Source organism: Dermacentor albipictus, chromosome 3, assembly GCF_038994185.2.
Source record: "Dermacentor albipictus isolate Rhodes 1998 colony chromosome 3, USDA_Dalb.pri_finalv2, whole genome shotgun sequence".
Classification (NCBI taxonomy): domain Eukaryota; kingdom Metazoa; phylum Arthropoda; class Arachnida; order Ixodida; family Ixodidae; genus Dermacentor; species Dermacentor albipictus.
In genome coordinates, this window is record NC_091823.1 from 123,641,993 (window position 1) to 123,714,081 (window position 72,089).

General features: G+C 48.0%; 1 protein-coding gene across 2 annotated transcripts; it reads right to left on the reverse strand.

Moving 5' to 3' along the window:
- Positions 1-22,752: 22,752 nt before the first annotated feature.
- Positions 22,753-43,452, reverse strand: LOC135909481 (BEN domain-containing protein 5-like). 2 transcript variants are annotated; one of them, XM_070536697.1, is made up of 8 exons: positions 43,352-43,452; positions 25,142-25,192; positions 24,873-24,958; positions 24,630-24,659; positions 24,468-24,527; positions 23,487-23,545; positions 23,099-23,318; positions 22,753-22,897 (listed from the first exon to the last, which is right to left on the reverse strand). In XM_070536697.1, the coding sequence occupies exons 5-8, from the start codon at positions 24,484-24,486 to the stop codon at positions 22,773-22,775; spliced, it is 423 nt and encodes a 140-aa protein (XP_070392798.1). In that variant the 5' UTR covers positions 24,487-24,527; positions 24,630-24,659; positions 24,873-24,958; positions 25,142-25,192; positions 43,352-43,452; the 3' UTR covers positions 22,753-22,772. The 2 variants fall into 2 exon arrangements, with proteins under 2 accessions (XP_070392798.1, XP_070392799.1); XM_070536698.1 differs by lacking the exon at positions 25,142-25,192 and having other exon boundaries at positions 43,352-43,405.
- Between the last annotated feature and the right edge of the window lie 28,637 nt (positions 43,453-72,089).

The following is a 72,089-nucleotide window of genomic DNA, read 5'->3' on the forward strand; positions in this document are numbered from 1 at the left end:
AACGCTCGGCAGTAGCACGGGGACTTAACTAATACTGGAGCTTAGATTCTACACGCCTCACTTGCTTCTTTAACTGCCTGTCAACATTAGGCGGTTCTTCACGTCTTTATTTTTTTTAAGCGGCGGAAATTTGAAGTAAAGTTAATGAAGGCTTACAGCTATTTACAGAGTACAAATAGGAATGTACCAATATATATTTCCTTTTCCGTGCTACACGTTCAACTCACCTCTTTAGGGCGCGTTTGTTAATGATTAATAATGTAAGTTATGTTCCTCTTTTTTTGTCTATATTACCAAGTGTATGTTATTTATTTATTTCAATGCCGCAGTGTGTTTTGCATTGTTATTGTGGAAATATTTCACTGTTCTTTCATATATTGTATAACTGCAATGTTTATGGCCACTATATAAATGTAATTTATATGGCGCTTGATGTGTTACCGCATGCAGCCATATTGTACCTAAGGGGGTGAGGTTACCTCAAGCCGCGTCGGTGCGACTTTTTCCCCTCATCAACCTCCACTTACCACTCCTCTGTACACGTGTGTGTGTAAATGGAAATTAATAAATCAAATCAAACTCACTTGAGAAATTTACAGGTGCTTGCTGCTTGAGGAATATACATGACGAATCTGTTTGGCGAACTGACACAGGCTGCTCGGCCCAATTTTTTTAGTGAAGTATGCCTGCTGGACCGCATCGCTGCAGCCAGAAAGAAGTCGAAGCGTCAATGATTAGTAGTATGGGACATATCGAAAATATCGAAATTCCCCCGGTGGAGGGTCAGAAATCAAGTGAAAGTATATGCAAGGCTTGTGGTGCTTTCTTTCTGAATGTTTGTGATTGGATTAGAGCAAACTTAATTTGCCTGCAAGGTTCTCTTTTATGTACCGACGAAGCGAATAGTTATCCGTTTGTATAATTGAATAACGATGGATCGAGACATGGTGAGACAGAAGGTGCTTGGATTTTCCTTTTGTATACGGGAAATCTAAGCTGCGGTGTAGTAGCTCGAGAATACTTTAGCCATTCCAGTTGGCGCTGTAAAAAACATGCTTTATGGTTTTAATTCGAAGTTGCAGTGAACTGATGGGTTTCGCGAACATAGCGTGCCTCGCCATACGGACAGTCGATTGCTACCGTTACGTGATCAGGGGTGTGCCATATTGTCGATAAAGGCTACTGAGGGCCACTATGAAACATTTCATAACTTTCAATTGAGTGGCTCTCGATCTTAACAGCGAAACTTTTCTCTCAGGTGATTGCTACTATGGTGTTTGTGAATTAACTATGTAAATACTCTACATGACACGCCGTCGTGTTAGCAGCCACGAGCAATTCGTTTTTTGGAGGCCTGTCTCAGAGGGGGATGAAAGTAGCAGCAAACATTTTCATAAGAAATGCGCGCCTAACTATTTTTTTACGCATTAATGAATGGCCATATTTGAATAGAACAACACACCAGAGTAATAGGAATCATGATGACAGCTTCGCTGGGCAGTGTCTTTCTAACATCGGATAACATGTTGACGCCAAGTACCAAATTTTTCTTCCACGTAAAATGCAATACCTCTCATAGCTAAATACTAAAGGAATGTTAAGTGTTTAGCGAAGCATCATACACAACTTCGTGCGTTGAATTTGCAGATATTCTTTTTTTAGTCAAAATTTACCGATAGACACGGCGCATATATGCATTGCATTAACTTGTAGACCCCTTTAACGCTACTTAGCTTGCGATATCCAAGTCGCAAAGTTTCTCGACTCACACGCTTTTGAAGAAGAAACTGTGGTTAAGGTATTACAGCTGAAAGAATCCGACTTATTCATCAATACGTACGGCTCGAGCCACCGATACCCCAAGCATACACGAAGGGAACGAGCGCGCGCGGCAGCCGAGCGAGCCGGAGCGAGCGGCGTCCTGGCCATGACGTCACTCGCTAGAGGGCGCCATTCCTCTTTCTCGGGGCTAATAGGGGTTGACAACGCGACTTGGACGAAGGGCAAAGCAAGAAGACGGGCTCCCGTATAGTTTACTGCCTTTGTTTTTCGTGCGGGTTGCGCTGCCCACACCTAGGAACAGCTTACAGTTACCAACTGGCACAGTTTGCTGCGTTAATTTAGCTAGTATTTGTTTGTACGAAACTTCGTGCCCATGGTGGCCTGACGAAGATAGGAGCATTCAACATGTAAGTTATGGCCGTTGACCAGCTCCCTGAACACTGCGGAACGCGAGGGCGCATTAAAGAGAAAATAATCGGAACTGCATTAGTCAATTAGCCTTTTAGAATAGGAAAAAAAGTCACTTTTGGCGGGAGAGGAGATTTCTAAGCCGGAATAGAATAGAACAAGAAATATTGGTGCCGACGCGGCCTTGAAGTTGCCGCGCTATGGATTGGGACTGCGGGTTTGCGCGGGCCTGGTAATTTTAACGCGATAGCGTTAAGGATCTCGTGTCGCAGAAAAGCCGGTGTCGTCGGCGTCGGGTGTCGTCGTCGGTGTCGGCGTCCGCGGCGTTGACCGTGAGCGATAAATCACGGCAGGCACTTTATAAATAAAAAGCAACTTCCAAGATGGGATGGGTGGGAATCGAACCGGGGTCTCCGGAGTGTGAGACGGAGACGCTACCACTCAGCCACGAGTTTGATGCTTCCAAGCCGTACAAACGCGCCTCTAGTGAATGCGGTGTTGCCTTCGAAACGAGCCGTGGAAAGTTATACTGCAGTGTATATCGGTAATTATGAACATGTAACTTACAGAAGTCGCAATTACACGAGTAGCGAAGTGCGTTTCCGCTGCATTTCTTCTGCGCTTTCCGCACACGCAGAGCCATCTTGTGGCAAACACAGAAGACCCCCTCCTCTCCATGTAGGGCGCTGCCTCGACAGATGGCGCGCCACGCGCGCATTGGAGCTGTGGAAGGACCGGTGCGATGGGGGTCGTTGCCCGGACTCTCTCTCCCCTGACAACGCTTCGCCTTGCTCCCTCAGCAGAATCAAGCGTCCTCCCTTTCTTTAGATCACTATCTGTTTATCTCTCTGCCCGTGCCGATCACGACGTTTGGCTGGCGTGCATCATTTCCCCCTCCGAGATACCGAGTTCTTTGGTTCGTTCCGCTTGCTCAGGCGCACGTTTCGTTGCTGCGCCGAACGCCGCGTTGCTCGACCATATGGCTCGACGCTCACCGCGTCCGATGCGGGGCGCCTCGTAAGTGATGGCTGCCCTGTAGCCCATTGTCTTACACCCCTTGGCGGGTCGACGGGAACGCTGTCGCGTTCCACTCTTGAAGGCGAAGCTTAAGCGTCCTCCAATTTTTTACTTAACGGTAAAGAGGGACACCCTTCTATTTTAAAATATTCCAAAGCTGAGAGCTTAGCAAGTTTTAAGAACATTTACTGAGCCACTACGGCCGAAATGGGAAACTATACTCTGAAAGCTGATACGCCATATTAGGGTAACCAGCGCTGCAATTTCGTGCGGGAAAAGATAAACATAAAGAAAAAGAAGGAATGAAACCTGCGACGCCATACTAGGGTAACCAGCGCTGTAATTTCGTGCGCGAAAAAACAAACATAAGGAAAGAAAAAAAAAACGGTTCACCCTTCTTTTCCGTTCTAACAATAAAGCTATGTTCGCGAAATTAACGAAAATAGTGTTTTGAGCGCATAAGTTACCAGTGTAAATTTATATTTATATGTTTAGTGGACTTCCATTGGACAGTATTTACGGAACAAATAATAAATTAGCTTAGGCTGGTTGTTTCAAAACTATATCATCATTGATTTGACAGATAATGGTTAACTAGTAGTAGAGAAGGCAGAAACCCACGTTATGCACGTTTGCTTTTTTCGATTTTACCTTTGCGCTAAAGCATCCGCGCCTTTACATCACTCCGACGTCACGTATTTGAATGTATTCACTGCTTCTAGGGTTGTTTCAGTACATGGAAAGTCTTTATTTCTGAATGACTGTTTCTCTTAAAGTGCAATGTGCCCCTTCGTGAATCATGATTTCGGATTAGGTGCTATCGCGACCGATGATGATATAGCAAGCTCGTCTTTCCTGGTCGACTACGCGTTGTTGATTTGTGCCTCAGTCTTGGTACCCAGCCTCTTGGCGACGGTTAAAATCGCCCGCTTTGCTATTGCAGCAGCGTAACTTAGTATAGGGCAGCTGAAATTTATGTTCCAATATATACCGTTCTTTTAAAGCACCAACCACAACAAAGCATACTCACCGCAATTACTGCATGGTCATCGCGCGTTGTGAGAATGACGCTATCGACGCCGAGTCGTAGATGTATACGAGTATAGCATATATGCGTTGGTGATAGAAACAATGTGGTCGACAGCTAACTGGTTTACTCAACCGGTTTTCATCCTAGTAGTCGCTGTTCATTGCGACCTAGGCCATTTCTCTTCTCCTCAAGGCACCGTTCGTATGATCCGAGTTCGCTGCGGGCATTTGCCGGAGGCAAATCAACCCATTACCGGTCATAAACTCGTTGTGTCCTGCTTGCCCTAATTAGCGGAGTGGACTAACTCAAATGTATTACACTCCAGGCTGCACGTAATTTGAACCATTCCCTGCAGCTACTGGTCAGATACGGACACTCGACTTAAGCAACCTCTTCGGCGTGAATGGCAGGCGGCAGTGGCGTAGCAACAGAGGGGGGCCGTGGGCCCCGGGTGCAAGGGGCCACTGAGGGGGGGGGGGGGTGTCATATACGCCTGAAGACACCCCTCTTTCCGCCGGCTACACCCGGGGAGGGGGGTGACAGAAGACCTATGGGCCCCGGGTGCCCGACGATCTTGCTACGCCACTGCAGGCGGCATTAGCTCTTGCGAAATCTTATTATAAGCCTTTTTTATCGGAGCGGCGTCTGATAAGGACGCGTACGCTGTGCCTGATTTCGACGAGCCGTTCGATCGTGCCTTGCGGCCACTGCCCTCTCGTTTCGATTCATGGAGGCGATCGCCTTCCGTTGCTCCAGAAAGATTATACAACTTGTGATTGTCTGTGCAGGAGATACCGTACCCCTGACTTTGCCCTTTGCCCCCGAACAAATCTGGTATGTTGCTTTTAGGTGAGCGTGTGGGACTGTGTGTGTGCGTCCGTCCTACGGGGTACAGTTACTGCGCACCCATGTGCTCACGAAACGTTCTTTTTCCTCCCTGTCTGAGCAATATTTCTGCCATCCCACTTTGGAGGCTAACTATAACCAGATCTTCGGACATACACACGCTTATTCCATTCTTCGATCTGCTCTTTTCTCTCGCTATCGACGGACGAATTTCAAGTTAGTTCTCCTTCCTATTGCAACCTTAAATTGACCTCGCCTTACGGTGTTTCATGCGCTGACCGATGTCCGATATACAAGGCAAAGCCCCATGATCATTGTCCTTCCAGAAATGGCATCCTTCCAGCAAATGGAAGGATTCAAATCACAATTGCGCAATGTTGCGATGTCGGTGTCCAAGCGGCCATTAAGTTTCCGTACCTCATTAAGATTTCCATGTGCCAGGTGCCGGGCGATCGTGAGGTCCTGGGCGACATCCAAGGGATAAGAAAAAGGGTTTATTTACAAATTTGCATGATGATGGTTTACATGCAAGAACACTCTTTTAAACACTCAAGCTCCGCTTTCTAAGCACTTCTATTTCCCCTTTCTCTCGTCGAGGGAATGCAATGTCCGCCTTCTCGGCCAATCGGAACGGTCTCACAGTCTGCAAAATCCCACCCATAGTGGATCTGGCTCCTCCTCTGGTGTCCAAGCTTCGACTGGTCATCGATGTAATTTCATGGGAAGCTTGGGCCGACGCCGTTACCATGAAGTCAGGAGAGAGAGAGAGATAAAGAGAGAGAGAGGGGAAAGGCAGGGAAGCTAACCAGAGGCGAGTTTCCGGTTAGCTACCCTGCAATGTGGCGGGGAACATAGGCAAAGTCGTCAGCGTAGCAGTTAGCATGCTGCGCAAGGTCGATGACTCCTTCACAGTTTGGGGTCTCATCTCGTTCGTGAACTCCAGGTCATTGATCTGACGAACACGGGACACATAATCGCTTGTCAATCATCTTGACGTGAAGCAGGTTTCGTCGCCAACTCTTTGGTGTTGAAAAGACGGTGCAGCGTGTGTGGCCTTTCATAGCTGCACGCTAGCAGGTGTGCATCCTTTGTCCAGATGCATCGACAGGTCCAACAGCATTCCATATCTGCAGGTTTGGCGGTAAAGCATTCTTTGCCAAAAAGGCCGCCGGACCTTTTCGACGGATCGTAACAGCAAGCAATGACATACAGGTAACCAGGCGTTAAAGTATCGATACCTGCGCAACGGAAGTATCCGAAGTATTTAAACATTTTCTTTTTTTCCGTAGAAGCCATCCGACTACCACTTTGGATACACTACTTAATCACGTTGAATATCTTTTACCGTTTTCGTCCAAAAAAGATAAGCCCCGAACGGGGATGGCAACCTCGAACAGCGATATTGGGGAGGGATGGTGCTATGCGTGCGAGGCGGGAAGGGAAGACAGCTCCAGATATGCATGCTCGCAGTATGCGCTTGTAGTCACAGTTGTTTCCGGGGATTTTCCCATTTCAGATTGGTGTAAATACCTAACCTTACCCATATCACGCCCCAGGACCTAAAAAAATATAAAAAATAAAAGAAGATTCAATTAGGGTTCAGTATTCCACCCTGTGTTTACTGCAGTGTCGGCGCCATCTACCTAGTAGACAACGTCGCGGTAAGTGACGCGGTATAATTCATGCCTGTGTATGCCAGATAACTAAACTGGCAGCAGCGCGATTGTGAAGTCTAATGATTGTTACAACCGCGCAAAGGGGGGCGGGCCTTTACGTTCCGGACACGACGAACATCATTATCAGACGGCAGCCGCTCCACGGAGGAAGCAGCCGCGCACCTCCTTGTTCGAACGCGAAGAGGGTGTTACCCAACTTCGGATAGCGGAGGAAGGGAGAAATAGAGAAAGAGAGAAAACGTTTAGTAGGGAAGGGCAAAACACGAACGAGAGGAGAGCAGCGCTGCGGCGAGTGTCGGGCACACCTCAGAATCTCTCTGTCTCTCTCTTCTCATTAAAACCTGCACTTTCTACTCGCTTCTTTTTTCCCCTGTCTTTTTCTTTCCGACTCTCGGTCATCCTTCACTTTTGCCCGAACTGCCGCCGACGCTGCCGCCGGCGGCCACTACCTCTACCCCTTGCTACTATTCGCGCGCGTGGGGGTAGAAAGCGCCCCTTTGTTTTTCAGCTCCGTGGCCCGGGGGCAAGAGAGGGTAAACGGAGGTGCGGAGAGAGAGGAGGGGGGAATCAGAGTGGAGAGAGAGATCGGCCGGGCGCTGCTGCGAATAACCTTGACACCGGACGGAGGCATCGTCCTCTTCCGAGGCTGCCGCCAGCAGGAGGAAATAGGCGGAGGAGGATAAGGACGCTCGCCCGAGCAGCAGCAGCTGACGTAAGCAGCGCAGCCAGCCAGCGCGGCCTGCGCGCCCAGGGCACTTTTTTTCAGCTGTCTCACCGCTGCGCTCAAGTAAAGTGAAAACTGCGACGCAATTTTACAGTGTCGCTAACTGCGTGACACAACGTCGCATGCAGTCAGCGTGCTTGCAAGGACGTGCACTGCACCTGCTTTCGGTAGACATCCATAACTGTTCTTGTTTTGAGTTTTAGCTCGTGAATGCCTGCTATACAGTGACAGAGGGTGCAGCATCTCCTCATAACTGTTGAGATCAGATTTTGGACACACCGTATGTACATGCTCTAGCAAGTATCGAGCAATGCCGAGTAGTTGGTGCGGGCAAGACTAAAGTACTCACGATTCCAAACCATAACTATGCGATAAGAATGCCAAGTTGAGATGCGCAGATATCTCCGTTATAATCGGTTCTTACACAAATTCGCAAGCGACCATTGTTTATGCCCACTTCGAAAATTAACCTGCTTACGAGAAACTTTGTTATCGAAACTACTTGCGACGAAGTTGACAGTGTTGCTACTATGCAACACTCAGTTGCATGAAGTTAACTTGCTTGTAAGGAGGACTAATATTGCACCTACTTACAAAAAAAGCTTCGAAAACTGCTCTTGCTGTTTTAGCTTTAACGTGAACACTTGCTACATACATGTACACTTGCTACATACATGTACAGCATGCAATGCACTCATAACGGTGAAATCTATATTATTGGACAGGTTATAGGTTCAAATGTGCTCTCGTCTTCGTTCTTATTCTTGTATGACAACCTTGAAGACGAGACGTTTCTTCCCAGAAACGAAGTTGCGAAAACTGGGTAGCTGCCTGTCTGATATTGATTTCGCGAAGAACGAAAAGCGAGTGACAAAAGTACATCACCGGCACCCAGTTTCTATAGGGGAAAAAAAAAGAAACAAGACGTGGAAACCACGCGAGAAACGGTCGATGATTTTCAATGCTTTATTTCTCTTTCTGGTAAAGAAAGGAGTAGTCACGAAAGTCTACTACAGCGAGTAGCTTGACGAGGCGGCTGCCCTCTCCAAATGACTGCAATGGGCAGTTCGCAGGATAAAACCGGATAGGGAACATATTACAAAGATGGCTGAAACATTTAAACCACGGAATTGAGAGGCAACCTTTATGTCTAATAAGCAACTTTAGGGGAATGAAAGAAATTATAAAGAAATAGATAACGCGACAATGTTCAACAGAGAAAAAGATGAAAGAAAAAATGTCAAAGTTCGGTAAAAACCAAGGAAAGATAAGAGATTTGTTACAAGAACATGTCACGAATTAATTGCAGTGATGTGCTTGCGAGGTCCACGCCGTTTTGCTGTTGCTAGTTATTTATCAGCGAAGGTAGCCGGTATCGAATCATTTGTTTTTCATAGCTTGTGCGACAGCGTGTTACATGCCATAGTTCCGGATTGCGAGTGCCATATGTGACTGTGTTTCTTTTAAAATTTGCAAGACTTTTCAAGCAGTGTCTTTCTTCTTTACACATGTCTTGTAGCAGCGAGAAAGCTTAAATTCATGATGTGAAGGTACTTTACCTATGCGCAATTTCGCAAATAATTCGGCTGTGTGAGACAAATAAGGCATTCTGTAAACTAATCTAATATTTTGCTTTTCTAATAACAATAGCTTCGTAATATTAGCATTTGTAGTTGTTACCCAAACGAGGGTACCATACTTAAGAATAGAACATAATAATGAGTTATATAGTAGTAGATGTAGCAGTATGTATAAGTGTTAGGTAGAGTAAAGGTGTAGTGATCAAAGTATAGTAAGGTTTAGCATTTCTCTCAATATGAAGAGAGAAAGAGTAAAATTAGTCAGGAAGAAACAGGCCAACCTAGACGCAGCAAGGGTAAAAGCAGGCCAATTAAGGCTGGTGCTTGCTGTTACGAACTTGTACCGCTGCACCACGATTACGGCTTTGTGGTCCCGTAGCGCTCGTCACCCGTTTCGTGACAGAGCGTTGGTAGCGATGACTCCGAGCCTGGCGTCGATGAGAATAACAAAAGGGACTTTATACATTATATACAGGTTATCATACAGGACATGAACGGGTCGGCACTGGGGCCGAGTGCTCACAACAAACGCGACTGTTCTCGCACGACGACGTCCGGCGAAAACGCGTTACACATCTCACCCCAGTCGGGACGACACTCTCTCCCGGTGGGGTCGGCAGATCCTGTTTTCGAGCGGCGTGTTGCTGCTTTTATAATCCCCGAGGCCCATTGTCACTCAAACGGCCCAATACAAAGTCAGCACACGACGGTCGTCCGAGGGGTCCAACCAGCGACCGCGCTGGCCACTCGGTTCAAAGTTCGCGCGCGCGGTGACCTCCAGGCAAGGGAGGTGCGGCGCCGGGCCGTCGGGCACACGCGGACACGTCAAAACACGCTGCTCCGCCGAGGCTTCTCCCGCACGAAGGCGCAGCATCTTGACTTGTGAAGGGAGAATTATGGCGCTCGCAGGATAGATTCCGCATCCTGCAGATTCGGAATCCGGGCTTGTGGTAATGGCACAACAGCATCCCCGCCCTCAGATAAGGCGCCGGGAAGACGAGCTGCCTCCACGTGGCTCGGATGCCAGGCGCGCACGTTCGTCAGGCTCGTCCAAGTTCACGTCCAGTGTCGGGACGCCAGGTAACATCACGTGCCCAGGTCCGACTCGCCAGGACAGGAGCTCTGCTCACCACGTCGTCGCCAAGGCACCTTGACCAGCTCCGCTCGGGTCGTTCCTAAGACCTTGCTTCTCGCCACTGGTCCCGCTTGGTCGTTCTGCAGCTTGCAAAACCGACCGGCAAAAGGCAACACCCAACACGAACAAGTGCCCTCTGTCTCCCGTCAAACACCAGACAAGGCCATAATTCAAATCAACCTAACTAAATTGTTTTCCCCCTTTTTTTTTTCTCCCGCTGCAACAAGAGGCAGGTGTACGATCTAGTACACAAGGCTCAAACAACCAGTTTTCAAATTAACAACACAACAAAATAGAAACAATTATTAATCAGCAATAATAATGACAACTAGAATGGTCCCCTTGAAATCGCTTTGGACCGAAAACATACTTCTGAGGAAGCAAATGAGGTCATTCATTTTTCCCGGCGATATTTTCGCGGAATCTGAAGCTGCTTATATTTGCGACCCTGCTTATCCGTGTAGCGGCGGTACAATAAGCCAGGTTCCTTGCCAAATGAAACCCCCTTTTTTTCCACTCCCCGTTTGACGCTCTTCCTCAGATCGGCTAATGAACAATCTTCCTGTTGCTCGCGAATCAGACTTTTTCTTTCAACTGCAGCCTGCTCCTGCCGGCTGGCGGAAACCGGAGCGAGTGCGGAGCCCGCGTCGCCTAATTGCGGCGTCGAGTCTATATCGCGGCTAGCACTGCACGCGTCACTCCCACTCACTTCCAGGACCCGCTCGTCTAGGCCAGCCTCCGAGCTCTGCCTCTCCCGTGACTGCTCGCCACTCAAGTTACCGTGATCGGTCCGTGTGCCGCACCGCCTTTCGCTTCCCGACGCTAAGTCAAGTTCCCTCGACAGCGGGCGCGCTTTGGATCGCGTGGGGGCCATGTACGCCACGTCGGCAAAGAATGATTTGCCCTGATCCCTCAGCAGCTGCTCCGAGCTATTTGAGAAAAGGTAGGAAGATTGCTCCGGGAGGGCGGCTGACACAGCGGCTTCGGTGTTAAGTTTCCCAAATTCTCCTTCAATGCTAACCGTTGCGATCGGTAAACAGACACTCTCCTTCTCGGCCACTTGCCGTATCCTAACGCACTCTCCCGTAAAATCACTCGAGGAGACGAAAGACGGGTGAACAACGTCCATAGTTGCTGCAGAGTCCCGCAGTGCTCGGCACTTCTTGCCGTTTACCTTAATTTCCTGCACATAGGGCTCCAATAGACGTATGTTCTTGTGAGTTTCCCGTATCGTTGCAAAAGCAATTCTCTCTGGGCAGCTTGCAGCGATGTGCCCTTGCTTTTTGCAATTGTAGCAGGTTAACGGTCTCCGTTTTTCAAAAGAACGCGTCATTTCGTTTCGCTGTTTCGGACCATCGTCATCATTCTGAGATGCATTCTGTCCATCCCTTACAGTTTCTTTGGGAAGGGACTCGTCGTCCTGAAACTCGCGACGCGTGATTTCCTTCCGTTCGTCGGGCTTCCCGTAAAACACATCTCTTCTATCTGCTTTTTCTACACGCACTGCCTTGCTGTGCAAGCTGCGGCGGGTGTAATACTCTTCCGCTAACTCTGCTGCCTTGTTTAGCTTAACCTCCTTTAGCCTATCTTGCAGCCAGAGCCGGACATCCTCATCAATGCAACGGTAGAACTGCTCCAACGCGATGCATTCGACAATTTTGTCGCGGTCGTCGTAAACCTCTTCGCCCTTCAGCCATTCCACCAGGTCGGCTTTTAGACGAAACGCGAAGTCAACATTCGACTCCTTACCCTTTTTTGCATACCGGAACCTCTGCCGGAAAGCTTCGGGCGACAATTTGTACTTCCGCAGTAGCGCTTCCTTCACATCACTGTAGCTCTCAAACGCCTCTTTCGATAAGCAAGTTATTACGTCTGATGCCTCCCCAGGAAGCAACGCTAACAGATTCTGTGCCCAAAGGGATCGCTCAATGCTATTCCGTTCACACACGTGCTCAAATTTCACGAGGTATTTGGCCATATCCTCTCCGACGACAAAGGGTGGAAGTTGATCGCGTATTCTTGGAACATTAGAAGTGAGACTAGGCGCCGGCGAGTTATTTCGGATCTCCAACTCTTTCATTTTAAGCTCGTGCTCACGTCGCTGCCTCTCTCTCCTTTCCTCCTTTTCCTCCTCGCGAAGTTCCTTTTCCTCCTCGCGACGTTGCTGTTCTCTCCTTTCCTCCTTTTCCTCCTCGCGACGTTGCTTTTCCTCCTCGCGACGTTGCTGTTCTCTCCTTTCCTCCTTTTCCTCCTCGCGACGTTGCTGTTCTCTCCTTTCCTGCTCGCAACGTTCCTTCTCCTCCCTTTCCCGACGTTCATTGATACCCGCCAAGGCCTCAGCGGCTTCCTCAGCCGTTACGTCCCCAGTCCTCATGACCTCAAGGATCGCATTCTTTCTTTTGGTTGAGCCCAACTCAATGCCCAACTCCTCACAAATTTCGAGAAGTTCCTTCACCTTGTACTTCTCCATCGTTCACACTGTCCTCCTGCTGTTTACCCTTTTTGAATATACCTGCCGTACGCTACTATAACACTACTAGTAAGACATATGCAAGTATTTCACACACTGCCCTGTTTACCCTCTCAGCATCCCCTGGTTTTCAAAACACTCTTACTAGGCTTGAAACACACAAGGTTAAACACAATGCAACACCAAGTCAATCCCTGAGCTACTATAACCTGTGTCAGAGAAAGTCTGGTGTTTGAGGTAAACTTCAGGCACTCACCGCGCCGAGGTAGCTGATGCCGGTCAATCCCACCGCTGCCACCAGTGTTACGAACTTCCAACCGGTGCCACCAGTATTACGGACATCCCACCGCTGCCACCAGTGTTACGAACTTGTACCGCTGCACCACGATTACGGCTTTGTGGTCCCGTAGCGCTCGTCACCCGTTTCGTGACAGAGCGTTGGTAGCGATGACTCCGAGCCTGGCGTCGATGAGAATAACAAAAGGGACTTTATACATTATATACAGGTTATCATACAGGACATGAACGGGTCGGCACTGGGGCCGAGTGCTCACAACAAACGCGACTGTTCTCGCACGACGACGTCCGGCGAAAACGCGTTACACATCTCATCCCAGTCGGGACGACACTCTCTCCCGGTGGGGTCGGCAGATCCTGTTTTCGAGCGGCGTGTTGCTGCTTTTATAATCCCCGAGGCCCATTGTCACTCAAACGGCCCAATACAAAGTCAGCACACGACGGTCGTCCGAGGGGTCCAACCAGCGACCGCGCTGGCCACTCGGTTCAAAGTTCGCGCGCGCGGTGACCTCCAGGCAAGGGAGGTGCGGCGCCGGGCCGTCGGGCACACGCGGACACGTCAAAACACGCTGCTCCGCCGAGGCTTCTCCCGCACGAAGGCGCAGCATCTTGACTTGTGAAGGGAGAATTATGGCGCTCGCAGGATAGATTCCGCATCCTGCAGATTCGGAATCCGGGCTTGTGGTAATGGCACAACATTGCGAACAAATATGCAGCTTTAGAACAGAGAGATGACGATGACGTAGATGTAATGAACGAAAGCCTAGCTAGGCTGGCTTCAGAAGCAGCAATTGAAGTGGGAGGTAAGGCACCAAGGCAACCAGTAGCCAAGCTCTCCTAAGCAATGGAACACCTTATAAAAAACGACTAAGAATGAAGGTGTCAAACTCAACAGATCAGATAGAATTCGCGGAACGGTCAAAACTGATCAACAAGCAGAAAATAAGAGATATTCGAAATTATAACGTAAGAAGGAGTGAGGAAGCAGTAAAACATGGACGCACCATGAAGTCAGTGAGAAGAAAACTTGGCATAGGACAAGCCAAGATGTTTCTATTAAAGAATAAGCAGGGTAATATCCTCAGCAATTTAGAAGATATATCAAAAGCAGCGGAAGAATTCTATACTGACCTGCACAGTACCCATAGCAGCCGCGCTACCTTCGATCAATGTATTAATGAACAGGATACAGAGGCTCCTTCTTTAACAAACGATTAAGTTATAATGGCCTTGCAAGCCATGACATGAGGTAAAGTGGCAGGAGAAGATGGTATAGCAATCGATTTAATCAAAAATGGAGGAGATATCATGCTTGAAAAGCTTGTGGCTCTCTATACGCAATGCCTCACGACTTCAAGTGTTCCAGAGAACTGGAAGAATGCCAACAATATAATAATCCACAAAAAGGGAGATGTTAAAGAATTGAAAAATTATAGGCCCGTTAGCTTACTTTCAGTATTGTGTAAAATATTCACCGAGATAATTTCCGATAGAGTAAAGGCCACAATTTACTTCAGTCAACAAAGAGAACAAGGTGGCTTCAGGAAGGGATACTCTACAATGAATCACATCTATTTCATCACTCAGGTAATCGAGAAATTTGCGGAGTACAATCAGCCTCTCTATATGCCCTTCATAGGTTATGAAAGGGCACTTGATTCAGTAGATATACTAGCAGTCATAGAGGCATTACGTAATCAAGGATTACAGGAGGCACACATGAATATCTTAGGAAATATCTACAAAGATTCAACAGCTACCTTGGTTCTCCACAAGAAAAGTAGAAATAACCCTATAAAGAAAGGGGTAAGGCAAGGAGACACAACCTCTCTAATGCTATTGACAGCATGCTTGGAAAAAGTATTAAAGCTATTACACTGCGAAGGCTTAGGAGTGAGGATCAACGGCAAATTTCTCAGTAACCTTCGGTTTGCAGAGGACATTGTCTTATTCAGCAACACTGGGCACGAATTACAACAAATGATGGAGGACCTTAACAGGGAGAGTGCGAGAGTGGGGTTGAATATCAGTATGCAGCAGACAAAGATAATAAGATAATGTTCAAAAGCCTGGCAAGGGAGCAAGAGTTTAGGATCACCAGTCAACCTCTAGAGTCGGTGAAGGAGTACTTTTATTGAGGTGAATTACTCACAAGGGACCCTGATCAAGAGAAGGAAATTTACAGCAGAATAAAAAAAGGGTTGGAGTACATACGGCAAGCGTTGCCAGATCCGGACTGGGAGCTTACCACTATCATTGAAAAGAAAGGTGTACAATCACTGTATTCCACCTGTGCTAACATATGCGGCAGAAACTTGGAGGTTGACAAAGAATCTTGAGAGCAAGTTAAGGAACGCGCAAAGTACGATGGACCGAAAAATGTTAGGCGTAACGTTAAGAGACAAGAAAAGAGTGGTATGGATCACAATGGAACAGAAAGGAAGCAGGGATAGCAGGACATTAAGAGAAAGGAATGGAGCTGGGCAGGCAATGTAATGCGTAGGATGGATAACTGGTGGACCATTAGAAATACAGAATGGGTGCCAAGAGAAGGGAAGCGCAGTCGAAGACGGCAGAAAACCAGGTGGGCTGATAAAATTAGGAAATTCGCAGGCGCAAGTTGGAATCAGTTGGCGCAGGACAGAGGTAATTCGAAAAGGCTGGAAGAGGCCTTCGTCCTGCAGTGTACATACGAATGGGCTGCTTCTGCTGCTGATGATGATAGTAGTAGCTTAACGGATACTGGGGAACGTTGCAGAATTCATTGCAAGAAATCAATAGAGCGTGAAAACTTGCCAACCAAGAAGTCAACGTGCATATCCAATGATATATATATATATATATATATATATATATATATATAGTCGCAGGAAAATAGATGCCAAGAGTTTTGAAGGACTTAACGTATTCAGCTGATCTGCCATTGATAAATAGAAGCTACAGGGGGAAGCTCTTTGTGACGCGGGTGAAACATTACCGCTTTAGTTAAATGTTAAAGCTAAATGCTAGCTTTGGGTGGTTTTGTGTGGACCATAGTTGAATTAAATCTAGGGTAATGTTGGCCGATTTACTAAATCAGCAGTGGAGCGACCAGAGAAGAAGCTTGTATCATCGGCGTAAATGGCGTACTTCACCGTCCCATCAATTAAAACGATATCGTTCATATGTAAAAGAAACAAAAACGGGCCTAAAATACTTACCTGAGGCACTCGTAAACGGACCTGTTTTATGGAAGATGCAAACCCGTAAATCTCTATGTACTGTGAACGGTGTCGTAAGTACGATTATATTAAAGAGCTACGGCATTACCTCTTATTATACCGTAGTTGCTGTCGCAACAACATATTGATTCAGACAGCACACGAATTACCGCTAAATAACTGCTTTTCTTTATTGCGTCGCACAATAAATAAGTTTCATGATAGCCCATTGTTTTGCCGCATGACGTCAAGTTTTCAAAAACACTATGGAACAAAGGGATAGGGAAGAGAAAAGAATATTAGAGAAGGTCAGCAAAACAGATTAATGCTCTTGTCAACGCGCCACGTACTGGCAAGGTCTAATACCTACAGGGAATTCTAAGCACAGCTAAAATACGCGATTTCTTTTCTGGTTAGGTTATTAGATGGCGTGGTGACACAAGAGTTGCGCTTTCAAAGGAACTTCGTATGCTTCGAACACCGAAAGCGCATGTGGGTCCTCTTTTAAGCGTCTCTATTTCTTCCTAAAGTAGGCTGCTACAAAGCGCAAGGCATCGGGATATGGGAGGTCGGGGAGCGGGGCCAGTGTCTTCATCGATATAGCACTGTCGGAGAAAAATAGGTCTCCGGTTTCTCTGGTTCCCCACAGTAGTGTAGAAAGGCATGACAAAATCACGGTGCGTCAGAACGTCCGAGGCGAATGGGAAGATCGGTCCGGAATCGCAGAGTGCGAGGCTGTTGCACACCGAGGGAACGAAGCTTCTCCCGGACGGCTCCGAATGCGGGGCACGACCATATATAGCGAACGTTCATCTGTACCCCAAGCCGGACATTGGGCACTAGAATAAGCTTCTAGATTCCCTAAGGTGAAGACTGGTTCGTACGATCAGCGTACCAGTTTGAGCGTGGCGGAGCCTCCGCTCTGCCGACTGTACTGGTTAGTATCCGGTAACGTACTTCGGGGTTTCATAAGATGCTTGAGAGTACATGTAAAGAGTTTTAACACTGCGAATTTTAAAAAATTTGATGCGTGCCGATGGTCCTACCGAGGATGGCAGCCGCGATTCCGCTCTTAATTCGTATGTTTTACGCATGCTCCCTCGAACTTGTGTCGAGCCATCTCCCGGTCTGGTAGGAAATGACTCTTTTTCACCTTCTCTTCGGCAAGTGCAGCTTTTAAACTAGTTTCCCCACGAAGCTTTGGCAGAAGCTTATCGGCGATTCGCCTCAGGACTGTGCTATAGAAAAGCCGGCGGCGATCAGTCTTTCAACTTGCTGCGAGAAGCTGAGCTCGCACTTGTGTTCGGAGGAACTGACTCGCGCATTTCTGAGAGCGGCCGTTGCAGTCGCGTGCTTTACAGCTTTTGAGTGCACCGATGTGGGAGGCAGCAGTCCAGTCCGTTTTCACAGTGCCGGGGACAGCACCAGCTGACGTGGTCTTTCAGGACAAAAGTTCTAAGTCGAGAAAGCGTAGTTGCTTTTCCTGGAACTGTCAGCACCATTCCGGACACAGCGCTAGAAACAATGCCTAAAATTCTTAGTATTAGGGTTGTTGCCTCCCCCTTGCTTGCACTTGAAGACACTACCAAGCATACTCGTCGACGTATCGAAATACCTTCACCGCTTGGGAGCCGCTAAGTTCATCGTGCAACCGCCTGTCGATGCTGCCCAACACCAAAGCAGTGAAGTAATTAGCCAAGCATAGGCCAATATGGACTCCATTCTTCTGAACTAACGGTTCGTCCCTAAAGTTAACTGTCGTGGAGCTTAGTTAGAAGTCTAGGAGTTCGAGAAAGGCTACCGTAGTTAGCCCATAGCTAGTTTTTTTTAAAGCCCATACTTTCGGATGTTTTGATGGCGTCGGTGACAGCTTCAAGCTTTCAGTCATGAATTAAGGAATAGAAGAAGTCCTTCAGATCGATGGCAAAGGCTGTGATATTAGCGCTGATTTGTCCCCCGAAAAAAAACTGGCATTTCCTGTGGCCTGCAATCCATCAGAAAACGCTTGCTCAAGAAAGCGTTGTCTACGCTTGCCGTCGATGATCCTTTTCTGGTACGTGAAAGATCGTGCACACCATGCATGATCTAGCAGATAAGTATTGAGATTTTGTAGCTGCTGTAAACCAAAATCATGGAGTTATTTTCTACAAAAGCGGACTGGGAAGAAAATGACAGAGCTCAACGACTTAAGCCGCGACTCCACATTAGCAATATCAAATTCTGCTGCATTACTAAATTACATTCGCCTAAAATATCGAAAAGATCACCCTTACTGTGAGCGCAGTTGGGGGCGCCGCTTTCAAGTTCTCGCACCAGCTTTTCTGTATAAATATTGTTTATTGACTAAGATGCACATTGCGTTCTAAGTGAGCCGAAGACTCAAAGGAAGCTTTTAGAACTGCGCTGAAACGGCCCAAGTATAAACGAGAAAGCAATTTGAAATCAATGACATCACACAGCGACGTACGAGCGTTTCATCAGCGTTTTGCTGCGACAGCTACTGAGTGCTCGAAATTGGATTTGCCTTGTCCATTCGTCCGTCCGTCCATTTCGTTACGTTGACGACACATAACGTCGGTTTGTGTCGTCATCAGGCAACTTCGGCAGCGCCAGCTGCGCCGTAATTGCCACAGAGTGAAGAAAAATCCTTCACACCCGCCTCCACTGGGATTCGAGTTCATGCCAGTGAAGCATTGTGCATTTCTCAGTTGGGCCCGCTAACCACTGAGCTATCCTCAACGACAGTACTGGTCAATAGTGCAAGGCTTTGAGCTTTGTACGTACTCTGAGGGCAGTGGCGTCTATGCATGCGTATACTGTTGTGGACGATAATAACATTTTACGCATCGCATAGAAATTCTTGGCAAGATGCTGGTGTGTTCGCATGTACTTTCTGGCTGACATGCTCGTGAAAGAAGCACAAATGCACAAATGAGGCGTACATGACAATTATGATGATGATGAGCCTTAAGTATGGCAATATGCGCATAATTTATTTTGGATGCCAAATCAGGCAATACTGTAGCGGATGATGATGACATTGTGTGCATCGCATAGCAGTTGTTCTTGACAAGATGGCTGTGCCTAAGCGCACAATTATTCGTCGGAATGCTCGCAAAGATACAGTCAATGGACCAAGGAAGTCGTATGTGAAGGAGACGATGACGAGCATCAAACACGGACGTACCCAGAACGGTGGATGAGACAATAATCACACGATTGGTGGAAAACGACTGAAGCACGCATGACCTTACTGCCAGCAGCAACGTGAAAAAGGACAATGCGACACAGCTAATTTGCATATATACTGTATATCGCAGACAATACAAAGTACGTCCACTGCACATGTAGAGATAAACGATTTTTTCTCTTTCAATTTACCGCCAAATTATTGGGTGATGCCCCGTATTGGGTACGTTCTATGTTTTAGGGAGCAAGCACGCAAGAAAGCAAATCTAGCAGATGACACTGCGTCATTTTCCTCGTGACATTCGAAGCCAAAAAGAGTATGGCCTCCGAGATGGATAATCCCAAACGAGTGCCTTCAGACCAACTCTAGGAGGCTGAAAGGTGAGCGGAAATCTTATTCGCCGAAGAAACGCAGCCACAGCAAAAGAAAAGGGTCTCGGACCGACCTCTGAGCCAAACTGAGTGCCAGCTCGTTAAAGGCACTGCATCAATTGAGCTGGATGAACCGTCGCGCAGACCTCGCTTCTCTCTGGTGCAGGCAAGTGCTATCATAGCATACATAAATACTAGGAGGAAACATACAAACAAGATGTCTATGGATACCAAACTGTCATAGAAGGTAAGGAATGTGAAGTTTCCCTCGTTTGCGACAACCAGCCCCGTGCGCTGGTCGATGAGTGCGAAAGCCTGCAACGCGACGGGGTACAGACAGCGCCCGCACGATGCAAGAATACGTTCGTCCAACTGCTGTATCTAAGCATGGCCTGACTGAACATACGATCACCAGCTGAAAATGGTGCGTACAAATCACGTGCTTAATTGGGCACACATTTTTTTGTCGTTGGCGTGGCAGGTCTAATAGCAGAGAGCTTCAGATTAGGGGGACGCCAGCGTTGGGGCACACTAGCTCTTGGGGCCGCGTTACTAATCTGAATCTAAATCTCTGTAATATACGAACTTGTAAACTAGCAGCAATATGCGCAACCTGTAAAGTTGAAAAGCACTGCGGCAAATTATAGCATACACGTACAGCTGGAGGATTTGTAGTCGAATGCGTATATGCGTCACCAAAAACATCCGTACAGCAGGTAAAACTATTCGTTCTCAACACATCCACACTTGAAGGCAACTGCATCATCACCGGCCACGTTAACATAAATGAAGACGGCACACTATTTTTTAAACATGGCGCGGGAACCGATCATATTTAAAGTTTATTTCAAGTACCACGCTGCCAAAACATCCTGTAGGTGCGTATCGGGATGTTTTCCTTCTAAACGATCGAATAACAGCATCTGAATGTTTCGCCGAACATAGAGCAACTTCTTACGCCAACCATTGAGCTCACTTCATGATGCTGAAACACCCAGAAAAGAAAAGATAAATATGTTTCTCCACCATTGCACAATTAATTATATTTATAATAATGAATTGGACTGCCTCTGTGCCTAAAACTATGACAAGGTACAAACCATAGGGCTCTTGCCATATTATTTTCACTGTTGGACAATGCTGATGTCACAGTAAATGAGTTCAGAGCCGAATCAATCGCTGTAGTCGGCTGTCCTTCTCTCTTTCTCTCTCTCTATTATTATTATTTTGTTTGTAGCCAGAAGAGCGAAAACAGATTTTCGAAGTCGTATTCTACCTGTTTAAGTCGAGCTATTGCCCTTCTTTGGGGCCTATTTAAAACAGCCAATGCCTATCACCTTTAATGCGTGAAGCAGCAGTAACACCAGGAAACAAGGTGTAACAACAACACTATTTTTTAAGGCAAAAGCCTTAGGTGTCTATGTTGGCGGTGTCCTTGACGAAGCTGCGCCTGGACACAAAATGGTCGACGCCGCAAAGACGGAAAACACGTCAAAAACTGCTAGGATTGATGAAACAATTCTCAGGGAGGTTCCTGTAGACAAAGTAAATTATTGGCTTTGAAAAAAAAAGTTTTGCACATATCGGTCTGGGTGGGAATCGAGCTCGGGCGTCGGGGGTGCGAGAAGTGCACGCTTCCCTGAGGTCACGGCTACTCTACGGTTCTGGCTGACTAAAGGTCTGCCTAGTGCGTGTCTGATTGCACATGTCACGTTGCAGCCACCTCGCCAACTAGTGCGTGCGTCATTGGACGGTGCACGTGATGGTGCGGAGGAGGTGGCGCCACCTCATGAGTGTACAAAATGAGCGCGTTGATGACGTTCCGAGGTCTAGAAACGATATAATGCTTTCGTATTCCCACAATAGTACAGTCTTTAAAGGACCCCTGAAAATTTTGTAGACGCGCAGGGTACAGCTAAATTTGATCATTCGCACCACAATTTGTGTGAAAAGTCTCACATTAATAGAGCCACGGACGATTACAAGTTACCTTCCTCCGCAGTCATGCATTTTCTCCTCAACTAGTTCGCCGAGTGAACGGCGCTAAGCTCCACCTTCACTGGCTCTGCGTCATGGTGGCACATCGTGTCGTCGACTTCCGGTTCTCTAGGAGCGAGCGCGCGAAGCCTCTCCAAGCTCTCCGCCAGCTGCTTGGCAGTCGAGCCCAAGCGAGAGCTATCGAAGCAGCGTGCGTTGCGAGCATTCTGTCGGAGCGCCGACCGTGTCGGGTATTCCGGTAACCACAGACGAGCTGGGCGTTTCGACGGAACGGTGGAAGCATAAACTCAAGCTGCTGAAGTAACTTTAGCGTAGACGTACATGGAGCTGCCTGATCGGTCTCCACGGTCCAGCGCAAAGCGCAGAGCTTAACCAGCCAAACAAAGATAATATTGCTCTAACCAAGTGTAAAATATTTTAAACATTTACCAAAACAACATGTTAGCGGTCATACTCCTACGAAAAATTTACACAAGCAGCAAAGAAGAATACATTTCGTTACTGCTACTGCGTGTGGTTGAGCTCCGTGCCACCAGGTGGCTGTACCTTGTGGACCATTCACATTTGCGCTTCTGCTCATCCCGTGAAACCACACGGTCAAACGGCCAGGCCCTGTCGCCTTGTGCTTGCGTTTATCTTAATACCGGACTCGCGAAACGCTTCTGCGTTAGAAATCTTCCGGTGTAAAGTGACGGCCACAAACGCGCAAATCCTGACGCCGATAGGACAGCGGCAGTCCGGTGCGCTGCAGCCAGTCCGCTCGTCTGCTGCCTTGCAGACCCAGGTGAAAATTCGCAACTAGGAGGCTACGGGTCCCAGATTTAATGGTTTATTAGCGAATTCTCGTCAGGTACTAGGACCAGTAGCTACTGGTACCAGTAGGTTCTGGGACCAATCGGTTCTGGGACCAATAGGTTCTGGAACCAGTAGGCACGTATGCTGAGCTGTTAGTGCCAGGCTGGCCGCAACAGCAGCCAACTAGCCACAGGCTTCAATATATCAAGATATACTTTATCGACGATGTCCAGCTTGCCACGTATTATTTCAATTACAGTTTGAGCCGGCGCTTTGACTTCAAAACGTCTTGAATCTTCTCCGACAGCAGGCGGCCCATGTTCTGTACTGTGGGTTCTACATCCATATTCTTTACTGCACGCCAGTGCTTCAGTGTGGCTGTGAAAAGAGCAAGTGTAGAAACAGACTAAAAAGCTCCAGTGACAGCTGTCACAGCACAACTCGGAAGAAGCTTTAATGGAAGCTGCAGTTAAGCTCGTGCATGTGAATTAAACCACTGGCACTGTTTGTGGCAGCCGTCAATACATTGCAAGTTAGCAACAGTTTGACGTTTTCTAAATATTTTTTTTATCAAGTTACCTGCAACAACAGCAACCTTCTCAGGTGTCAGTGGCTCTTTAGCCAATTCACCCAGGCATTTTTTGCGTGGTGCTACCATGCATGTGACGCTCTTCTTCTCGAGAACATCGTTTCCCCATACAGCTTCAGCGGTGTCTTTCACCACAAGTGTCAGTTTGACGTTTCGCATTATTTTGAAAGCCGCCTCAGCCCTGACGACAACTTCCTTGGCAAAGTGGAACTGCGAGAAGAAGCAATATATTACATACAGCTTTATAATGAGGCAGCAGACCACGAGGAAAGTTAAAGAAAAATTAAAATAAGAAGGCATCAGCTTTCCGCATGAAGTAAAAAGTGTACCGAGCTAGAATTGTGGTAATGGCTTATAGACTAATCTGCTTATACTCACAGTGCCATCATTCAAGTGTGTAAAGTTAGCAGCTGTTGTCGCATTGCTGTCGATGTGGCCTGCAAAATAAATATCACTTGATTACGTTCTGCTCTTGTCGCGTTGCGCAATTTCGTGCAATGAAGTAACGTCAGTCTTAACACAATTTTGGACCGTGCCGAAATTTTCATTGAGAAATTAAAGCTAAAATTGTTTTCTAGATTGAACGTCAGGTGTACACCTGCTGGCGCTTCTACCTAGGAAGCAATATGCAGGTTTTATTGCTCAATTTATTCGCTTGAAAAAACTAAAGTTATGCAACATTTAGAGTCTTAATTTGATCAGCACTGAAAATTGTGCCCCTGATTTTGCTTTTAGCACTGTCAGCACTTTTACAAATAAGTATATAGCAACATAATAGGTGGCTGCTCACCGCATGGGAATATGCATTCACCACATGTGTTCCCAGCAACACGGATAAATGTTAACTAAAATGTGACAAGGCATTCTAGGTTCACATACTGTAGGCATCCAAAACTACAAAAGGCAAACAAAAAACATGAAAGTGCATGGATGGGTACTGACAATGTCTCACCCTTAGCAAGAACCTTTATTGATAATAGAATGGCAACCACTTCACCTGTCTGTGTCACATGTTATATTTATTTACCAAGGTGTTGTGCTCAATGCATGTACACTATATTCTATAACTTCTCAGCTTTAGCAATGTTGATAGCCAACGAGGAAGCCTAACTCTTAGTAACATGTTGGTACATGATGAAAGTGAACAGAGGAACACAGGTTGCTTAGCTGGGCACAAATGTGAGAATGCAGAGGAAGCGCGGCTATTGCTGCATTTGTATTCAAGGTGCACGCTGACTGAGGTCGTCATTTAAATGAAAATGAGCAAAAATTGCCTTCCGTTTCATTTTTACTGTACTTAACTGAACCTACTGAACCCTATTAGGCATGCTTCATAGGCCAGAACAAGGATAAGCATACTTAGTGGTGCAGGCAACATTGGCTGCTGTGAAGCGGGACCTTCTGTGGATCCAGGGGAACCTAAACACAGAGCCAATCGTGGTGTAGAAAGGCACATGAAATAATTGGTTCTTATTCACCCTGCCTTTGAATGTGCCAGCCAGAGAAGGAACAGGGACTCACCACAAGCGAGCTCATCACCAAGCAAGGTTTCTGCAGTAAAATCAAATGTAATAATAAAGCGTAAATTTTCAGACGTGTTATCAGTGCTCTCAGCAGCAATACTTCTGAACTTTGGCTGCAGCTCTGCTCCATGATCTCAGAAGTTAAGAATGCATGCACAATTAAGTGAAACGATCGCCAAGTGATTATACAGTTAACAGCTAGTACCAACAAATGTAGGATATAAGTAATAAAAGGTCAAACCTCTGTCAATGCTACTGTTTTCTACTTCCTTATAGCGTGGACTTTGGCAGCAGCTTCCCGTCTGCCCACTGTCAGCATGGATGGGGCTGAAATGCATAAATTTTTGTAGGATCAGCACTTCTCTAAAGGAGCAACTGCCCTGCATAGCGGTATGTGCTAAACACCAATAACAGAAAAAATTACCACACACTTCCAAGTATGCATGGTAATAATCCAAAGTAATAGCCATATACACTTACTTCATTAGAACTAATAATAAAATACGAAACCTTTGTTGCTGCTGCAGCCTTGGGAGAGCCGCTGGGGAAGTGTGCCTTCCACTATAAGAAAAGTAGTTAAAGGGTAAGCACTAGTGCGCCACTGCCGCATCTCAGGGCACTTACTGAACGAATTAGTAATAAAATGTTACACTTACACTGAAAAGTCTTGCTTTCGAGGCATTTCTCTAATGAAACGACTCGTTCTCTTAGCATAGGCACTGGATATAAAACCGCCAGAGGATGACAGGCAGAATCTACAGCAAAATGAGCGGGTAGCCGGGTACGCTAGATCACATATAACCCATCAGACATAAACCGGAGATGAAAATGCCGCTGTATAGCGGATGGCTGCACAAACTGAGAGGCCGAAGCGACGGAAGGCGCGAGCTGCCTCTGCCGAGTCGGTGCGTAGAATGACGCCAGAAGGACCATGCATCTTTACACTAAGCAGAACACTGATCAGGCCATCGCGAAGATGAACAAGCTTTGCCACTATTGAGGAATAGGAGGGTGTTCAACGTTATGGAAGCACGTCTGGTTCAGATATGGACAGGACGAGCATACCAAGGTAGTATGAACTGCTGCTTAACTGCTGCTTAACTGCGGCGTTTAAGTAGGTATACTTAAGCAATTCCTTGGACACTTTCTGGCTAAATAGCTGCGTATGGTACTACGCAAATTGAGATTGGATTGGCTACCTGGCGAATACTGCCAAATAGCCTGTTGTGACTTGTCAGTCACTTGATAGTAACGCATCGGTGGGCAGTGGTAATGACGGTTGGTCCACCAAAGGGACAAATGCATAAATGTGATTGGACCAGCCAGCAACCGCGGGGACGTTAATATTCTTCAGCATACGAGCTTCGCATCTTTTGATGAATGAGCTCGTGGAAAGTGTTAACGTGTGCTTCTGCTCGATGTGTTGGAATCGTCGTGATCTTTGGAAGACCCGTAATTGCACTCATGACTTCGTGAGCAATAGTTTTCAGACGAGTGGATCCGGCTTGCATTTACCGTCTAAACTGTGATTGACAGAGATGAGACGAAGCTAGAATACGAAGCAAGCCAGCTGCCAATCATCAATGCAGGTCAGAGGTGGTCCACGAAAGGGCTGGGCGATATGGCGAAAGACATGCAGCACCTCGCTTCAAATGAGGCGTCTTTTGCGCCTTTTGAATGACAATAAACCAGACCCGAGTGCACGTGTTGATATCTATGACACCACGGCGAGCTGATGCTGGAACTTCAGGGAGGCGCCGTTGTCCGTGTTGCGATTTTTGTCTTCTTTTCGAGCGCAGCTCTTTTAGGCACCCATTCCTGCGGCGAGCGTCGGCATAACCGGGCGAATGAGCACAGCGAAATATGAAAGCGAATGCGTAGCGCAGCGGGTGATAAAAGACGTGAGGGGGGAAGCTGAGGAGGGGGGTGCAGCGGAACCACGATGCGGGAAGCGGAGGAGTAGGGAATGGCGAAAAGGTGAGAAGAAAAGCGTAGCGCGGCGATGATCGCTACTAGATGGCGCCAGAGCAGCGCACGTGGTGTGGGAGGTCTGTCGGCAGCGGCTGCAGTGAATCGCGCCCACGCGTCACCCACACGCTGGCTCTCGCGTTCTCCAGGCATTCACGTTACACTTCGCTCCGTAGCCAACGAGCCGCACGAGACAGATTGTCCGCGCCAGCCAATATATCGCGAAATGAAAACGCGTATAGGGCTGCGCTCAAATTTCGCATTAGGGAGTACAGTAATCGTTGGTGAATTTTGTTTTCGTCTTTTTTTAGCATTGCCAAACTCCGGGTAATGATAATATTCAGCTTTGCTAAAGATGCGAAATTTACTAAGAATGTTTGGCCTAGTATTTTAATGTGAATGACTCTCTTAGGCTCTTTCGTCCGTTTTCGTGGTTAGACTTGTCTGGCTGATACAAAGGCGCCGACGCAAAGCGCGCATGACTTTGCACAACAGAGTTGCCGGGCGCGTTCGTCGTTGAACTGAGCTATTTACAACGCACACAATGTCTACCTTTACTACTACTGCACATTTCTTCGGTAACAGGTCTCTTCTCTGCATAGTTACGCAATGGAACAACGAATAACATCTAAATACCCTAATTGCAACGAATATGCACCTTCAAGCGCAACACTCCTCTAACAAAGCGAGTAGCTCTATTGCACCGTTCGGCTAATCACTTACGTTGGCGGTCATCGTCAACGGTTTCCATTTTTTTTTTGTACTGTCCCTTTAGCCGGATAACAATGAATCTAGCACTACCAAGATGTCAAGTCCTCTTGGCAAGGATCTATACTCATACACATGTTGGCCAGCCTTCCTGGGGTGCGTGAACTTTCGTTCGCCATTGCTGAAGGCAGCTTCAATATTGCAGGGCGACAACAACGCGACGGCTTGGAAATTCCAGCGCGTGCTATAGCGACGCAATGAGCGACGCTCCGTTTCTCGTGGGGCGTACTTCTATGTATAAGCTCTATCATTACCTCGTCTCCCGCTTTGCAAAATACCTGCATTCATTAGCGAGTGAATGAACGTCGGAGTTGGTATTATTCAAGGCAGAGTACATAGAGCCGCTGCTGACAGTGTTCGTTCGAAGACGGACTGTTGGAAAGTGGTATTTTAATGATGTTAATAAACCACGTCGCAGTATGGCTCCCTGGGGCGACGTTATCATGGCGCAAAGCAGGAGATCACGGACTCGACTACCGCGGCCACGTTCCGCCTCCTTAATGACAATGCGGCGCTTCCCAAAATAAAAAAAAGAAAGAAAGAAAGAAAAGAAGCAAGAAAGAAACGGTGAAAGAAATAGCCGGCCACCAGAATTAATTCAGAACGTTCCACTTGGGCGCCCGTCGGAGCAGAAGTACGGGTTTAGAGATGCGAAACACTCGGGAATTATTATTAAAGACGTTGATCGAGATGAAGGAGCTCGCACCAAGCTGCATGTAGTAGGAAACTTCTTTCTGCTCTACTATACGCATATACAGAATGGTAATGACGCCATTTGTAAGCGTACAGGGCGGCAGACAGACAAATCTTGGCTCCAAAGAAAATTTTACTGCCACGACTTTCTTTTTTTTTTCTTATTGCACATCGTTTCATTCTCGAAGCTCCTGCATTTCTGATGGAGAAGATTTGCAGACGACACCAGCAGCTTGGCATGTAGAAGGCCAGGTGCACCCTTCACCGCCGTAGCTGTACAGGGTGCGGCACGCATTTCCCCAGTGGAGCACCGTTTAAATTCAGGACGACGAGGAAATGCGACCAGGGATGAAGTGCCACGATACACATAAATGAAGAAACAGTGTGCGCAATAGCACCGCTTTTCAAGGACATTACAAACTTTTGGAATTATCTTACAGATGGTGTTGTTATTATTTGCGATTAGGAAGTCTTCAAAGCGTCACTAAGCACTGTTACGCTATTATTATTTAGCGCAGGGTCTTATACGTTCGTTAAACCCAAGCACATTGCTGGAGGTTACGGTGCGCTCCATCTGAATACCGTTAGTTTAACGTATACGGGAACATGTGAACAGGGTGTAGTGCGGTGTCTGGTCGAAATGAATTCGGAGCCCCCTACTGTGTGGCGTCACTGGTAAGCTACTCCCATGGAGGAAGGAAACAAGAGGAGGGAGCACACCGAAACGCGATTGAAGCCGAAATCTGCTGGGCCAGTGGTGGCCCAACATGCGATCGCACGTCAAAGTGCGCGGTTGGTATTAGTGCTCCCGTTCTGCAGGCAGAGCCACGGCTGGGAAGCTGAACATGCGCGCACCGAATAAAAAATGGCTGTGGCTTAGCTAAGGTTAAGCCCAGGATGCGAAGCATACTAGCCTTTATTTTAACGCGACAGCGTTAAGGAGCTCGTGTCGCAGAAAAGCCGGTGTCGTCGGCGTCGGCTCAGGCGTGCGGTGCTTGCTCAGGCGCACATTTCGTTGTCGCGCCGAACGCTGCGTTGCTCGACGCAGCGCGTAGTCGCTGCGCCGTAGCAAAGCCACCTAGAAACAGTCTCTGTAGCACGCCGCGACCTTCGCTTCTCATTCCAACGAGCCGCTCTGTCTCCAGGCGGCATCTCACGTTGTGAGGGTCTAGCAGAGGCAAGCGCAGCTGCTTATATACCGCCGCGACGCCGCGAGCGACGGCGCGAGTTGGAGCCCCGTTTCTCCTCTGTCGTGACGTCACGGTGTCACGTGGTCAGCCTTGAAGGCGACGCCGCGAGCGACTGCGCGAGTTGGAGCCCCGTTTCTCCTCTGTCGTGACGTCACGGTGTCACGTGGTATTGAAGGCGACACCGCCGCGCCTGAGGAGCTGGGTTGAGCTCTAGTAATATGCTTCGCATAAAACTACTGACATAGCTGCTGGGAACCGAACTTCACAGGAAATCTCAATTCTTGTTCCGTTATATCGACGCAAGAGGTCATGTGTTGGGCCACCACTGAATTCACGGCGCGTTCGCTTGCCAAGGCTGGCTGCGTGACGTAGTGCTCCCTCCGATATTTTCCTTCCTCCATGGATGCCCCCTAGTGTTCAAGTGGCGTATTAAACTGCACTATATAGTACAATTAAACCATATGCCGATCAATCTCGTCAGGCCTATGCGTACCGGAACCGCCGAACTATCACAGAAATTGATTGCCCTACAGAGCGAGAGGCAGCGAAAGAGGCAAAAAAAAAAGATGTAGTCGTAACGTGCATTTACAAGCAAGAACATGGCCACCGGTGAAAAACTTCGTTTCTTGCAAACACATGCACGTCGCAGTTTGTAGTACTGATTATTTCGCCTCGTTTTGCATTACTTTGGAGCACCTATGCGTTTAACCGAATAGTATTGAGGGTACCAGCCTTATCAAATACAATATGTGCTAACAAACTGACTTGGTCGCGTTCAGGACGGTGCCCCAGGAACAAGTCGTGGCGAATGCACTACACACGTAACAGGGCACATTTGGACTCTTCCGAAGAATTCCGAACCTATCCATCGAGGTTAGATGAGAGTCCGACGCTACTGCCAAACTGTGAGGTTGAAGCTGTTTTCTGCTGAAGAGTCTCTCGGGAGTTGTTGGGCTGCGGGATTGATGTCACCGTCACCGCCGACTGCGGCAGCCGGGTGACGAGACCTCGGTGCGATCTGGGACGCTGAAGGCGGCAGTCGAACTGGAGGCAGCATCGGACACAGCATGCGTGTCCTTTCCTGCCTAAGGCGTGAGAGTGAGGGACATGACATGCTGTGATTGGCCGAAGACAAGGCCACGTCGACAAAAGCACGTGCTTCATTCTTAGCCGAGGAGGCCGCGGCCAACATGGCATGCAGCGACCGTTCGAGCAGCTTGCTTCGTGCTTTTTGTTTCCTGACGTTGACATAATTTCTTCAGCGACCATGACTTCAGGTACTGTCGCAACCACAGCTGACGCCGGCAGTAGAGGGGCAAGCACCCCAGAAGCAGCGTCCGAGTGCCGCAAGTATAGTGTACTAGAATAATTCTAGTAGAATTATTCTAGAATTCTAGTACACTATAGCCGCAATGGGCACACAGCGCCATGGTGACTATCCTCGCAACGCCGACAAGGGCGGTCCAATCCTCCGCGTTCGTTGCCGTAGTTGCCACAAGGGCCACTGAACGCTGCGGTGCACTGTGCACGGTAGCGGTCGCTGGAGCCGCAAGGACGACACAAGCGTTGCAAGCAGCGGCAATCATATCTTGACCAGTGAACAAATATTCGCATGTGTACAGTTGGGGACAAGGTTCATACAGTGCTCGTATCAATTCGAACGAAACGAGTGTTTGTGAGCACCCAACGTCGTTCGCTAGTTCACGAGACCAGTGTTGACAGACATAACCTTCAAGTATCGTGGTAGGACTTGGGAGAGGACTTCATTTGATGCGAAGAACGGCAAGCCAAAGCAGCTTGGTCACTTGCTGGCCGAAGGGAACGAAAAGAGCACGCTCGCCATGACCAGGCAGCGTCGACAATCAGAATAATGAGAACCGTACTCTTTACGGTGACTGAGGAGTACAGGCCTCCGATATGTCGAACGCAGTAGACATCTGAAAGGCCAACCATTGAGGCTGTCTTGTTAGCGACGGTATCAGAACCAGCCTCCGCAGTGACAGCACCATCAAGGACTTATACCGGTTTTCTCACTCAAAACTCACCTCAACTCAAGAAAGTTCATACCAGCGCTGCCCATCAACAGAAATGGTCACTGCGCTTTGATTACACTCCGCGTCATTTCTCGAGAAGGTAGCGTCTTCAGTCGAGGGGTGGCGTGGTGCTCAACTCAGTGGAGTGGAGGAATAACTTTGAGGCGGAGATAGTTAGACAATACGGGGCATAAAGTCGAAGACTTGAGGGACTCCAGTGTCCATTTCGGGATGGGAAAAGGTGGAAGTAGAAACGCCAACGGGGGCTCACATTCTTATTCAGCTTCGTAGTCTTATTCATCTTTGCATGAAACGTGACTGTCTTGGCAAGTTTTATGGGAATATCAGTATTCCGCAATAGATTACACTTTAGCCAGAAACAACGAGATATTATTTTCCAACAAGCCTAGCATTTTCGCTAGGCTTATTATCGCGGCGAACGTTGGCGTCACCTCTCACGGGAACCACGAGAGCGTAGGCATGGAAGGCATGTGCACTGTGCTTTTGGGGGTACGCTTAGCCGTGCTCCCTAAGGCTTGCAGAAAATAGCGCGTGTTCCTCTCTCCACAGTCACCAATCCCATCAAGCACAAAGAAAGTTACTACTGACTGCATCTATCGCTCACCGTCATCATCAAAATCAGATTTTTGTAGTGAATTAGGTGCACTACTTAGCACATTGGCTGTGGAACAGAAAAGTGTCGCCATCGTGGGGGACATCAGCATCAACCTTTTAAATGATAGCACCTGCGACTATACACGTTACACTAACTGCTTTTGCGGCTATGGTTATGAACCCCTCATAACCCTTCCAACAAGATTTGTTTACGGTATTTCGCACACAATCACTGCCCACATGCCTAACATTGTCTCTCACTATGACTGCGACAACGTTCAAGTTTCCATAACTGACCACTACCCTATTTTCTTTCGGCTTCCGTGCACCTCCATTAGAGAAAACACAACTTTCCACTATGATTAATGGGTGGAGAACATTTGGCGGACAGCTTCAGCAAAATAGATTGGTCATTTGTAACTTCACTTACGTACGCTAACATATCGTGTAGTAAACTTTCTCTGTCAGAAAATTATGCCTACAAGCGTCATCTACCATTGTAAAGTGTAAAATATATACCCCGCTCACCAAAATCTTTGGCTGACTAAATGCTCTGTGAAGCTGCGTGCGGAAAAAGAAGAAAACTGAAATAATAAAAAAGAAAAACTTTCCAATGCTAAACTTCAGCCTAGATACTGTACATATTGTAATACTCTCAATGAAGTTTTGAGAAGCCAAAAGACAGTACTATGACAACGAGAACCATCAAGCCAGTAATAATACAAAGGAACAACGAAAAATACTAAACTCTTGAACAGGCACACACATGAGAATACACTATGTGAGTTTCAATCTGAGGGCTAGCCTATCAGGTGTTCGTATGACATTGCCAATGCATTAATGAGTTTTATATTAATCAGCGCAACAATTACTTGAATCATCTAATCGTGGTGCCCAATCTTTCTTCCTCTTTCCTATATGTCCGAAAGAAATCGCTACCATCATCATACAGCCTAAGCTAACCAGTGCCAGCCTTGACGATATTCACTCAGCAAATACGAAACTAGTCGCACATATCATTGCTTACAATTTTTCCCACATTACAGATATCGTGTTCAAGACAAACGCATTTCAGAGTGAACTAAAACAAAGCAACAATAATCGCAATTCGCAAAAAGCCCGGTCATTTCAAACTGTGGTCCCATTTCTATCTTACTTTAGCAAGGTATTCGGAAAATGTACAGAAAAAACGCTTATTAAGTACCCATCGAATTTCGTTTATTATCCCATCAATTCATATTCAGCCCAGGTTCTTCAACTAAACTAGCACTGCTCTCGTTTACGGACCGGTTTGAATTGGCTGTCGACTCAGGCTTATATTTCGGTGCACTGTTCATTGATCTTTGCTAAAAAAAGCCTTTGATTCCATCAGTCATAAAATTTTTGTAAGTGACCGCTTTAGGAATCGTTGAGCCCGGGCTTGACCTCATAAAAAGTTGCTTATCGGACCGATCACAAACTGTTTATATAGCTCGGGTACTTTCTAACTTCGAAGTCACGACAAACGGCGTATCTGAAGCCTCTATAATTGGACTGCTTGTATTTTTCATCTATATTAACGATGTCGCTGTCTTTATAACTCCACACCTTTTCTCTATGCAGATGGTACATAGTAGTAACAGATTTATCAATTCCTTCCCTAACTACAAAGCTTAGCAGTGACCTCAAGAACTTGACAGAATGGTGCGAACTCAACTGTCTCGAGATTAATCCACCTAAAACTACATTTATAACCATTAACTCTATTTCTAAAACTTCAACCAACTCTACAGTAATTGCAGTGCGATCACTTAAATTATATACTATAAAGCAATGTTCCTTCGTAGGCATCATTTTAAACTCCTACATAAAATATTCTACACTCATATTGCACCTAAAACAAGAAAGGTGGCATACGGGATAAGTACTACAATAAAACTGCGACGATACTTTAGCCATTCTAGTTTACTGCCTTTATACTACGGCTTCATTCACAGCCATTGTACTTGCTGCGTATCATCCTAGGGTAACACGTATACCACACATTTACTTCTATTACAGCATATACAGAACCAAGCCATCCCGTTAATCACCTTCAGTCCTTTCTGAGCCAACACCCTTGCACTCCTTAGGGAATATAAAAGCCTTCCATTAATGCTCATGGTTAAATATCACCTCATCATCACGCTATTAACGACTATAAAACTTTCATTCCAAATTAATCTATTTGACAAAGTATGCCTTTACAATTCCAGTAACATCAAGCTTTCTTTAAATAACAACTTTTTGCTACAGAAAAGTACGCAGCTACTACAGAAAGCATACGACCCAATTTGCAGCTGTAACATTTTGTAATAACGATTTAAAACAATCTATATCCTTTGTTATACTTGAGAAAAATCATCCTGTTTTTTATAGGACGTTGAGTTGATGGTCCTCATACTGTTGCTTTTGTTTCGTTTTGTTATATATCAATTATGCTCAATAGTCGTGCTTACTAGTCGTTGCTAATGTATAATCACTATTGCTAACTCGCTTCTCTTCACGCACCTCAAAACAGCAGGTCCCCTTGCAGCCTTGAGCTATGGGACCTCCTTCTGCATATTGAGCCCAATATGTACCACTTTCGTAAATATTCTTTTTGATTGATTGATTGGTTGATTGATTGAAATTCTTTTTAAATGCGCAATCGAGCTGGTTCCTCTAAGGAGGTTGCGTTGCGCGCACTATCAAATCGGTTCAGTAACACCATTGGGCACACCTTTGTAAGGTGTAAATTTCATCGCCTCGGGAGTCCGTTTACCAAAACGTTTAATCTGTCTGCGCGTAAGCGGTTGGCCGGGTAGACACGTGCAGAGTGCAGCTACGCAGTCGATAGAGGTTTACGTGTGGGGAGAAAAAGGTGACACAGAACTCCTACTCACGTACCCCTGAGTGTTACACGTCCGGGATATGTACCTGTTCACACTATGGCGCATGCCACCTCGTGAACTCCCTCGACGGCCTAACTCTTTAATGTTCTCCCTGCCATGTTCTCCCTGGAGTCCCCTCGAGACTATTGTTGGCGCCAAGGCCTGTATAGTTGGCCTCCCTGAGGTCTACTGCTTTGAGGATATGGGAGGCCTGAATTTACAAGTCACCGTAAGGAGCATGACTTCCATAACTGTAAACGTCTATGCTGACTGCTCGATAATTGGCAGCGAGCGTGTTCCTGTCGTTCCCGTCGGTCTGCAAGTGACCGACATAGCCCGCGTTTTCTCGCCGTCCTTCGTTCCGAACTAAGTCCTCGTCCAGGCCCTTTCATAAATTCATCATACGGCAAAGTTCTTCCTGTCAAAGCTGGTCACATGAGCGAACAACGTGAGATATTCTATGCCTACAAGAAAAAAAAAACATCACCATTGATCATGTCCCTCCGTGAAACGCGCATTCAACCAGAAATCTTCAATGCGTTAGCATTTTTTAATCACGTCATGCACATCCCGGGGGCCAACTATCCATGTTCGTATCTAACAGCTTTCCCGCCTACCTGGGTCACTAGGTAGCCGTGGTCAAAAGGGTAGCGCACCGGCCTGCTGTGCTCAGAGAACAGGGTTCGAAACGAAACATAGGACCAACTTCGGTCGCTGACTACTGAGTATTCCAGGTAGGTGGGAAAACGGTTACAGATAAATTTACATAGATAGATCTTTTGCATTAAATAAAACGCAAGATCATATAGGCTTATCCGATGCAGGGCGGAACCAAACCCACGTCACAAGAGTTCCTCAAGGACAGCAACCCGATGCAATAGCAGCCTCCACCACAAATGCATTGTGTATGTGCCGCTTTTCAGTGAACATCTTTCACGCCAACGTTCTAGCGAACTGCGCCATGATTGCACTGCGTAGCGCTCTTCAAATAACCACGGTAACTAACCTTGGTAACCTTCAAAAAAAAATCGGTGCAATGCCGATTGACACTGTGGGTAATTAAATAAATTAGAAACGTCCCAGTTTTGCCAGAAGGTGACGCATCGATTAGAATAGCAAATTAGTGGACAGCTAGCTAGAGGAAGTAAGCATGGTAGTTTTTTCGGCCTATAAACAAGCATAGGCATACTAAGTAAATTAACAAGCATGGTGCCACGTGCGCACAAGCAAACATGAACACATCTCACTCGATGACCGCGGAAACTCGCTCTCAAAACGCGGTAGTAAGTAAGCGAGGCAGCAGCAGCGAGAGAATTCACCTTCGTGCTGCATCTCGCATCAATGTGAACTAAGCCGCGAAAACACAGCGCGCGGCAGAGTGTCCCCGTCTAGATGGCTTTCAAGATACAGAGGCCAACAGTAGAACGCGCCCCCTCCACTCTCTTCCCCGGTGCCTTGCGCGCGACGAAAGACGGCGCGCTTCCTCCCCACTTTCCTTGCTTGCGTGCGCGAGATTGAGCCACGATTGCCGGCTCACCCTCGCGCGCTTTCACTTGCACATACAGCCTACGGCCCGCGGGGACGATTTTATTGCCGTTGGACTTTATACGCAACCTCACGGCTACGCCGACGGAAGAAATACACCTCGAGTGTCCATAGATTTGCTATCGCAATAAAACGTTTCGCCAACTTGGGTTACTGAGCGTGCGGCAAGCGAGAGAAGAATTCTCAGCCCTCGCACGCACCCCGCTTTTTGTCTGGGGGGCCACGCGCTGACTTTTGGGCAGCGCACCTAGATAGCGCAGCGTGTCTAGAAAGAAGCGTTAGAGAGGAGCCTGGCTGGTGTATGATGCATTTCTCAGCGTTCGCGCGCAACTGCACCCAGTGCGTTTAAGGGAGCTCGCGCAAGCTTTGCGATGGCGTCGCTAGGGGATGGCGAGTTTTCGTAAGCAAGCGCGAAAGAGAAGTCCCGCTGAATTACGCGTCTCATATATAACTCGTTTCGACGGTGGTAATGCGTTGTGTCGCTATATTGATTCAATGCTAGGCGCAATACCGTCGACAGTCATTAATTGTGAGCTGCGGCCTGCCGAACTTTTTGTCGCAGCATCTCATTTTAGCGCGGTCGGAATTATCTTTAATCCAGCAAGATAATCAAGCTTTTTTAAGAAGACATAAGGTGGGTATTGGCTTTTGGCTGTATATTCATTTGTGTTATGCATATGGTGAAATTACGGGCCAGCACAAGCAACATTGTCTAATGAGATTTCTTCCCGACCGGGACGTGTATTTTCTTCACTGTCGTCACGTGGGGCTTAACGAAGGTTTGATTTGTGCGTTAGTCACGCTAGCTGACGTGCAAGGTCGGCCTGACGGGAGTGCGCGTGAGCTGCGTCACCTATGCAGCATTTCAAATGCGTAAGCATTTCTATGCTTACCCAGTGAGAAAAACCGCCCGTCCCGTAAGACGACCGCTGTCAAGATAGTGCCCGCAGCAGCGAGCGAATTCGCCTTCGTGCTGCCTCTCGCTTCAAGGTGAGCGAAGCGTCGAGAACACAGTGCTCACGGAATTCTCAGCACACGCTGCACTCTGCCGCTTTCGCTGATCGCTTTCAAGATGCGGGTGCGCGCGTCTCTCTTAAACGCTACGTCAGCGCCCAGAACACAGCGCGCGAAGCTATCAGCAGTCGGCACTTTCAGTGGACATCGCGGACAGCTTTCAACATATGGTCCGCGAGGCCATGCCATACGCAGCCACCAGCGGAGTATGTTTGGTCTCGGTTCATAATGGTTCCAGCGGATGGATAACGCGCTAAAGAGCGATAACAACTTATAATGATCTAAACGTTATCAGTGCACCAGGCGCCGCTACCTGCAGTAGTTTGCTTGCGTCATCAATGCACCCTGCACCACTGTCCACACCAGTTTGTTTTACCACAGCGCTGTCGTTTGCACTGACCGGATCAAGTTTCATAAGATTGATAATGACACTGGACTGCGCGGAGATGAGCAACTGGCACAATGTTTACGCATATTTATTTATTTATTTATTTTATTGATACTGCAATCCCTGGAAGGAATTTCCGCAGGGTGGGCGTACAGATACAAGCACGAATAAAATATTTACAAAATAAAGCCAGAAGGAACAAAGGTCGCAAATGGTTAGTAAAGAAACAAAATGGATCAGTATTGGAAACAAAAAAGTTCAATGATGGCAGTGCAACATAGTAGTAGACGTAACAGTACAGTAAGGTTTATGGCATATCTTAATTATTCAAGAACATATAAAATATTGAGTAAGTACATTAATACAAAATGTAAGGGGTATAAAGTTGATAACAATAAGAAATTAGTAACTATATGGGCAGCAGGGAATGAATGCAACAGAAAATACATGTTAATAGACACTCAGGTTGCTGGTAAATGACGTCAGAGATTGCTGTAGCACTTGCTAGTTAGTAAGCCGATTCCATTCCGTTACAGTTCGTGGCAAAAATGAATATTTAAAGCAGTTATTACGCTGACGAAAAGAGGTGATTGTGAGATTATGGCGTTATCTTGTAGTGTAACATGAAGAGAAGGATATTAGTCCTTCAATATTAATCTTAAAATGACCTTTGATTAATTGGTATAAGAACTTAAGTCGGGAAGCGCAATTTCTTTCGGATAGAGATGTCAAACCAGCCCTATTTAACGATCAGTTACTGATGTGCGTCCATAGTTATTGTAAACAAAACGAACTGCTTTCTTTTGTAGTTCTTCAATTTTATTAATGTTCGTTTCTGTAAATGAAGCCCAAATTATCGCCGCATGATCTAATATTGGAAGGACAACCGATTTGTAAGCTAGGAGCCGGACTCTGGGTGTGGAGAGTGTTAGGGTCACCTAAGAAAAAAAGTTTACGGTTAGCATTTCTTATAACCTGATCAATGTGTTTAGTCCAGTCAAGGTGGTTAGCAATCCGTAATCCTAGCTATTTGTCTTGTGCAACTTTGGAGAGGATATTGTCAGCAAAAGAATATTGGAATATGAGGGGATTTTTCTTGCAAGTTATTCTCACGTAAACTGTTTTTTGAATATTTATCGGCATTTGCCAGGTATCACACCATTCAATAATCTTTTGGAAGGCCTCGTTCAGTATTGTTTGATCTGATATAGTTTTAATTTCTGAGTAGAGCACGCAATTATCCGCGTATAATTTAATCTAAACTGGAATTTCTTTTACAATGTCGTTTATATAAATGATGAATAGAAGTGGCCCAAGCACCGAACCCTGAGGATTGCCAGAGTCAACAGAAAGAGACTGAGATGAATGATCACGAAAAGTGACGTATTGTTGACGGTTACTCAAGTATGTTTAAATCTAATTTACAATCTTGTCATTTTTTATTGTGCCATTAATGTTGGAAAGCAGCTGTTTGTGAGAAAGTCAATGAAATTCTTTTACGAAATCCATAAAAATGCCATCTGTTAGGTTTCCGTTATTAATAGAGTTAACAAAGTCATGTACATTTTGGACTAATTGAGTGCAAGTAGAATAACGTTTCCGGAATCCGTGCTGAAGATTTGTAATAAAATCATGTTTTTCAAGAAAATCAGAGATATGGGCACGTGATACGTGCTCCATAATTTTACAAGTTGTCGATGTTAGTGAGATTGGTCTATAATTATTGATGCACTCTTTCTTAGCGTTTTTATGAACTGGTTGAACTTTGGCACTCGTCCAGACGTTCGGAACCTGTCCTTCGTTTAGAGATTTTGAAAATAATAAAAACAAGTACTTGGCTGCACATTTTGCGTACCTAGTTAGGAATGCATTTGGTATATAATAAGGTCCAGGGGTCTTCTTGGTATCGATGTTCAAAAGCATTTTAATAATACATTGCTCGCTGATGAAAAGATCAGGCGTCGGAGGTAAACATGTTTCGAAAGCGGGCAGTATGCTATTATCATTAGTGAAAACAGACTTGAAGGATTCGTTAAAAGGAGATGATATTTATTTTTCGTCATGGGTTAGAGTGCCGTTGACTCCAAACGCATGAAAATCTCTGGATACCGTAGAGATTGTGCGTCAGAATTTCTCTGGTGAAGTTCAAATGAAGTTAGACAACAAGTTGCCAAAATAATTTTCTTTATCGAGTGGTATCTGACTTGTATATTGAACGGACAGAACGGAAATTTTTTTCTTGCAGACACCTAGGACGGTTAACTGCTTGCTTTGTCAATCGTTTTAATTTTCTGCGCATTTATAATGAAGTACGAGAAATACAGGGATTCTCACGTTTTACCTTTTTAATAATGCTTGGCACAAAACCGTCAATACACATCAATACGATATCCCTGAAGGAAATCCACAAATCGTCTACATTTGCGGCTGACTTTGAAAAACTATCAAAATGAAAGGATAAGACATCGATTATCGATGTTTCATCTGCACGCGAGAAGTTAGGAAAACAAGAGTGTTTTCGATTTCCGTTGATAGCAGTATCAGATAAGGTAAGGAGCATGGCCTGGTAGTCGGAGATTCCCGTGACAATTTCGCATTATGATTTAGTACTAATACATCTGCTCACGAAGAAAAGGTCTAGTATAGATTTAGAACTGTCGTGTATCATAGTGTACTCGCCAACAACTTGAGATAAATCAAAAACAAATGCTATATCCAACATAGCATCATCTGTTTTGTCGTTATGGTTTACGAGGGACATTGTGGACCAGACAATATTAGGCAGGTTGAAATCGCCAGCAAAAATTATCCGATCGCCACGTTTTATATACGTGTTCATGTAAACATTTAAAGCATCCAAAACTGAGAGAGAAGAGGAAGGGGGCCTTGTACATTACGCCTGTGATGTACCTGATTCGACCACAATAAGCTTCACTAAAAATGCACTCGACATTTGACACATCAGACATACTGAAAACTAGTAATGATTTTTTGTAGATAATACAGACGCCACCACCTATACCAATGCGGTCTTTCCGGAGTGCATTGTACCATGAGGCACGAATTCGCTGTCCAAAATTTCATCACGTAACCAAGTTTCAGTCAGCACAGCAATGTCAGAATTGTTAGAAAGAAGAAGCCCCTCAAGCTCGGTTGCCTTATTAATTACACTTCTGCAGTTAACGTTCAGGACTATCAAGGACGTAGTATCATGTTGTTTCTGTCATTTATTTTTCCTTTTGGTCAATCTGATACGCTCTCTTTTTTTCTGTATCCAAGGCATACAGAACACCATCTATGCTTATTTTATCGAAGACTAGCTTTACTTTAGCGCCGTTTCCTTTTTCTTCCGTTGTGCTATCCCACAAAAGCTTACGCACCTCACGAACATGCTTTGAAAAGTCTTCAGATAAGGAGAACGACGAACCTTTTAGTTTCTGGGACGCATGTGAAATGGGCGTTTTTTTCCTGATAGTCAAGAAGTTTTATTATAACCGCCCTAGATTTCCGCATTAGACTTAAGGCCAAGCCTATGAACTCTTTCAATACCTGTAGGCGTTATACCTATCTTTTTTTAATATGCCGTCCTTTATCTTCTTCTCAAGTTCTTCAAACATCTCGTTTCCCGATATTCTAAACCATAAACAATAAGATTATTGCGACGGCTTCGGTTTTGTAATTCATCCGCCTTATTAGTGAGAAATAATAATTGACTGTCAAACTCTGTAATTGTTTCTTTTATTTCACTTGTATCGGCAGTGAGCCCAAACTGGATAACTGTTGCTCAATATCATCTATTCTATTGCTTAGCGTCGAGATTTGCTCTTTGATTTCATTCTGTGTAACGACAATTCTCCTTCAATAGTTCTTTGTACCTTCTTTTGGCCATCTAGTAGTTCTGATAACAGCTCCTTTTCAGAAGGTCGTGGGTTTGTCTCAATGTCGCCCGAAAAAATTAGGTTAGCAGGCAGTAACGCAATGTTTGTAAAAATACATTTGACACACTGTGTGCAGGGCACGAGCAACCAAAACCGGTCATCGCTACGGTAACAGTATACATAGGAATGTTTTTACCACGACCGGCTTTATTACTCGCGACCTGCTCACTACGCCGGCTCCTATGGCGGCGCATGTCCGCGTAAATACCACGTGACTGTTCAGGAGGGACGGCGCGCCGCAACAGGTGGCGCCACAAGCTACCCTCATTTCGGCAGCGCCCGCCGTACGCTTCTTTTAGCTTCAGTACGCTTCCGTTACCATGTAGCCGGTCGTTTGAGCACGCACCGCAAAGACGTGTTAATATTCATCAGATGCAATAATCGTGGACAGCTTTCTGTATACAGCGGTAGTGAAGAGCGCGAGCTGTCAGCTAACGCGCCTAATCTGGCTCATGAGCGCGCGAGAACAGCGCAGAAGCAAGCGTCTCGATCGCGCTCGTAGCAATTCCCCTGCATAGCCACAAAAAGCTGTACCCGACTAAAGGCTGATAGCGGTATTATTTTTATTTCTCAGCGCAGCAGTTTTGCGGCTAAAACAAGCTCAAAGAGCGGTTGTACTGGTGGGCGCGGCTCTGGTGCTACTCAAGCGGCGTTTTTTTTTTTTTTTGCGCGCACAGCTGCACAACTTGTTGCTTCTGCTCTGTAGCTAGCAGCATCCCAGGGCGAAGCCGCGCTATTTTCCACCAATTTACGACAAAAAGCGCGCTATGCAAACTTACTCGTTTTCAGGCGCATTCACCCGATTGTTAATCATGAATAAAACCAGACTAGAAAAGCTTGTTTGCCAGACACAATAGCCGGTCGTGGCCAGAACTTTATTTCAGGTCAGCCAGATTCTTAGACTTTTAGGACCGTTCGTGATTTCGGTTTGGCATTAATTAATTTTCGTTTGGCGTGCTCTTCTGTGAGATCAGAGGAAAAATTAGACAAAAATGGCCTCATAAACTTGTGGACAATCAGCTTTAGCTGGGCCATTCTGTGAGGCTCTGTGGTGTCCTTCAAGCACACAAACAACGGATTCTTTATAAGTGACGGCAGCACTAGGTCTGCAAACTTAAGCGGCGTTGGCCCCATAACAAGCACAGGAGCCACACTTGATGCAGCACCTTCCAGGCGGCTGACGAACCCTACGAAAGCCAAGGTAGGGTACTGATAGCCCTCCTCGGTCCATGCCTGCTATGATGGCAGTAGTAGTAGACTGAGAGGCTGGTGCCCTCAAATTAATGAGACAGCCCTCACATGTGATACCCTTCGCTGTGCGCCCGCTCGATTTGCAGAGCAGAACGCAGCAATACACCATCGCGGGCGATGATTTTTACGGCCTACGAAATGTAAAGGCTCTCAGCAGTAATTGCGTTCTTGGAACGTATGCGGGCAGCAATCAGAACAGCCGGAAACACGGCGTTCAGACAAGCACAAAAACACAACGAAGAAGCCGCCACTGCTACCGCTACGCCAGCCCGCACTCGGCGTGGAGGTAAGTTTTGGCGCCACGGAGAGCAGCGGCTGTCGGGCGAACTAAGAATGAACTAAACAAGCAGTAAAAAATCGGCGGCTACGGAGGCGGCGCCGGTGAACAGGTCGGAAGTAATAAAGCCGGTCGTGGTTTTTACTAACCTGTAGAGCAAAGCAGAAGTGGTTGCTGAACATGTTGCCTATACTGCTGCTGGCCTGCCCGCTGACCAAAGGCGAAGTTGCTCGGCCTTTTAAAGGAGCTCGGCGAGCCACGTGATGTGACGTCACAGTTGTCGAGGAAGAGCAATACGTTGTTACTCGTGGAACGTAAGGCACCTTAATCACCGGACATCTGGCACGTGTCACAGTTTCTGCAGTCAGCTGATTGAACACATCCACGTCGATTGTCGTTGACGCGCAGTCGCAGGGCCACCGATGATTCTCGTGATGCATAGGCTCGTAGGTCTGGTCCACGCACGTAGCCGCTGAGTCGCAGCCATGCGGTGAAAGCGGTCCGCTCAGAAGGGTCGCCTAAACCTCTAGAGCAAGGCAGAAGTGGTTGCTGAACATGTTGCCGATACTGCTGCTGGCCTGCCCACTGCTGACCTGCCCACGACTCCCAGAAGAGTTTGTGTTAATTTTTTTCTTTGCTAGATGCCTATAGGCTCGTACATCGATCTGAATATCTCTGTAGCTTTAACACCGTATGTATCAATATCTGACGTTCTAATTTTCATCTCGTCTCCTGTTTATATTCTCATCACCGGCCAGTTATGCTTCAAGTTGCTTTCCCGCCTTCTTCGTCGATCACTAAAGCCTCGACGCCTAGACATCGGCAGGAGCCTCGCGCAACTCTCCTAATGGATCACAGTTGACGTAGCCCGGCCACGGCTACGAAGCTCCGCATTACCCTAACGTCGTTGAACGACTGATTTCATTGATGCGGACAAGGCAGCGTGAGCTCCGCAAGAGTTTTCAGGGCGCCTCATCGTTGGTTCGTCTTTATTGTTTTGGAGGTGCTACGAGTGGCAAGAAACTCGCTACTTGGTCCAGCAGGTTTGCAGCCACAGTCTGCAGCCACGAGTCCGCTTCCTGTCACGTCGCAACCTTCACGGGACCTATCATTCTACCACATTTTCGAACCATGGAACGTGCGACTACGACAATAGATCCCGGAACCGCAGGGTCACAGTCTATGACTTGTGGGCTACCTCAAGTTCGTTGTTGTCGCGCTGTGTACAGCACACATTAACGAGGGCAGGTAGAACACCGGCTGAAGAAAAATACAAGAACACGAGGAAATGTTCAGCGCGTTTTCCTTCCCAGTAAGTGCTGTAAAATAGCGCGAGAACAATAAATTTAAGTCAACTAGCCCAATTCATAGCTCTGTTATTGCCTCAGGTTCCAGCTGAACTGGGTGACCCTCTTTGTGCATGTCCATAAGCTGACGAGGTGAAGGAAGTATTATCTTCCATGATGCGTGGCTCGGACCCTGGGCCAGACGAATTGCCCACTGAGTTTTATTTATCCTTCTGTGATGACATTGGTGCGAAATTCACCTCTGTTTTTTGCCGCTCTTTTGAGGATTTTGATTTCTCAGTTAGATCTTGCGATGGTCGCCTTACGCTAATACCTAAGAGTACCCGAAGAATACCTAGGAATACCCGAGGACTGAAAGCCAATTACGCTTCTCAACGTTGACTACAGAACCTTTACAGCTGTCGTTACTCGGCGTTTGGGAAACCCGATGCCTTGTTTAGTAGGACACCATCAGGCGTGCTCGGTCCCTGGCAGAGAGATAGATACACGATCCCTTGTTTGTTACACGTGACATTATGGCCTGCACGCTGGCGAGATCAGCACGTGGGTTCCTGGTGTCGCAAGGCAAGGAAAAAGGTAATTGATCGCCTTGAGCATGCTTACATTCTTAAACCTACTGACCGCCTTTGGCTTTTCTTCACATTCTATTGGCATTAATTATCATCAGTTTCTGGATGTATGTCCGTAGGAAACTGTTTATTAATGGACTTTTATAAAAGCACATCATTTCCCGTTACGCTTCATATTCGCTAGAAATTTCCCCTATCACCTTGTATTGTTCGAGCTCAGCCTTGAGCCGTCTTTCTCTGCATTGCTGAGATTTTCATCTGCGTGGTCTCCCACTGCCAGGTAGCGGTCACATGAATACGACAGCCTTTGAATGTTTTGCCCACGACATCACATTGTATCTATAGTAAATAAAGACAGCTTATCTAAGCTTTCGTCTTTTCACCGAATCAGATGTAGCAACATTTTTTTTTCAAAATGACGTGTTTCTTTCATTGGCTCACACCCATCACGACTCAATCCTTTTCATTATCTTCAAAAAAGTGGCTGTACTCGAACTTCGCTTCTTGATTAGAATTGTTACAGTATATCAAATTCTATGTGGTTGCCAATCCTTAAGGATGGACGGCTAAATATTCATAATGTACAGGATCTTGATTTACCCCTACTACGGAGAAGCCACTCAGCGCTATCCGCGCATATCTGCATCTGTTCGCTGCTGGCTGCTTCCTCTGCAGTACGTGCTCCACCTGTTGCATGGTGATCAATGCCCTGCGTATGATCTCACCTGCTGTTTTATTCAAGCGAAACGCCCCGTGAACCGGAAAATACGGCGAGCGTGAGGCGTTAGCATCCGATGGCAATAAAACACACGTTACCGAGTGATGACGTCATGATCCCGACGCAGGGCCTACTGCGGCTCGCACTGCGAAATCCCACGGCGTCGAGCGGAATCCGTGGCGCGCACCCAAAAAATTTACTTTGTCCAATTCGAAAATTCAGTTCACCCACGTTCAACACCAACCTGACCCACTCCAAAAATCGACTTTGCCCAATTCGAAAATTCAGTTCACCCACGTTCAAAACCGACCTGGCCCACTCCCGAAATTGACTTGCCCATACCCCAGAAATTGACTTTGCTCAATTCGAAAATTCAGTTGACCCACGTTCAAAACCAACTTGGCCCACTCCCAAAATTTACTCTGCCCAATTTTAGCACATGACCAAATGAAAAGTACCATGCGGAAGAGTCACAGTGCTTTCGCATTCAATGTACGTAGGGAGACTTAAGTGACTCTGTAACGTTTGGTACTCACATTCGCCACTTGTTACCGGGTGTAAGCCTATATTGCGGGCACCAGGTTTTCATTTCCGACCGCCTATATTTTATGCTACGACAGTGGCAGTTCAGCAGAACACGTACCGGAGTTCTGTTCAGCTTCAGATGTCCTCGTTAGCCACGTTGAGGACATAGCCTCACTACCCATGTTTCCTCCAGCATGCCGCGCCCGTTAAAAGTCGTGCGTCAAGGGGCGCGATAACGGCATCGTATACTTGCCTGGCCACCTGACTTCGTGGCGTTTGGAGTGAGGTGTGCTCCCCACGCTTGAATGATTGGATTGGTGGCGCGTAGTCCCGACTTCGGTGTGCCCGAACTGGCCCATTGAAGAATCCAATCAGCATGTGCTGCAGCATTAGGCCGTTGCTAGAGTCTTTTGGAGAGCGGTGCATGCTGGGTTGTGGATCGAGCCTCATAGTTAAACGTTTTATCACATCTGGCCGTTGCTCGCGTTGTCGCTTCGTGCATCTTCTAATTGCTGCGGGATCCTTTTGTCCGCTACGTCTCGCACACACGTTTGTTCTGTGCACAATTGTGCCACGCACAATTGGCTACGCGCTGTGAGCGCAATAAGCTCAACGCCCTCATTCGAAAGGTAGTGAAACGGGCCCTCAGCCTTCCGACCACCACTTCCACGCACAAACTCCTCGAGCTCGGCGTGCGCACCACGCTGGAAGAGGTCGCCGAGGCTAAAGGACGAACGCAGGTGATACGACTTACGACCACCAAGGCGTGCCGCCACATTCTGCGCGAGCTCGGCTTCTTCTCCTCGACGACCATCGGATCCACCGAAATTGACGCCGGTTCCCCTCAAGATCCGAGACTTCACGATCGCACCTATTCCGCGAAACGTACATCCTGACCACAACAGAGGCCGGCGCCTTGCCCGGGCGCCCTTCTCCAGCGCATAGACATGAAAGCGGACGATGTCACGTTCGTGTACGCCACCGCCTATACCGCAAAAATTGAGCTATCGCCGCGGTCGCGGTCTCATCCACGCAGCGAACGCTCAGCTCGGCCACGATCCTTATCCGAGACCCCGAGGTGCCGGAGCAAGTAGCCATAGCCCTGGCCGTTCTCGACGGCAAACGGGAAGAGATCTACAGTGACTCCAAACCGGCCATCAAAACCTACGAACGTGGCGCCATCTCCGACCACGCATTACGCATTCTCCGCAGCACAGATCCGAGCACCCTCAAGCACCACACTGTCAATATCAACGAGATCGCCCACGGCGCAGCGTGCGCGCTTACCAACTGCGACGTCCCCGAGCAACTCCATCTCGTCGAGCTAGACGACGATCGGGACGCGCTCATTACGTACAGAAAAATTACAAAACAGTTCTACCTCGGGAGCCGAATCTTTCCGCCACCCCACTCCAAACTTAAGAGGCCGCAGGCGCTAACAGTATACGCTTACTACGGATGCACATGTACCCAAACCCCGCGAAATTACACGTTTTCTTTCCCGACGCGTACGACACGTGCCCCTCGTGTGGAGACACGGCGACACTCGCACACATGCTCTGGGAGTGTAAGAACGCTCTTCCCGACTCTATGCCTCGGACAAGTTTAAGGACTCCCTCAGAAGCTCACAACTCGCCAACCAGCAATGGGCCATCCAGCGGGCCCGCGAATCGGCCGCCAGGTATACTGCCTGTCGGTCCCTACGTGGTCCCTACGCCCGCTACGCTCTAAGAGCGTCCTGCAGGGGAATAATAAAGTTTTCCAGTCTAGTCCTTTTGTCTGTGGCGCACCTGATGTGAGGCAGTTGGTGCAGGACACCGTCGCTGTGCCCTATTTCCGATACTGGAACGGCTCTACTCAGAACGGCTATTGCTTTTGTTAGAGGAACTGTTCTTCCTTTTGGAAGAGGAGTTCCTCCACCAGTTTCCGCTTCTTGTCGGGTCGGTTGCTGTCGGGGGTTTACGGCTTGTTTTTCGGCCAGACAGATTCTCGCAGCCAGGCCATCCAAACTAAAGTACTTGTTGAATGTATATGATACGCATTTACTCTTAGTTTCCGTGCGCGTGTGCTCCCATATGCATGTGTATTTTTCGGACACACACATCGCGTGTTAACTACATTATGTAAACCGCCTCTCGTACATCAGAAACTGTACATGACTTTCACATGTGTCATATGCCCATATAGTGTCATGTATGAATGTGTGAGAATTTATTTGTATGTAAATATGTTCACTTGTTTTGTTGGTTTCAGTAGCGACATAAGGTATACATGTACAGCGCCCCTGAACTCTTAACACTTCTGCGAACAATTGTCGTGTGTATAGTGCACAGATGCTAATATTGTATCGTACTTAGTTGTATCGTCGTCATGTCTCGCGGTGCTCGTATCTTCATTTGTTGGAATAACTTTTTCAAAAACACAATTGAATTCCAACTACGAAGGATGCTGCGCACACTTTCCGCGCTTCAGTTGCAAATTACGCGCCATTTAGGCCCGTCTCGAATGCGGCGTGCAGTTTCGTGCATTGTCCCTCAAGAACGTTCGCGCGCATACACAGCGCGTGCCCACCTTTGTCCATCTTATCACGTCCTGCTGCACGGAACTTACGAATTGCCTCGCAAATCATGGCTCTCCCACGAGGAGCAAGTTCAGCGGGGGGCACCCGGTCAGGTGACCCACGCTACTAACAGTTTAGTGTTGTACAGGCCGGAACACCCCATTTGAGACGCCCCACATAGTTTGAAACACTAGAGATCTCATTAACTCAAACCTTTACCACCAAGTACAGTACGACAGACTACAGATGACACTGTCCTGTTGAGCAAAGCTGGGGATGAATCGCAACAGATGACTGAGGAACTCAGCCGAGAAAGTGCCAGAGTATACGGCTAAGATTATGCAGAAGAAGGCAATGTTTAATCTAGCCTGGCAAAAGAACAAGAATTGAAGATTGGCAGTCAGGCTAAAGGATCTGTGCAAGAATTTACCTAGGTAAATTGCCGACAGAGAATTGTGATCATGAAAAGAGTACTTACAGAAGAATAAAGATCGGTTGGAGAGCCTACAGTATGCATTACGAAATCATAACCAGCACCTTGCCACTATCCTCGAAAAAAAAAAGGAAAGTGTGCATTCATTGCATTCTTCCGGTACTAACATATGGGGAAAAAACTTGGAGGTTAACAAAATAGTTCGAGAAGAAATTTAAAAGGACCGCGCAATGAGCGATGAACGAAAAATATTTGGCGTAACATTAGAAGGCTGGAAGAGAGTGGTGTGGTGTGGATGAGAGAGCAAACGGGTGCCGCCAACATATTAGTTGACATCAAGAGGGAAAAAACATTGACATTAGCAGGGCATATAATGCGTAGGGCATATAGCCGGCGGTCCCCTAGAGTTACGGAATGGGTGCCAAGGGAAGGGGGTCGCGCAGTCGAGGAAAGCAGAAAATTAGGGGGGGGGGGGAGGGGGCTGAGATCAGGGAATTTGCAGGCACGGGGGTAACTGGCGATCGCTGGGAGAGGCCTTCTTCCAGCAGTAGACAGAAAAATAGGCTGCTGCTGATGATGATAGTGCGACACACGCGCTCAAAAACGGTATATGCGTGTTTTACGGAGTCCTGCATGGGCGAACCAGCTAGTTCACGGAGATTATATTTAGACCGAAGTATGGGGCACGATAGACTTGTACATGTTCAGAAGAAAAGTGACCGATTATAATTTTGTCATTGATTACGGTTAACAATTACTGTCCCACAAAAGCGACTCAACAATTAGCGAAAAGTAATTGATTACTGTAACATTGCTTACCTAAACTTTTATTGACATTGCACAAACACAGTAAAAAGAACGGGCTGCTCTGGCACTTTCATTGCGCCCTCTGCAGCCCATCTCACATTGTTTATCTCCACTAACAATTGGCGTTCAAAAGTTTTCTTCGGCAATCTTCTCTCGTATTTCTGTGAAAACATCTGCCGCGAGAGATGTTAGAAAGCGACAGAAAACTCGCTCGATGTGTGCTAAGGGAAAGGCTGTGTTGTTACGTACGATCCCCTTCGCACAAGATTGTGGTTACTCAGTGCCGCGATGCTCAGACCTGGGTCCTTTACGAAGCGCAGCGCTTCATTCTTGCTGGCACTAGAGAAAGGCATGAATGGATATAGCAATAATGGCCATCGCTAGCAAGCTGTAGAAGTGCTGTTTCAACCTGTCGGCCAACATCTGGTGGTCCTCGTCCAGGCACCCTTCACCCGTTAGTCATTTAGACTCAAACGACTAGTTGTAACGGGCTCCAGCAAACACTCATGGTCCTTGAAATAGTGGCACAATGTGTAATTGTAATTTAATATAAAGCTGCATATTATTCATCCCTAAATATACTATTCGTTTGTAACAATCAGCAGGTCTTACCGCCTATGAAACCCATCCAGAAGAAAGAAAGATAGAAATTTATTATAAAAGAAAGACTGAGAGGTCGAACTTCCAAGAGAGGTGGAAATCTGCAAGGCTGCCATAGGTTTAGAGGATCGAGGTGTAGCGGCAGGAGGCTGATTGTGGGAAGGGGGTAACCCACACTGTAAGCCGCTTTCTACCTTTAAGAGGGGGGCGGAGGGTTAAGAGCATCAATAACTCCTATTTGCCAAACATAAATCAACAAAAATCCGCCGGCACCTAAGCAATTTTTATGGTTTGCGAATGCGAAAGCATTAATGTTCGTTTCAACTCTGCTGACCGGTACCTCCAGATTTGCGCTGCGAGTAATGGACTTTTGGATGAACTGCCCGAAGACGGGACAACGAAGAAAACAAACACAAGTGCCCAAAAGTTGCTATGCACCGACAAGCCTAGCTAAAACCCTTCTTCAGAGTACTGTACTATAGCGGGAACGTGCTGGCCGAGCCAGTAAGCAGCAGCAGCCTGCGCTGCCAACGCCCCGTGCCACCGACGTCCTGCGCAGCGAGAGACTCCCTTCACGCAATACCTGGCGCGTTATCGCAGCAAAAGTTGTTTTCCTGGGCGGATTCAGTGTAAGGGTATTTTGATTACGAAAACAAACTCTTCGTTTCCATGAGGACTTATTCTTCACCGAAAACACCTTTTTGGTGCTAAGGGTGTTATGGGCTGTCAAAACACCTGTTCTTTGTACATGTGGCTACCGCGCTGACGATTCGAAATCGCTGGCTGAAAGAGATTGGTTAAAGGTACACTAAAGGCGCATATTAAGTCAAGCTAAAGTGATAGATTAGCGCTCGAGAATATGTAAAACGTCAATATTATCGCGAACAAAGCCTTTATAATCGAGAAATTGAGGTAAATGTAGAACATGATAGGAAATCCCTCGGGACATTCATGTACTCGCCGGATGACGAAATGAATCCTCATTTCAATTCTGTCACTAGTACTCAACCACTTGTTACAGAAGCATCATTGTATTGCATTATAAGGCGAAAGAAAATGCTGCTTGTCCAGTTCTATTTCATTTTTAGAAAAAGAAAAGAGAACTCATTGAAATTACTCTTGACAACGACGCGGGTGGTCGAAAGGTTTCGTTTTCGCTGGACTCTGCGCCCCCCGCAATTTCGTTATCGCGTAGTGACGGCCCGGTTTTGTTGACTCGCGAAACTCGCACAAACTGGAAGTAGGAGAGAATTCAACTTCCATGAGATGTCGCGGGATGCCTTAACGGTCCACGCCACTTGACCAAAAAACAGCTGCAGAAGCGAATCCCCCGATTAGTCTTGGCTCGGTTGCTCCATGGCCGCGCGTTTGTGTTCTAAAAAAAAAAAAAAAAACGTATACCGCCATCTGTCGGGCACCGTTTTAATCATCGACGGCAGCAAAGGGTGGTGATGTCGTATGCAACGTCACCACTGCCCCGGTTGGGTGGCGAGAGATTTGAATTTCGAAAAAGGTATTCAGAGCCTTCAGATGCAATTTTCTCGTAAGCTAAGTATTTGCCTGGCACGAAACAAGAGTTGCGAGGTTTCTGGAATGGTATTTAAACAGTACACGTCGACTTAGTATTTGCCTTTAGTGGTCCTTTAAAGTGCGATTTTGCATTAACAGGTCTGTGTAATTACGGCAACCAGTCACCGTAGTCAGCCGAATCAGACGCGCAGAATCCACAACGAGAATAACGCATCACGCACGACGGCAACGTATCAGGAATTACAAAAACCTAAATCTGCCAATTGAGCACATTTTAGGATAGTCGATTTATTAACTGCAACGTTTCGCATTGCGCCACCTGAACAGACAATGCTTGAGCAGAAGGGCGCAACGGCTATTCAAGTTAACCCGTGTAATCATAGAATCGGACCTATTTGCGGGACATTGCCAGCTGCAAAGAAAAAAAAGATTGTAGTTGCGATAGCGCAATAACATTTTGTTTTGTCGCATTAAATATATTGGTATAAAGACACACTCTAGAAAAAAAAAGTTAATGCTAAAACTTACGAAGCTCTACGCATAAAAACAAATGTTTTAAAATAATTTTTAAGAAAAGTCTGAAATGCGAGAGTCACATCGAGAGTTGTATAGCTTGGCACGTACGCATCGATGTCATTACTGCGTTGGCTCCGTCAGCATCATCTTGTGTCACCTTAACTCGAAAACTTACAATTCGGGACAATAGGCAGTTTTAGTACTGAGTACGTAGCGTACGCAACGGCGTTGCGTACGTAAGATCGCTGCGTTCTGCAAACTGCGCATGTGCAGAACGCAACACAAACGGTACGAGATGCGTACGCGGCCGTTGCGTACGCACGCATCCGATTCTTGCGTGCGTACGTAGGGAGCCTTGCGTGCTGCTCTCGTGGTTCTCGTTTGTTCGGGAGAGGGCGAGACAAAAGAGTTTCCCAAGATGGCAGCGTCAAAGGCGACTCGCGGGAGGCGGTACTTTCAATGGCCTACGATTTGGCTTTGCTGCGTGAAGTGAACGCGCAGAAGGCATTCCCAGACCCTGCACGTTGGGAATGCATAGCAAAAATAGGAACTTTGTTTTTGAGGAAGTGTTCAGTGTGTGCTCTTTGCGCGAAAGGCTCGACCTGCTTTTGGCGCAGTTTGTCGCAAATGACCGTGCCAGCCTGAGAAAGCAAGTACTCGTTTTTATATTTTTCTCGATATGATTCGTGGATTATATCCGCTTTAAAATTACAGTCTCTTAAAGGCCTAAATATAGTCCGACGAAGCGGTAACGCGCCCAGACGTTACATCACGTTAGCGACATCAACAGCGTCTAGTTTGGCCGACGGTTCGACGTACTGGCGGACATGGCCATACGCTCCGACGCGCCCGGCGTCTTACGCTCGCCCTCTTACGTACGTAGGCATTTCGCAGTACTAAAAGCCCCAACGCGACACGCGCTCCTACGTTCCGCAAAGCCCTTGCGTGCTGCGTACGTATCGTCATGACGCAGTACTAAAACTGTCTAATGACGTTACCGCTGTTCTTTTAACACGATAGGGCACCATGTCGTGGGAAATCCGGTGTCGGCGTCCAGCGTTGACCATCCTGTGAACAGAAAATAATTCCGAACCACCCAGGCCCTCCGCGTAGCGAGCGTAAAGACGTTACTGAACTAATTCTATTTCTCAAACTAAAATACGTCAGAAAAATCGTAAAGTATGACTTACACAGAAACCCGCCGTGGTTGCTCAGTGGCTATGGTGTTAGGCTGCTGAGCACGAGGTCGCGGGATCGAATCCCGGCCACGGCGGCCGCATTTCGATGGGGGCGAAATGCGAAAACACCCGTGTACTTAGATTTAGGTGCACGTTAAAGAACCCCAGGTGGTCGAAATTTCCGGAGTCCCCCACTACGGCGTTCCTCATAATCAGAAAGTGGTTTTGGCACGTAAAACCCCATAATTTAATTAACTTACACAGAACCTACAGATATGATAGCATCGGACTGCAACTTGAACATACGAGAAAACATAATTCTACTACGCGAAAACTCAAACGTAAACCCCTTTTCCAGCGTTTCTATCATTCATAGAGTGGCGGGCCCGGTTCCTTGCAATTCCATCCAGATGGCGCTCGCCTCCGCGCATCCTCGGCTCGCGCAAGAGGCCGCGTTTCTACCAGAAAGCTCGCCTTCGTGCATAGCGTTCGCTGCCAGCGTTTCCCGGTAAACATTACGGTTAAATAAGCTGCAGCTAGGGTGGTTGCTTGAGCTAGTTGGTAATTCATGATAAAAAATAACGTACGGCGCGCAGGACAAGGACGTCGTATGTCGTCTTCGCAGTCCTTGTCCTTCGCGCTGTACGTTATTTTTGAAGCTGCAGCTGCCGGGAAGTTTGAGAAGCAGTCGGGGACCTTTGAGTGCTATCTTGTTCCACTCTTAAAGGCGAAGGTTAAGCGTCCTGCAAATGTTTATTTGTTTGATATGTTCCCTTAACAGCCGATTAACCTTCTCTTTACTAGAACAAATATAGAGAAATAAAATGCTGAAGTGCCCTTTACCGTAGGACTTGTCGAACGACCTTGTGTTGCTGGCATACTGATAACTGTACCTTGGCATCATTGGGCGATATGAACATAGCGTCACGTTGTAGGGACCACGGCGGTTACGACGGGGAAGAAAAAGAGAGTGCTAAAAATGTGAGTTAAGAAGTTATCCGTTTATTGAGCGTAATTGTGTCCAGATGGCGCGATCGGAGATCGTTGGTCGAAGCGCTCGTTCCGTTTGCGTTCATTCTCGCCTCACGCGATTGGACTAGGCCGCGCCGAGTCCTCAGCCGCGGACGCGGCTGAATACAAGTGACACTCAAAGCACAATGGCAGCGGCAAACGCGATCGTCGGTGGTCGAAATTTGGGGTGCAATCAGCCAAGCGACTCGCTTTTCCGAACGTTCGATTGCCGTCTCTTGATTCGTCAGCGCCGCGATTGCGTCAGCGGCCACCGTTGCGGATCGGCGGGACCACAACATGCGCACACGTCACGCTATTGTCAGTCATTCGGAAACCAAACGGCGGCGTCTGCTAGCAGTGCAACGGGTGACGACGTCGTTGTCTTTGCTCTTCGCTTTGGAATCAAGTGCTGTTGCGCGTAGCAGACGAAGCGCCAGGCATCGGATCGCAATGGCAACTCCTCTAGTCGTCTTGCGGTCGCTAGCCCAACCTCGGTGGGTGTCGCGGGACACGTTTTACAGGGACGGAGACAAACGAAAATTGAAAAGTAGGGAGGCTAACCAAGGACGCGCACGGTTGGCTACTCTACACTTGGGGAGGGGAAAAGGGAAGAATACATAATAAGTAGAAAAAGTACTACTAATTATAATAAAGAGTCAGTAATTCACAGAGCCAGTCGCGGAAGAATATCCACTGTCACAAGCGCTTGTACAGTCCAGTAGCCTTCAAGAAGTACAGAACGACTTTTGTGGCCTTTTCACTGCAAGAATGCATAGGCCATGGTCTCAGGATCTTCTCCTCCGAGAGCACTCTATTATCTAAAAGCCTGAGTTTAGCTTGTAGAGTACGTCATTGAGGATCAAAGGATGGGTATTGACAAAGAAGGTGCTCGAAAGTCTCATCGCAGCCGCACAGATAGCACGCCGCACAGTTGGTCATTCCTTTTTTTTTAATTATGGGGTTATACGTGCCAAAACCACTTTCTGATCATGAGGCACGCCGTAGTGGAGGACTCCGGAAATTTCAACCACCTAGGGTTCTTTACGCGCACTTAAATCTAAGTACACGGGTGTTTTCGCACCCCTCGAAATGCGTCCGCCATGGCCGGGCTCGATCCCGCGACCTCATGCTCAGCAGCCCAACACCATAGCCACTGAGCAACCACGGCGGATGTTGGTCGTTCCTATTAGAAAGGAATAGGAATTTGTAAAGTGCTACGCCCAACAACACGCCACACAGTAAAGTTGTTTCGCAGCGGTAGAATCCAGGTCGCAGGCGAAGTCGCGAGTTAGCGTCGAGAGAGTGCAAGCGTGAGTTGGTGAAACCCGGTGAGTTCAATCGTAGAAGTGTGATGTGGCGAGCAAGGGATCGAAGTTGCCGCGCATAGCCACCTAGCGGGCGCTTCCAAAAGTAAGCTCAGGAGCTGTAGCCGACGACAACCCTTTGCAGCAAGGATGGCTGAAGTTCACGGCTGCGATCTCTCCTTTGTTCGGGTGCCAGACTGCTTCTTCTGCGGTGTCAGCTGCAGAAAATACGCTGGCCTCTACGGGAGCGGACATGAACACGATATTACCGGTGTTTGGGGCCACCTGGTCCACATACGTGCCAAGTGCGTCGCGCAGACAAACGTAATGAACCCCAGTTACACGAAGTGGAGCTCATTTAAACTATCCGCTTGGTTTTGTTAAATAATGCAAATGAACGGTCGTTTTTACAGCGAAGCTGTTAAGAGCTAGGATGGTGTCCATAAGTCTACACAAAACTATCATCATCAGTATTGGCTGTAGCGTCGCCGTGTTCTTCCACAGCTGGCTCGTTGGCGCACCTCCGTGCTGCAGCGCGAACGCGCTCGTGCCACTGCTCCCGCGTTCGTCGTCATTAATTGATTGATTAATTAGGAAACAGAACGAAGTAACAAATTTTAAAGCGAATTACAGCGAAGCTGTTAAAGGCTAGTTCCCCCAGGATCGTGTCCGTGTGTAGATAAAAAACTCCCCATAGAGGGCCGATCTCGAAGATAGTGCAATGCCGGGCCGACCGGCGGAGGAGGTGAAGCAGCCGTTAAGCACTCCCCATGCGTCGGCCGATCCCGAAGATGGGGGAATGCCGGGCAGGCCCGCGGTGTAGGTGAAGCAGGCGTTAAGCACACCCCATACGTGGGCCGATACCGAAGTTGGGCAATACCAGGCCCACTTGCGGCGGAGGTGACGCAGGCGTTAAGCACACCCCATACGTAGGCCGATCCCGAAGATAGGGCAATACAGGGCCGATTGGCGGCGGAGGTGATGCAGGCGTTAAGCACTCCACATACGTGGGCCGATCCCGAAGAAAATCGAATACCCGGACCGTGGTTTTACAATTCCTACTAGGTACAGCGTGGCATGGCGTTTCTCACGGCGCTCGACGTTTCTGTGCAGGCACGTGTAAGAGCAGGTACGAGAGAAAAAATCTCGGGGCATTTGTTCCTTAAATATGTGACTCTGGCCTAAACAATACGGAGGAGGTTTCTAAGCGCGTGTTGTATGCGTTTGGCCCCTAGGCATGCCGGCACTGCGGAGTGCGGTCCAGTTTGTTTACGCTCCTCCGCTGGCTGCTGGCGCGGTGAGGCAGTGGGCACGGGCGCCCCATTTGGTGATCACTATATCTGCAGAGGGGTAAGGTTCTGACTGGTGTTGTATAAGTCGTGGGTCGCTTTTTTCGTCGCGACGATAGATTGTATTTTTTACAAGCACTGCTCCAGGAGGGCACATGTAACCAGCAAACGGACACCTTAGGAGAGCACCTGAGGCTATAATAACGCAGGCAGCCCATGTCTCCAGGGCACCCAAGGGGTAGCGGGGGGATCAAAGCTGGAAGCAGGGCACGCGCATGCCTCGGCGAGCCCCAACTCGCGGACCAGTCCGGGTTCCAGCTGTGATGTCCCCGTTGCCGCTTTGGTGTCCTGGAGGCGCCGCCAATAATGCGAAATAATGACGTGTTGTTTCAATTAGTACAAGAGACGACTGAATAAATATAGTTACGTCCAGCCACGACTTGCGACGCTAAGCTCAGCACTACCCCGCCCCGCGACTTCTGCCGGTACGCCTATAGGGACAAGCGTATACAACACGCGCTTAGAAATCCTCCGTAGTTCAGGCAGAGTCGTGTATTAAAGGAGCAAAAGTCCCCACGTTTCCTCTCTCGCACCTGCTCTTAAAAGCGCATGAGCGCAAACGTCCGTCGTCTGTACAAGTGCCACGCCCCGCTGTACCTACTAGCAAATGTAAATATGCTACCGGGCTGACCCGCGACAGAGGTGACGTAGGCGTTAAGCACTCCCCATACGTGGGCCGATCCCGAAGGCAATGCAATACCGCGCCGACCCGCAGCTGAGGGCGTTAAGCAATATTCATACGTAGGCCGATCCCGAAGATAGTGCAATACCGGGCCGACCCGGGGCGGAGGTGCAGTTCGCCATTAAGGTGCCCACATACACAGCTTCGCTGGTCATCCTTCTTCATAGAGTGGAACGGCACTGACTTTCTTTAACGTCTTTAATTCTGCATTTAATAGGCGAAGCCTTGCGGCAGAAAAGGGGTGCTTCATGGGGGAGGGGGAGGGAGATCGGTGAAGTGCAGATGAATCAAGTGGACCAGACATCTCGTCCAGTCTTCCGCCATGTCCTCAGATAAGGACGTTCACTTGGGCCACTTGGGTTCACACGTCCTTACCTGACGACATGGCGGAAGACTGGACGGGATGTCTGGTCCATTGGATTCGCCTGCACTTCCTGCACCATAATTCATGAGGTGTCGCAGTTGGCTATTCTTTTCGCCACTTCAACCTGACGTGATCTGCACGTCGCCATTAGTTTCTTAGTGCCGGCTTCATAAGGAAGGTAGTGCAGCGGTCGTGCATGTGGGCCTCTCCGGTACCCCACTAGTACAAACTGGCGGGGACTCGTTTACTAAGTGCAGGGCGAATGTAATGGACCTGTGAACATGCACTTGCAAACGACATTCAGCAAACGATAAACGACGCTGTCCGTGCGCGATACGACCGAGTGGTCAAAGTAAAATAATGCGGCTATTAAACGGTTGTAACATTCAAGCATAACTTGAGCTGCGGAGATTATATGTTGCGATAGCAGAACAATTTTCTGTAAAACGTTTTAGAGCGCAGCTCTTAGGCACCCCCTCCTGCGGCGAGCGTCAGCGTCGTCCCTCGGTGAACCAAGTCAACGAGCGCAGCAAAATGATGACAGAACGAACGCGTAGCGCGGATGAAAGACGGCGATAGCAACGAGAGCGCAAGGAGGAAACCGGAGGAGTAGGGTATGGCGAAAGTGTGAGAAGAGTGGTGTCGCGCACGACAGGCTTTGCGGCTACGATTGGCCACAAGATGGCGCCAGAATAGCGGGCGTCACCTATATGGAAACAAAGCGCTGCATGAGCGGAGGTCTGTCTGCGGCGGCTGCGGTGAACCGGCCCCACAAATTACGATTAGCGAGGCAGTCGCGCCAGACTTCGCTCCGTTTGCAACGTGCAGCACGATATAGATTGTCAGCATCAGCCCAAATATTGCGAAATGAAGACAAGCACACAGCTGCGCTCAAATTTCGCATTTCGCAATATCGTAATCGTCGGTGATCTTTTTTTATTTATTAAGCTTCACAAGGACTCGCTGAAGCGCACCTCATCAACCAGATCTAGAGACTAAAGCTCACAACCACAGGCCAAGCAGTCCTCTGACGCATAGGATACACAACCAACCTAGAACTCGATGGCGAATGTAAGGGCGAGACCCTGCGGAAGCTCCGTATCACTCGGAATATGCACTCTGAACACCACTGATGCAGACGGCTTGCCAGGGCAAACTCCATCAGACACAAGCACCGTAAAGACCTGCACACGAGCGACGTGGACGCAGCCAAGTATCCGGGATGAAACGCCTTCGCCATCAGTGACAGACTACAAGTGGACAACACTGGCGTTGGCGACAATTCTCGCCAAACGGGCGGTCACAACTGAGGAGGCCACTATAGCACTCGCCACCCAGACAAGCGAAGATGCCATAATGGTCTTCCCCGACTCTCTGATAGCGGCATGCAACTATTGTAGCTATTGTCATAAGAGGCATGGGGCACAAAACGAAAAGAAGAGGACGATGTGCGCCGATCGGTCCGAACGGCACGAGCCCTCGAGGCGCGTGGCCCAAGCTGTGATCGGGAGAGAAGAGGCGCTGAGCTGGCATTATCGACGTGGCTCTGGGCCAAGAAGGTGGGAGCGTCAGCATCATACTGGCGACGGGAACAATGGAGGTCCGGCCAAGCCCGTGACGCTGGCAATCCAGGGTGTGGCTGTCAACCTCGGCAAAGTTCGAGCGAGGCTGCTTGCACCTGCTGCAGCCTCTCACGGCGGCGCTGGGCACTCCAGGAATTGGATCCCCCTTCAGCGGCAGACCAGCACGTATGATAGTCTCCGGGGCGTCTCGTCGGCACTCGATGAAGTAGCGGCGGAACCCGGCGTTAAGCCTAACCAGGGAGGCCGGAGTGCACCGCCACCGACATAGTTCGGGACACCGACATCCGAGACGGAGGAGCTGGCCGGCCGATACCAAGGCAACAAAGCTTGCGGAGTCGGCAGGAGCACCGACTGGGACCAAGAGCTGACGCGCATCGGACTTGGAGAGACGTGCGACGATGGAACTTTGTAAGAGCGTTCCTTTTTGTTAGAGCGCAGCCATAGGCCAGGGTTGCCGGCCTTTCGCGCGAAACGCGTTAAGGACTGACGTGGCTGGCAATTAGGACATAGTCACCATTGAGTGGGCGACAAAGGTGCCGATTGCTCTTTATGGCGTACTACAACTATACAACAAGGGTAGGGTCTCCACCAAAGTGATCAACATCCTGAAGCGCGTTGAGACTCCTCTCTCCTACACCTGGATCATGTGGGTTCAGGGACACGAGGGTCTCGAGGGGAATAGAGCTGCACACACCGGCCCGCGCAAGCGCCAACTGGGCCTCCCCGCACGAGATCATAGACACATCCCGCACACTCAAATCAGCGGAGGAACCAGAAACCATACTAATAAATTACCAAGCACTAGTGCAGCACTATCGGCTTGGACGCAGGGTATACGCTCATCCCCCTCATCAAAAACTAACAAGAAACAAAGGCATCGACTACAGGCGACTCCAGAGTAATACCTTCCCGCACAGCATCGTATTGCATCATTTCCAACCGACGCTATACAGCTACCCCTGTCCACAATGCAACGTGCCCGGCACCCTGGCACACCTACTGCAATGCGAGAACACCCGAGCAAGCATCACAGCGTCACAACCAGCAGCAGCAGACGCAGACCCAAACTTTCTCAGTGAAACGTGGGAGGCTGCGATCTCCAAGCTGGACCTGGACGACCAGGGCGAACACGTCAGCCGGGTCTGGCGGGCGGTCCCGGCCAAAGCATTCCTGAATTAAGTTACCCTCCCACCTCGAGTCACAAGCCACTGTTTCTAACAAACTTTCATTCATTCATTCATTCATTCATTCATTCATTCATTCATTCATTCATTCAAGCTCCAGCAACGTTCCGCTGTTAATGTATCGTCCCCAATCGAAGCCCGAATTGGCGACGCCAACTTCCGGGGCTGCGCCCACTCTTCTACTGGATGCGCTCTCCTTCCCGTTCTCACAAATTTTGCGGACAGCCAACTTTGGGACACACCAGAAAAACCGAACGTTCGGAAAGTGAGTTACTCGCGCGATCGCGGCTCTGATTTATTAGGTCAAATGGTCGGATACTTATACATCGCCGATCATGCATTCCAGCGTAATGCTTTTTTTCTTTCTATGAAAGATAACGCGGGACACACGCCGGATTTCTCGCTTCATGGGCGTATCAGGCTTTCGCTTTAATAACAATGCCGCTGTCAATGGTGTTTGGTCGGCGGGTTCCTGCGGAGTGTTGGGTTCTCCGCAATGCACTGGAGCCAGTTTTGACTACGTGATGGTGCTCGGCGAGTGGCGGCGCTAGCATCGCTGGAAGCGGTGCGGGTGGTGCGCGGGAAACAGTGGCTCAACTCTGGCTCCCTAATGGGAGCTTGTACATCACTCTCAACAGTAGCCAACCTGGTAGCGACGTCTCGCGGAGTTTTATCCAACCACATTGTAGGAGCAATGTTTGTGTTGCGTCAGTGTTGGCGCCTAAAAGAATCATAATGATACTGCACGTTGTTACGATTGGCGTGTAACACCCCGGGCAAAAAGGATGCTCAAAGACCATGCCTAATCGAAAGGGATGATGGATTCCCAATTTGCTATGGTTGTCTCGAGTGGTTGCCGGTCTGGCAGGCGCCCCGCAGTGATGACAGACCCTTTGTTTGTGTGCGACTCTGGGGGAGGACCCTTTCCGCAAACTGTGCGACCAAGGGGAGAACTTTCCGCGAACTGTCCGACTCTGGAGAAAGGATCAGCAGCCCATCCCCGACCAGACTCAATGCATGTCACGTGACGTTGACGTGAGCAAGATCTCGCCTACGATTTTAGCGGGCCTATTTAGGCGGCCCCATAGTGTATATTTATTTCTTTTCTATTGTCTTCTTGTACATCCTTTACCAAACATTGAATAAACAGCGCAAGTTTCGCAGTAGAAACCATCTTGTCCCTGACTGGTCACCATGGTCTACCGGACGCCTGCAGCCTGCCGACAACGCCACGCTACCCAATAGTAACGCCGGTCGAGGTTCGAGAAACCGGCGCCGCAACAACGTTTACGATTATGTCGCCACAAAGGCATTACAGCACCAGTGAAGCAGAATATTTAGGTCACTGTAGTATTAGTTCTGGATCCCCTCTATTTAGACAGTGTGTTACCAGACGTCGTTACGGGCGTTGTTGCTGCCGTACACCTGTGCGTGAACCCGGTATTCCGCAAACGTTTAGGAAATGTGCGCATAAACTAAAACTATCTATTACCTCCATAATATTGCGTGGATGGTGTACGCACTCAGCAGCGCAGACAGCCATGCGCAGTTAGGGCTGAGCTAGAGGAGGAGACGCACGCTCACCTGCTCCCCTCCCTTTAGCGCGCTGACCTGCGCTATAGGGGTTGGGGCAGTAAATCGATTTCATTTGTGCAAACGTTTCCGTCATTCATGGTAGGTTTGCACAATGTTTGCTTTTAAATTTCTGCGAAGGTCAAAGCAAGTGTGACTTAACGCCGATTCCCACATGGCGTGGGATCGGCACGGCACCGAATATTTTTGTTTTGTGTTTACGAAGCGCACTGCCTTTAGCGATGCCGTTTCTTTCGTTCTCAGGTACTTGTTTTCATCGGTTGTGTACTCAGAAGCTGCGCTATCTTGTTTCTATTCACTGTCTAGTTCCGAGTGACCCACTTGGCGGCTCTTGTTTTAGCCGGCGAGAGCGCACCCAGCGCCGAAACTTCGCGAGCCAACGGCAGCGCCTTGGCACAACCTATAGCGAGCGGATGATTTTAGTAACACATGCTGGGATTTCGAGTCAGCAGCTCGCCGCCACTATTGAGGCACGCGTGTCGCGCTCTTGGTCATGGCTGGGCACCGGCGTGCCAGAGTTTGAGAGCGCATGGGATCCTCACAACGCGTGTGCTCATGTACAGGACTTGGCTGGATGCGTCGGGCGCGCCTCTGTTAATGGTGCAAATCGTCGAGGCATTTGTATGGCGTTGCGTTCCTCAGCCCCAGGGTGAGGGTGCGATCGGGGCCGCATTCCGACGGAACACAAGAACGCTCCTGAACCGCGAATTGAAGCAAGATTCACACGGTGGACCAAAGTCCGCGGACGAGCACGCCTTGGCTGAGCGGCGACGAATTACACCGCCTTGGTAGCTTATCTGTTTCGTCGTTGCGTAGAATTCCCGGCACGTATGATTTCAGATTATAATTTCAGTTAACGACAGGCCGTTATCGCGGGCGTGTTTTAGCTGCGCTATGAAAACTATACCGCAGTGCCTCCTGGCCAGCGCTGGTTATTGTCGGAGAAGGAAGGCGACACGCGTCGCAGACAGTCAGCCGAGCGTGCATGACTCGGTCGAGACATGGCGGCTGGAACGAGTCGCCAGCGAAACTAGGCTGAAAGTGAGGAGGCAAGGGGGGGGGGGGAGAGTCTCCTAGGGCAGCACCAGCACCAGCCCAAGCGCAACGCCTGCACGACGTCATATCCGCGCTCGGATTGCGGCCAACAACACCTAGCACCGCCGACGCGCGCCGCGACGTTTTCTCCGCGCGGCAGCCAACGGAGTCAAGGCCGGCCGATCGCGCTCTCAAAGCGTCGCCGTTGCGAATGGAAGACGCGTACAGTGGCGCGTGCCGGGCGTGTACGCGCCGCCGTCATCGTTCCTTAGGGCCCCCTGTAGCGTGCAGCGCACGCGACGCATAGCGTCATCGCAAATACCGTATGCGCGCCGAGCGCTCGATATGTTACGACGCGATAAAACCGAAGTTTTCCCGTCAACGTAACCGCTCGCGGTGGTCGGCGCTTCGCGTTAAAGCGCAATTGTGGGTCTGCGAACACGGGCCATAACGTCAGCCCTTTGGGGGGTGCTATCTTTTCCCTGAACGATAATCGCCATATATTGGCCTACCGCTTGCTTTCTATAAAGATACCCTGAGACGATTTTGTACAAACGTATACTACGTCTTTAGGATAGGTCCTCCTGATCATTGGCACATTTGAAGGCTCCGCGTAATACACGTACTTTATTAAAAGGCTTTAAAAATGTGCTTAGCTAGCGAGCGCATGTGGCGCCGCTCCCATGGGTTTTGAGCCACTACTCGTCACCACCTACGTAGTGGGAGAGCGTGACGTCAGTCGGGCGAGATATCCGAGTGGCTGCCCCTCTTGCGTCATAGATTGTTTTTCCAACTGAATTGTGAACAAATGGCCAAATAGTTCGACAGCTGGTTGATTTGTTTCTGTAAAATATTCCGGCAGAACCCATCGCAGAGGAATGTCGACGGTAACGCGTTAGCATTGAATGAACATAGCCGCACGACGTAGCACACAAAGCGTTGGCGTGAAAGGCGTTCATTGAAAGCGACACGTACCGGATGCGTTTGTGGCGCAGCCTGCTAATGCATCGGGTTGCTGTCCTTGAGGAACCTTTGTGATGTGGATTCGATTCCGCTCAGCATCGGACCGGTTTAGGGCATCCTTTTCGTCTTTGTACAGTGTCACATTCCCAGTGGCACATACCTAGTGACCCAAGTTGGCGTCGACGACGTTCATTGAAGAGTGGCACACGCCTACTCGCACATACCCAGCGACCGAAGTTGGCATCGAAGAGATTCATTGAAGACCAGCAGAGGCCGAGTGGCACAAACTCAGTGCTCCTAGTCGGCGTCACGGATTTTCTTAAAACAGCGGTTCCTACAGAGTCCCGCGTGTACATTGACCCATGTAGGCGTGAAATAGCTTCGTGGAAGAGCGGCACGTATGTACACATTTCCACATACTCAGTGAAGAAAGTTGGTCCAAGGGTTGGTTTCGGACGCTGTTCCATCAGCAGAGCAGGCCGATGCGCTACCCGTTCGCTCATGGACTACCCAGTAAGCCATCTAGGCGGGAAAGCGATTAGATACAAACATCCATGCATAGACAGATACAAACACACATACATGCAAAGATAAGCCCCGGAAAGTGCGCGCAGTACGCAAAGAATGTCAGTGTATTAAAAGGTAACAAACAGGATGCACGATTTATCGCTGCACTCAAGCACTTCCGGCACGCAGCAAGGGTCGTCTTCTTGCGTTACGGTGTGTTCCGCGTTGATTCGAGCTGCGCTGTCAGTGCTGGTGTCGAGGTTTCCTGTCGCGGAGACCACGAATCGCCCTTGTTGCGTGGTGAGTTGCAAATCTAGCGACTGGCGACATATCAAGCTGCGACATCGTGTCACTCTGCATGGCAACAGGCGAGCGGAATCGCTGCAGCGCGTCGGACTGTCCGTATCTCACGGCGCCGGGATCTACGTGTTTGCGGCCGTCACTTCACGCCGGAGAATCACTACCGCAATAGAGCGTTTTAACACGTCCGGTATTCCAGCAAATGCAGGCGGACTGGGCGTTTTGCGGGATGGGCGGAGGCGCAAACGCGAGTGGTCTGCACGGAGCCGCCACCCGGTGGCGCAGAGCTCAACCGGACAAACGCAGAACTAATATTCGCTGCTGGTGTAAATTTCAGGCAGCAGCGTAATCGTGAACACGTTAAGCTTTTAAATGTTTAGAATGTTTTACGCTTGGTTACTTGTATATTTTATACATGTACGTCTGTGTTTGTCTGGTTGAGCTCTGCGCCACCAGGGGTCTGCACCGTGCAGGCCACTCGCATTTACGGCTCCCCCCGCCCGTAAAAACTCCTAGCTCGCCTGCTTTTATCGGAATACCGGACACGCTCGGCGCTGCGACTGTACGCCCACAACGCAACGTAAAGAGAACCGGGGCCAGTGCTGTCTAGCAACTAAAGTTTGGTTAGAAGGCACAAGGAACGTATAGAATCTAGTACACCAATGAAGAATAATAAACAGCAATACAAAGACACGGTGTCGGGATGGGTTACAGGACCATCACATAAACAAAAACCAGCGTTCAACGTCAGACTGTACAATTCTTCTTCTAGTTGAAACTGTGCAGTGACTCATGCACGTGCTCTCCGCGGCTTTACAATGTACTGCACCCCTAAGCATTTAGCCATGCGCGTTGATTGTGATTACTCGCAACAGCAGATGTCAGAAAGAACCTCGGCACCCGTACATGCTCGCCTATACCCGATCATTAACGCAAGGATCAATATGGCTGGTGTACAGCTTTCGGCAAGAGAGTGATGAATTATGCACAACATCCCTGTGACTGGAAGCGCATCGATTCACGAGCCCGGTAGAGCGCCCACATATACACTTCGTTCTCGGCGCCATTCCCTTTCCTTATCATCTACATTAGCATACGAAACGTTGGAATTACAATACTGGAAGAAAAAAAATAGGATAGCGCGACGTAGGATGGACGTCAGTAATTATTGTTTACGTACAGCCCTGCATTAAGCATGACAGCATGCTCAGGTACAAAAGTAGGGCGCGCTTCTTAATTTCTTGGGTCAGACGATAATGCATCACATCTATAATTCTGAGAGTGTGCCAGTGCTTATGCAAATTAAGTCTGATATCAGTGTAACTGCGTCTGTTCTGCATAATTCTTGTGTACATTATTTTCCCCTCTATTTTGTCCGTATTACACCACGCTGTTAATTTATCGCCCTTCTTGCAACAATTCCTCGTCGTGTTGGCAGTGATGACAGAACAGCAGGTAAAATGAAATGAATAAAAAAGTGTGCTGTAACCATCGACGATGATTTGGTTGCCAATGTAAGCGAATATCGGAACGGTCCTAGAGAATATTAAAAAAATAAATAAATTATGGGGCTTCACGTGCCAAAACCTCGATCTGATTATGAGGCACGCCGTAGTGAAGGACCCCGGAAATTTGGACCACCTGGGATTCCTTAACGTGCGCCTAAATTAAGTACATAGGTGTTTTCGCATTTCGCTCCCATCGAAATGCGGCCGCCGTGGCCGGCATTTCTACGAAATATATTCGCCTTATTAAAGGAGTGAGGCGCTCGAAGGCCTATATTTGTTGCGCTAAGGAATGACAACATCTATCGTACATCCAGGTAGCGTCTTTTGTTTCATGGCATAATACCGTACACTTGTAGCAGAAGTACATGGGGCGACACATTTAAGCCGATTCGTCATACGTGTGCTGTGTGCAGCGGCAAGCGAGCGCCGGCGTGAAAGGCGGCTGCGATCCTCCTCTCCTGCTGCTTGAGCCCACACCCGCAGCCGTCACAGTGCAAGAGGGCGGCACGAGAAGAGGGGGCTGCTCTTCCCGACTAAGCCCTTTATATTTCGTAAAGTAGCGACACTCTCCTCCTCCGCCTTCACTCCTCCTCGTTTCTCCTCTCTTTCACGCTCCCTTCTCCACCGTGGCGCCGCCTACACCGCTCGAGCGTAGCAAGGGCGCCAACATGCGCTCCTCGCCACTCCGTAGACGCTTCTCGAGCGAAAATGGCGCTGAGGCAGAGCGCGAGGGCCCACGTGATGCTATTAGGCCAATAGCAACGCGGCGTCGGCCTAGGCCAGAGCGCGCGAGGAGGAGGCGGCATTCTTCCAAGCGTGGCGCTACTTTCCGAAATTTAAGGGATTTTATTCCTGACTGCTCCTCCACGGCATCGAAAACCTTCACGCACGCCCCGAAGTTCTCGCACGGCAGCATGCGCCCTTTGCCCCGCTGCGTTCATATCGACGGTGAAAGCACTACCACCGCCGACCGCCACAAAAACATACGAAAGGGCCAAAGAAAGGTATTCGCGTAAACAAACAAACAAACAAACAAGAAAAAGTAAGAGGGTAGATTACAGATGAACCTTTAATGGTACATCTCATTGACGCATGATGTCGATGCATGTGAGTCTTTTTTGTTCATCTGCGTATTTTGTTAGCTTTTTTTTCATCTAACTGAAATGCGTTATTATATTTACTACACTGTCGGCGCTCATGCTGCCATCGCCCGTCGCACTGGACAATATAGCTGCGCGGACTTGTGTCAAGTTGCTGTTAGAGGCAGGTTTTACCCGAAGCATCGTCCATCTTTTTAATGGAAATGAAACGCTATTCGCTTGTATTTTATTAAGCAGACACTCTGATGTACTGGTAACGGCCGCCCAAAGTAGGAGGGAAATTGCTGTGGATCAGCCTGTCTTTGAAAGCATTCACGTACAGCTTCCGTGCTCAGAAATACCCAAGCCTCTACTTACAGTAAGGCTGGCTGGCATTTTTTTTTATAACGTAGGTGTAGTCCACAAAAGGACGCCTCATCCGACAGCCGTTTAAAAGGAAGCTTTAGCTCGAGACAAGCTCCGACTTCACAATTCCAATGCAGATGGAACGCATGCAGAAAGGTTCTTATTAGACGACCACTGAATCCATTTAAATGAACCTGAATTGAACTACTGCAGGTGGTTGCGCTTAGATTTACCACGCCGAATGTTTTAGGACAATTGCCAGAAACTTCGGAATACTGTCCGAGTTTTAATTAATTTGAAGGATAAAATGTACAAATCGGTAACTCTGCTCTAAAGATATGTACATCGCAGTTATGTAGAATGCATATGTTATGAGTTTCTGAAGTGGATAAAATTTGTATATGAATTTCCAGCTTATGTTTTCACAGTGTTTACGAGGACATTGCAGGAGTTCTGCCCTCAAGTTAGTGGTTGACTTCAAAGCGAAAAATAGGATTTCAGTTTTGTCCGCTTTAAATGTCTCTGTAGGCGCAGCTTACCATATCGATATAGCTTTTTATTTTTCAGTCACAGAGTCACAAACCTAATAAATCTGACTTTCTTTTTTAATTTTGCAATTTTCAACAAAGTTTTTTAAACTGATGGCATAATAAGAGCATCCGTTATGTGCAGTCGCTTGGTACTAACTTTCTTTGTTCTTTAAATGCAACAGACCTCGTCAAAAGCGGATGCCGATAAAAACTATTATTTTGCTTCGATGTACTTAGTCAACAATTCATGAGGTAAGGTTTACGCATAATGACCCACCATCATCGGCGCCTCGGCCTCGATATTTACAGCCAGAATTCTTTGACGAGCGCAGAAATCTACGGAGACAAACGCATTGCAGTTCTGCTCGTATGTACCGTAGCCGGTGTCAGAAACGCAAGCAGAATACTGCAGTCACTGAGACGCCTCAGTGGGTTAGTTTTAACGCGATAGCGTTAAGGAGCTCGTGTCGCAGAAAAGCCGGTGTCGTCGGCGTCGGTGTCGGCGTCGGGTGTCGGCGTCAGCGTTTTGCGGCGTTGACCGTGAGCGATAAATCACGGCGGGCACTCCATAAATAAAAAGCAACTTCAAAGATGGGCTGGGTGGGAATCGAACCAGGGTCTCCGGAGTGTGAGGCGGAGACGCTACCACTCAGCCACGATTTCGATGCTTCCAAAAGGTACAAACGCGCCTCTAGTGAATGCGGTGTTGCCTTCGAAACGAGCCGTGGAAAGTTATACTGTGGTGTATATCGGTAATTATGAACATGTAACTTACAGAAGTCGCAATTACACGAGTAGCGAAGTGCGTTTCGCTGCATTTCTTCTGCGCTTTCCGCACACGGAGAGCCATCTTGCGGCAAACACAGAAGACCCCCTCCTCTCCATGTACGGCGCTGCCCCGACAGATGGCGCGCCACGCGCGCATTGGAGCTGTCGCGGCTCGGACTCTCTCCCCTGACAACGCTTCGCCTGGCTCCCTCTGTAGAATCAAGCGTCCTTCCTTTCTTTAGATCACTATCTCTCTATCTCTCTGCCCGTGCCGATCACGGCGTTTGGCTGGCGTGCATCGTTTCCCCCTCCGGGGTACCGAGTTCTTTGGTTCGCTCCGCTTGCTCAGGCGCACGTTTCGTTGCTGCGCCGAACGCCGCGTTGCTCGACCATATGGCTCGACGCTCACCGCGTCTGATGCGGGGCGCCTCGTAAGTGATGGCTGCCCTGTAGCCCATTGTCTTACACCCATTGGCGGGTCGACGGGAACGCTATCGCGTTCCACTCTTGAAGGCGAAGCTTAAGCGTCCTCCAATTTTTTATCGTTGTCGGTGCTCCACAACGATAGGTCGCAATAAGATCCCTGTTTCAGGAAATGCTCGACACCGCTGCTGAAACACAGCGATTTGGGGAGCGAAAGCTTATTTCCGGACACTGCTTGTTCCTTGCTTGCGGCGACCTCTGTTTCGTTTTCGATTACGCATGCCAAGCCTTACTGGCAGTATGAAGTCATAGTAGTGCGTGCCAGCCTTCAGATGCAAGGTTTCGCGCGAATGCTTATTTCAGTTTTGGTTCTGCTTCCGTTCCGTAATGACTCATTACCGGTAGAATTTGAGTTCGGGGCAGCTTGAGTTTAGTTGTGTGTTCAGTCATTCAGTTCCGCTTCAGTTTAAGTTCAGTTTCAGCAGAGTTTGAGTTTTGCTTCAGTTTTCGTTCCGGTCGGCTTTAGATTTAGTTCAGCTTAGCAGTAATTTCAGCTTCACTTGCAATTTAATCTCACTTCCGTGTTCGGTTTCCATTTCATTTTCAGTTTGGTGCCTGAGATCAGTTTTATTTCAGTCTCAGAATTGGTTTAAGAGTCAGTTTTCCTTTTCTTCAGCACCCTTTTAGTCCGTTTCAGCTCAGTTTCACTTCAATCAATTTCAATTTGAGTTGTTTTTCAACAGGACTTGAGCGTGAGTCTGTCACATTCGAGTTCCTCGCAGGCGCGTATGGTGTATGGTAAATAAAGCTTTAAACGAGAACTTTTTGAATGCAAGAGGTTCTGTACGGCAAATTCTAAATATAAGCACTCCTTTTATTACACGCCCATGGTAGCCAAAGTTAACACGAGTACTTTGATTCAAAACAAAGGAAATACGATGAACGACTGACACTAAATACGATTACCTTACAGATATGTGAGGTTGGGCGTATCCAATGCTATTTTAAACGTAAGCACAGTGAACGAGCATCACACTAATTGACGGCTCATCATCTCGGCTCGTCACCACAGGCCACTACTCCACGCGGCCTCTGACGCTCTCTGTGACAGTTGAGAATTGTGACCGAGTTTTGTTCAGGCTATTTCTGTTGCAGCACCATGTAAAAATGCGGGATAACGCGACATTAGCTAAAGCGCGAAAAGCTAACGTTTGAATGAACCTGCACGACGGATGCTTACATTCCACCAACGTTTTTCTTTCAGGGAGGTGCAGGCCTGAAAAACCATGGCAAACGGGAATAGGTGCTATCTCCGAGAAGGTACGACATTTCGTATATTGTGAGCAGCACTGGAATATTCATTCATTCATTCATTCATTCATTCATTCATTCAATGAAAGGTAGAGACCCCATGCGGGCATTATATGAGCGGGGAGCAACGAACATAGCAGAAGTAGAATACAGGCGTAGTCGAAAGAGTTCAAAATAAAATACAAGCAGAATAATTTCACAGAAAAAGAAAACAATGGAATGAACAATACAGAGTGCAAATCTCGTACATGATGAGGTTATTAAGCAACTATTTAAACTTTTCG

Excerpts from the sequence above, each read along its gene's own strand:
- LOC135909481 (XM_070536697.1), bottom strand. Across the intron at positions 23,319-23,486 it reads CACACTTGAATGATGGCACT|TTCCACTTTGCCAAGGAAGT; the intron begins GTGAGTATAAGC and ends TTCTTCTCGCAG. Across the intron at positions 22,898-23,098 it reads GAAGGTTGCTGTTGTTGCAG|CCACACTGAAGCACTGGCGT; the intron begins GTAACTTGATAA and ends CTCTTTTCACAG.